This window comes from Parus major, chromosome Z, assembly GCF_001522545.3.
Source record: "Parus major isolate Abel chromosome Z, Parus_major1.1, whole genome shotgun sequence".
In the NCBI taxonomy this organism is placed as follows: Eukaryota; Metazoa; Chordata; class Aves; order Passeriformes; family Paridae; genus Parus; species Parus major.
In genome coordinates this window covers 11,557,319-11,629,407 of record NC_031799.1, presented here as the reverse complement: position 1 = coordinate 11,629,407, position 72,089 = coordinate 11,557,319, and the positions used below count along the sequence as shown (strand labels likewise).

Sequence of the window (72,089 nt, the reverse complement as noted above, 5' to 3'; positions counted from 1 at the left end):
CAATGCAAGCAACTTTTAGCTGTCACGTATCCTAGCTCCAGCCCAAAATTCCACACACCTTCTGACAACCAGGACTGTTAACATGAAAAAAAAATTGTAAATGAGTTTATTACTTTATTACATACAGCTTCTATAGAAATACATTGTAACTGTTGCAACCAAGTTATCTCCTGATTTTTTCTCCAAAATATCTCATCTATTGCCAGGGATCAGTAGTCCAGAGGTTGTTACTGATGGTTTTATGTTTGTTTCTAAAGACTGGAATGGATACAGATCCTAATAGAAACCTCACTGAAGTTAAAGAGATTCTTTCCTTTTTTGCATTATTTCTGGACCAGTGTCATTACTGAGGCTTTTATGCTAAGATTTCATCTTTACACAACAGGCCAACATCAAATCTGCTGCAAATAAGTATAATTATTATGATTTTATGTTGGCAACAAGATATAAAGCATTCCTTAGCATCACAATAATCACTGAATATGATGCAAGCAAATGTGTTTATTGGTCAGGTTGAGTTTCCACAAACTTGTGAGATCCATTTTTTCCAGTTGTAAAGCCTTTATCTTTTTTAAATAAAAGAAACAAGGGAATTTGCAGTTTAAGAAGAAATATTAAAGAAACAGTTTATGCAACTGTTTCTATGATGCACTTCAACCTACTGAAACAAGGTTTAGATAGGTATCATTGTCTAACTTCAGGAAATAAATCTAAATGGAAACTCAATAGTTATTATAGTTTATAATAACTCATTAGTTATTATATTATGAGTTGTATCATAAACTGTAAACTAATCAGAAGATTTGGTTTCTAATGGAATGCATTCCACTGATGTTTGAGATGTAAATGAGACCATCAGTAATAAATAATCTTTTAGATGTCACATAAAGAGTAAATGATCTAGCATAGGAGATGGAAGAGTGAGTGAAGATTTCATATTCTACATGACAGCATCCATCTTGTGAAACCTAAAAAAATAGCTATTAAATAAATAGTGACATAAAAAAAAATTAATTAATTAAATATTATATAATCAAATATTAAAGTATTTTTTAAATTAAATAATAAACTAATAAAATATTAAAAATAAAAATAAATAATTAAATTTAAATAAAAAAATCAGTAAAACTCAAGGAATTTCTGTGACATCCTCCCCAAATGGCTGAAAACGAAATCAAAACCCCTTCTCTTCTTAATTTCTTATCATCTGTATGAGAAGTGCTGAAGCCAGTGCTCTAGAAAAAAATTTTTAAAAAAACACAAAAGAGGGAAGATAGATATGTAGATAGATAGATACACACATACATTCATATTCATTTTGGAAAACAACAGAAAAATTATAAGCTTTGGTTGTGAATACTTATTTGGTTACTTCATTGGTATGCTGACTGTGAGGAGAACAGAAATAAGAGAAATAATTTAATTCCTAGATCATCTTTGTTTTAAACTGTACATTTTTATTATGACATTCATTTGAGGCTTCTTCTAGTTGCCTGAAATTGTCATGAAAGTACTAGTTTTCCGTGTTTTATAAAATTTGACATGTTTATTCTTTTCCCTTTAGTCTTTCAAATATTTGAGATAAGTCACATCAAAAAGATAATATAGACTAAGGCATTTGAATGTGATATTGATTTTGTACTGTTGCAAGATCCAAATTCAGTACAGGGTGTGTGTCTTGTGGTCTCTGATAGAGAGAGACACATGGACTAAAAAGCCTTCTGGACTAACCTTTTCAAATGTGGTTCCCCAACCCTGTGGAAGTCAATACTCGATGATACAACCAGTCCCTTTTGTCCATTCTTCATTTATATCCTCCTGTGTCTGAGGATACTGAAGCACTTGTATTAAAATACTGACCTCATTATAGAATCATAGAATACGCTGAATTGAAAGGCACTGATCAGGATCATAGACTTCAACGCTTGATCTTCCCCAGGAATCCCCAGCAATCACACCATGTGTCAGAGTGTTTCGTCCAAATGCTTCTTAAACTCTGTCAGAGCTTGGTGCTGTGACCATTTCTGTGGGGAGCCTGTTCCAGTGTCCAACCACCCTCGGGGTGCAGAACCTTTTTCTGATATCCACTCTAAACCTGCCTTGACTCAGCTTCATGCCATTCCCTGGAGTCCTGGCACTGGTCACAAGAGCAGCAATACCAAGATGCCAACACTAGAATGCAAAACAAGGCTGAAAGAGGGCAACAAGCCTCATAAGGGAAGCTGGCAACAATGGTGGTAAAAGCAATAAAATGCAAAATGGAGGAAAGAGTTAAATGTAGTGAAAATAGTATCCAAAAAAGCCTAGAAGCTATAGTGCAAAGCAAAATCTGATGGTGCAAAACCAATTCCAAATAATTAGGAATAGTTTAGTAGTTTAATAGTTTACAAATAGGGTTACATATTTTATTCTGGTGCAGTTATAAATAGCTCATTAGAAACCATAGTACACCAAGCAACTCTGGGTACTTATTGCATTGTCTAGTACAGCTATAATCTGAAATTCATGCTGAACTTCACAAATAACACTTACCCAAACAAAGATAATATCAGGAAACACAAAAAGAGGAGTGGAAAATAATGCTGAGTATATTGTAATGCTGTTACATTTTGGTATGACATGCCTCTAGCTGGAGTACTGTCTCATAGATTTATGTCTTTGGCTCAAAAAGACACCCAGGCTTTTTACAGCCCTAGAGTTCAGCTAATGAGACCTAGGTGACCTGGCTAACAAAACAAATCAGACAGTTCATTGCCCCAAGTCTGACATAGCCTCTCACACTCTTCCTTTGTTTGGGGTTGGAAGGTCAGAAACTGAGACTCCCATACTATCCATTTTATCACATCCACAAGCCTTTAAAGTTTTTTCCATTAGACCTTAATCACAGTATATTTCAAACACTTAACTAAATACTGCTTTACATTAAGCTAAACTTGTGAATCATTTAAGTCATTTCATAACATCTTACCTTGAAAACTACATGCTGCAAATTGGCACCATTTCTAAATTTTAAGTAGAAATAATAATGGCAACATCTACATTTGTCAAGTCAAATCTCTTAGAAAATCTCTGTGTTCCCTGTTGGAAAAGTGGTGAAGATCCTGTCTGTCTACCAAGCACTCTTAGGAACTCAAATTCCTTCTTTCTTCTTCGGACCTCCCCAAAACCCTAGGGAAAACTGTCCAAGAGTGCCACCAGAACTTCCTTATCTGACCTGGGCAGCAGATTTTGCACTGAGCAGGAGGCACTCAAGCAGGATGAATCCTTATCAACGCCACAAGCAAGAAAGTTTCCAAGGATAGGACATCCACCACATATGTGGGCAACTGTGTCAGGTTTTACCACTCTCATTATAAAACAACTCCTAATGAATAGCTAATCTAAACTGACCATCCATCAGTTTAAAGCCCTTACCTCTTGTTCTAACACAACAAGTCCTGCTAAAAAAATTGTCCTTGTCTTTCTACTGTCTGTCCGTTGTCTATCGGCCCCCTTCAAGTACTGGAAGGTGATCTCCGTTCTCCCCAGAATCTCTTCTCCAGGCAGAACAACCTCAATGCTCTCAGCCTCATAGGAGAGGTGCTCCAGCCTCCTGATCATCTTTGTAGCCTCTGGACTCACTACAACAGGGCCATGTTGTTATATCGGGTACACTGGGCCTCAGAGCAGTGCTCCAGGTGGGGTCTCACAAGGGCAGAGCAGAATCTCCTCCTTCAACGCTGCTCTGGGTGCAGCCCAGGACACCTTTGGCTTTCTGGGCAGTAAGTGCACTTTTCACTTTCATATCCAGCCTCTCCAATAAGCCCCAAATTCATCTCCTCAGGGCTGCTTTTGAAACATCCATCCCCTACTCTGCATTGATACCAGGGGATCCACAAGTGTTCCAAAGTGTCCCTCCACAGGACAGCCTTACTTCTTTTGATGTGCCATAGCACAGATCAGCTCATGCCTGGTCCTGTGCCTGCCACAGAGCCCTGCACAGGTACCAGTGCCAAACATCCCAGCCCAGCACACGTGTCAGGGGGATGGTTTGCTCAGCTCAGTGTGGTGATGGTGACAGAAGCCCTGCCCACCCTGTGTGTCCCTCCTGTGTCCAGACAAGGACACTGGTGCAGGCTGTGCATTCCTTGGTGCCCTGGATGGGTGGTCACTAAGTGGCCTCAGGTGACCTAAACAGGCTGGCTGCAGGCCCCAGAGAGCACTCAGGCATTGTCCCCTCACCAAGCATCAGCCTCCAGTAACAGGCTGGGGGGTTCTTGGGTGGGGAAGTATCAGTGGCATGTTTTTATAACACCTTAAAGAGTGTTAAAAAGCTACATGCATGCTTTCCTAGTGGGAATGGGGCTTCACGACCATTCTTCATGAGCATGTGAGTTCCCCACAGCAAAACCCACATCTCTTCCTCCCAACAGTGGAGCTGGAATTTTATTTCTGCTTCCTATCAACCTTGGAAAAGACCTCAGGCCATGACTTCCTTTCACTTTGGGAGAGGGCTTATAGAAAACCCAGAACCAGCAGCCCCAGTAGCAGAGAGGAAAGAGCACTCTGCCAAGTGTAAAAATGAGGAGGAATTTGACAGACTCTCATTTCTACAGTTGCCTCCAGGTGTGGGTGGATGAGCAGAAATCACGTGGTGATGTGAAGATTTTGCTGTTCTTTCCCCCCTATTAAAGTCACATTCTGTCAGCCCAATCCTCAGCTCTTGGGAAAAAGTCTCATTAATTTCATTTTCAGAATATAAAAGAGCAGATAATCACAAAGCAAAACTCATTAGTGAAGTTTAAAAAGGGAACTAATTTGAGCAGCATTTACTTTTTCCACTCTGCAGCACAGTTCTTAGTCTGCTCAGAATTAGGGGCAAATGAAGAAAATATTTCCAGCAGTGAAGAGGAGTTTGCAGCATACCATTAAATTTGCCTGTGGCATTCCAAACCAAAACCTTTTGCTTGATGTATACAGCTTACTGAGGGCTTATCACAGGAATCCCCATGCATGCCTGCACAAAGAATTGCTATGGACCTATATACATAACTATTTAAAAATGCATGCAAGGGGGTTGTGTAGTTTTCCATTTCCTACGTCATCTAATGGGAGCTGTGACCCTGGAGGTCAGATTACTGTAGGTAGGTCCAATAAGAGAGTTAACCCCCGCAGATCAGGCACCAAATACCTGGCCTCTTAGCATCTGGCTCCTCCTGTGAAATTCAAAACCCATAGCTGGGTGCTAAGCCTCCCTTCATTGAGTGCATGCAGAGTTAGACCTCTCAGAAGGGCCATCCAAGAAAGCACATGTAGAGTGGGAGCCACTTGGAGCTGGAAATGTTAATTGCAGGAGCGTGGCCCAAATTCTTGTACCCTCTCCAGGGCTGTGGCATCCGCCCATGTCAGAGCTCCAAATAGAGCCTGACCCTGCTCCCTGCCTCCAGCAGGCAGCTCTCATCAGGCTTCTGTTTTCTTTCTAAAACCCAAGCAGGATGCTCATGCAGGGCTGGCACTCACACACAGTGTCATGCCCTGGAGCTGGTAGCAGAGGGAGGCACATGGGTGGATGGGCTCCTCCATCAGCTGGGGGACCATCTTCAGCCTCCCAACAAAGCTGCTTTGCTTTGCTGCAGTTGTCTTGGATGATGTGAATAGGACTTCCATAGCTTTCCTTGGAAATCCCAATGTTTATGATGACCCTAGCAGCGGGTCTTAGCACTTTGGCTGTGTACGATGAATACAGATGGAATTTTAGCACTTCACAAGGACTAACTTCCTATGGCCACCATCCCCTGATATTATCCAAGGCTACTGCGAGCCTTCATTTACTCTTGTGGATATCAGATACACCATCCTTGCAGAGAGCTCTCTACCTCTAATGCAGGTTTCCTCTGCTCAAAATCAAGTGCCCACTTTCTGAATTTTGTTGCATTAAAGAATAGCATTTATTGATGATTTGGGACAATTCATCCAAGTACACTGTGATCCTTTTCAGTTCTCCCTTGACAGTTGTACAATTTTCCCTTTTGATCACAACACACACACAAACACCTGTGCAATAACTGTCATTGTTTTTAAACAGGAATATATTTTATGACAAGGAACAGTTGAATTGGAGGTCATGAGATCTGAGTTAAAAGAAACGCATATTTTATAGTGATATTTGATGTTCAATGTATGTCCTGAAAACATATCACTTCTTGTGAAGAAATGTTTATTTTAGTTGCGAAATTAATTTTTGTCAATATTATCTCTGAATCTGAAGTAAATAATAAAAGGATACGGTAATCTTTTTTGCAAAATGTGAGCTACATATCTATTAGAATTGATGTCTACAGACATTAGTGGTAAAATACTGCTCTGAATTTTAACATGTATGTATGGCGACATCATATTTCTGGGTTTTACATTTGCTTTGAGCACCTGCACCCAAATTCCCTAATGTGGAATCAGCTAAAGGTGATATAACATAACAGCTAATTGTATTTAGGCTCAGAAAGAAAATACTGACATTTGGATTACGTGTCAGAAAATAAGAACTATTAGACCTGAATAATTCAAAAGAAAAGTTAATTTTTAAAGTCTTAAGACATGAAAATGGATAATTGAGAGACTTTTTTTTTTTTGCATCTGAAGATACTACTTAAAAATTTTAAGTGATGCTTTACTGGGAAAAAATTCTGGAAAGCTAGTGATAATTTACACTCTGCAGCATTGCTATAAATGATTAGTTCAAGAAGTTCCACAGAAACCTCAAATGTATAATTCCAAAATAAATAGAATGGAAATGGAATTTAGCAAAATATGTTCCCTGACATGTGGCAGGAGATAGCACACACCTCTCAACTCCATGCCACTTGCAAGTCAAGAGTCTTACTTCCCAGAGTACTGCAACCTCTTGCTATTAAAAAGAGAAAAAAAAAAAAAAAAGTGAAATGAAAACCAGGGAGAAAATGTGAAGAAAGATATTCTTGTTCAATTTGCAATAGCAAATCCGAAAGGAAAATGCTGGCACAATCCTGAAAACTTGGGAGCACACTGAAAAGATACTGCTGGGGCATGGACACAATAACCTTTTAGGCAAAACATGTGGCACTATGGCTGGGGAAAGAGATGATGTTTCTGAGAGACAAAGGTTTTGATTTTTTCCATGAAATGGCATAAAAGTGAAACTAAGTCATTCAAAAACAACCTTTTAAGAATGGAACAAATAAAACAGTTGATACTTCAGCACCTCTTCCAGAACAGAAGAGCCACTTTTGCCATTGTTCAATCTTTACACCACTGTGAAAAATATCCAAGTCCTCTTTGCTAGGCAGCTTCCTGCTGAAGTCCTATCAGTTTAATACTTTCCACTACTCATGTCTGCTAGACTTTCCTTATCTGAAGTCCCCCTTTGACTGAAATGGAATGAAAGAAGAAAGCCAAGATACACACAGGATGTCTCTATCTGAAAAAGTAGGAGCAGGTAGATAACTTCTATCACATATCCAGGCACTGAGCCAAATTTTCAATGCATGTAAACAAGCATAGCTTCACTGAAGCTTGTGGAATCTTGCCAGTAGAAAACTCACTTGAGTCTACCATTCTCTTTACCACTGTAACAAACTGATATCCTAGGATGAAACCTGAATTCATTAAGCCAAAAATAAATAAAATAAAAAAATCACAGAAAGCAAAGCTGTTAAATTAATAACTGTCTGAGAGAAAATCAGATACCTGAAACTGTAAGCTCTCATTGTAACTGTGATATAATCTATTTAATGAATATTGCATTTACCTCCAGAAGTTTTAGACAGGTAAAAGGCAATGTTTCTGTGCACATTGCTGTTACCAAAGTCACAATACTTCTTTCACTCTGGATGAAACTAAATGATTGATTCCTTAAAAGTAGGGTAGAATTTCTCAGGACAGTATGGCTAATTTGTTAAAATCACTCTTGTGCACTTAAGAGTCACTTCAGATAAAAGAGGACAGATCTTGTGTTGAAGTACATTGACCCTGCATCTTATTTCCGGAAAACATAGGCACTTGTGAAACTCAAACTTAAATATTTTATGCCAAATGATCACACATATGCTGAAAAGATTACTAAATAGTAATAGAGAAATATATTCATAATACAAAGGAAAACCTGTTTCATGACTGTGAGCATACAAAGCTTTTAAACAATGGAAAAATACAAAACTTTATATATATACTAAGTTTTATATATAAAATATGTAATCAACATAATTTCAAATATTTGGAATTTAAGTCCAGCAGATCATGAATCTCAGTAAGAAATTTTAATATGAGGATTAATGGTATATATTATTTAATAATTCACTGTGAATCAGGAAAGGTAAATTATATTTCTGGGTATATTATTACTAATTTCTTTCAGCATTCATGAGAGCTTCCATTAAAATAAATTAAATATTTAATATCTCAGTCTGAATAGACTAGACTTCAAAAAATTGCAGTGACTAAACTGAAACATATTTTATGTTAGGTAAGATTTTGGGTTGTCTAGGGCCCAGAATGCTGAACACACCTCATCACCTTATCCATACTTATTATGTATTGTTGCCCATATTGCAAATGTAACAACTTTACTTAAAACATAGAAAATCAGTGTGGGAAAACACAAATCAACTTGTAATGAACTCAAACTATTTTTTTTTCATCTACAAGAATACTATCTGAGCAATATCCATTAGCATCCCTTTCATCTATCTGATATCTGCCTGTTGAAGGAGGAGAAACAGATGCCTGATGGTCTACCTCACCAAGTCTCCCAACAACTTCCATTTTGGCACAGGGAAGTTTATATGAGCAAAGGCCTCATGTGTCCTTAGGTTTTGAGTCAGATTTCCAATACACAGCAGAGTGGACTGTGCAATTTTGAGAAATTTGTCATGGTTTTTAGTCCCCTTACAATACCCTATTTTTATTATTTTCATCATAGGATATTTAACACTTTGTGATAATTTGTGCAATTAATGACACTTTAATTTGCATGTGTCCAGTCTTCTCAGTGCAAAATAATGACTACACTCAGGCATAAAGCATAGGACTTTTCTGACTCTCCTCCAAGTCAGTTTAGATGAGTTCTTTCTTCTATTAACATTTCCCATAGGAAAAAAATATTTTCTACTGAATAAAGATTTATATTGCAGTTTCCTAGAATAATCTTCAAACAGGAAAAGGTATTTCCTCCCTCACAAATCCCCTCACTCCATGCACACTCAACAGTGTGCTCTGGATAGGATGAAGAAAAAGAAGAGAGGATATGATTACTTTACTAGAGAAAGCCTACTCTCCTCCTGCACCAACAAGATATTATAGGTCAAGTCAAGTAAGGTCAAGTGAGTTCTTGTCATATCCAAGAACCCTGATTTATTCTGTCAGCTGTTCACTGTCATGCAGCACCAGGGCTTGAGTGTCAATACTGAGATGGTGCAAAGAGGCTGGACAGGTTGATTTAGACTTGGGTGGCTCATCTTCATTTGAAACACACGGTGAGCCCTGCTGGGTGATTATGGACACCATGGGAGTGTGGGATGAGCAGTGCATTAGTACACATAATTTATGTGTGGGGCTTTCTTTGCCTTTAAGAGTGCAGCCCCTGGGATGGGGAAGTCCCATGGGTTCCTCCAGGTTCTGCTATATCCTAACAGATGAGGAAACAATAAGGAAGTAAATGAGGAAGAGCTGGTGCAGTCAAACCCAACACTTCTCTCAGCAAGCACACCCAAGGCAGCAAAGCAGAAGTACAGCTAGGATCCAAAGCCATGGATTCCTGTTTGCCAGCTCGGTGGGGTATCTTACTTCCTAGCTCATTAAGGCTAGATTTCTGGGGGCTGAAGTTCAGCATTTCCATTCAAAAAGCAGACTGTATATGCAGATTGTAGTGGTGGCAGTGTTATGCAAGTGAAGGATGCCATCAAACCTGCAAGTTTTTTTTTTTATACTTTAATTGGTAGATTTTATTTTTTTTTTAAGTAATATTATTAGAGATTAGGCATATTTTTTATGCTGACCTTTCTCACTCCTTCTTTATAAATACACATTTTCTGTGGGCAGATTATAAAGCAGAACAGTTGCTGAAATGGATCTGATGATTATTGGAACATCCTGAACTTTCTTTAAATCACTAGTTTTGGATAGGCTCAGATTTTATGGGCATGGGTTTCAACAATGCAGGAGCCAAGGGCCTCTCTTTGAGTGGCAGCTGCAGTCATTCATCAGTTATGGAGTTGGAGGTACCACAGTTAAATGCAATAGTTGTATCACTGTCCGAAGTTTCAATTTGTTATAGCATATGAGTACAGGATGTAGACCCTTGTGTAGACATAATGCATTTTTGTGCATTTGATTATGCAAAAACCAGAATTTTATGGAGTTCTGCAATAAATGTGGTCACACTATACTGTAAAATACCCATAAATTAGATTGCATAGAAGTCAGGTTGTGAAGAAACACTACTGTGGGCAGAACTGTACCTCAGATGAATTAATTGGCAAAACTTCGTTGACTCCTGTGTATGCAACATTCCTCACTGTGAAAATGTTATGAAGCAGGGTTTAAACAACAGCAGTATGAAACAATCAACTTCTGTCAGTCACATGCCACACTTTTTTCTTAATGACTGTGGTCTGGAGCAATCCATAGCAATCCTATTATGTTTCCACGTCCCACAGTGAATGGCTTTTGCACCAACCTCTTCAATGCCAAAGTTTACAGTATTGCATGGCCTTCTGTGGGAGCTGTGACAGACCACAAGGCTGGGCTGATGCTTTGATAAATGAGAGAGCATCTGTTCTGTGGACCAAGGGGGAGGGAGACAATGTTAAAGTAACACCAAAAAGTAGAAGTTTCTTTATAGACTTTGGTACAATTGGAGCCAAAGGAGCTGAATATTGTCAGGTAAAGCAGATAGAACTCCACAGTTGTGCTGTGCCTTTGGAGCCCTGCAAATATTTCCACTACTTTCTCTTCAAAGAACTCAATTTCATTTTGAATTTCTGGTTTGGGAAAGAATTTCCAGTTTCAATTTCTAATCACTTCCTGAAAAGTCCCAAATTTATTCTTTTCTGATATCAAACCCATGAAATAACCATTTCTGACCTGCTTTTATTGGTTAGGATGCTAAACAACAGAACACTCAGGCACACACATAACTTCAAGCAAGTGAGTAATCCCAGCACTTTGGGCTACACCACTGAAGTGAGTGGGAGTCTTGCCACTGAATTTTATAGGAGCATTATCAGACTGTAAGTGCTTTGCTGGTTCAAGGCCAATATTTTCTCAGACTTCAGAGGAAGCCAGATTGGGCCCAAACTCTACACAGCCTCTCCTAGAAAGACCAAAATAAAAACAAATGATACTAAGCAACAGGAATGCACATAGCATAGAGGAAAGGAGCATTGAACACAAGACAAGCCGAAGAAGCATTACTCATTGTATAGGAGAGAGTGGTGCTAGGTTGTTTAGTTCACAATATCCTTCCCTCCCAGTTTTTCAGACAGAGAGTTTATCCATTTAGCAAACAAGCATCTGCCTGACTGAGATCCAGAGAGACAAATAAGCCTGCCACAGAGCCAGGGATGTACCCTACTCCATCAGAAGAGTATGCTGCACTGGTTAGAGAACAGGCTGTGCAAAGTATTGTATGCACTGATCATCTGTTCCGCACACCTATGGCAGCTTCAGGCAGAGCAGACAACTGACTGCAGCCTCCAGCAGAGCAAGAATGGCCCTTTTTCTCCTTTAGTCTGTACCTGCAGATTTGAGAGCAAGAGGGGTGGCCACTGCCCTGTGATGGGGCTCTCTCCTCACAGCCAGCACCCTCACATCACTGCCACAGCAACCCAAACCCCAGAAACATCTGCCACTGCCAGGAACAGCCTTTCTGGAGCAGCAGCAACCAAGGTGTTAGAGCTTGCTAGTCATGCTCTAACACCTCTATAACATCATTTTGGGAAACTCACCAATTCCTTCCAACAGCACTATTTGGCTTAATATAGCTCTGCTCAAACTATATTGCTGCTGTGACACTCCCTTCACATTAAGTAATTCTTGCCATATTAGGAACTGTGTAGGCACCCATTTCATCCATCATGCTTATCACTTATGTGCACTTGGAGATTGAGATATTATGTGCACGACCCACTGTATGTTTAATGTGGCATCCACCACGTGGACACATAACCATGGCCAGTGATCACATGGCTTCTCTAAACCAGCTGAACCCTGCAAAAACACACTCTCTAGGTTGAACACTTGAATTTGGAATAAACCAACTTCAGAGTTTGGTGGTTTTTTGTTGTAGGAAGTGAGGGACTTTTTTCCCCTCTTGTGGCTGCATTAGACAATGCCTCCTTAAGCAAAATGAGGAGATATGTTCTTTGGTTTTGTTACTCTTTTAGGAATAATTCAGTGACATGTGCTCTTACTCCCATTGAAGTCAGTGTGATTATTTTTGTGGTTAAGATTTATTCTTCTAAAGCCACAAAACCTAGACTCTTGGTTTTCTGCTATATTTTCTTCAGAAGGAGAATATTTATTTACTCCTCTCATTCCATTCAACCACACAATTATTCAAATCTTTCAGGCATGTGTATCTTTTTATGAAATAGACACCAACTACCAAATACTGTGTTGTTTCAAGCCAAATGAAATCTATGCTTTACAGAGCACATGAACAACTCAGCTCCATTAAAGGCACATACCTTGAATTGCTAACCAGCTCTGGTTAGACCAGAGCATTTTAAATGACAATGTCACATGCAACTTGTGAGTGAGTAAGAAGCTATGCCAGTGTGATGCCTCTGGAAATAAGTGCTACTGTTTTCCCTAGGCACTTCATGACCTTGTGTGTTGATCTCAGTCCATTTTCCAGGACTGTAAATAAGAGCACTTGGAAAAGCTTTTCTGTTCACACATTTGTAGTTACGAGGGAGAACTCCTGAATGGAAGCACGGCATCCATCAGGCAAGCACAGCAGGTGGCACAGGACAGACTGCATTAGGCAGATCCTACAACTGGGACTTTGACAGAATTTTATTATGGCAACAACTGAATACATATTTATCAAAAAAATTAAATAGAAAAAGTAATTCCGTTGCACAGTAGTAAGCTGGAAAGGTTCCAGTAGGCAGTTTTACTGTTGGCAACACAAATAAGTCACTTGCTGGGGTCACCAAACTTCTGGGAATCTGCCGTGACCTTTATCATATTATATAATTATATAATAATTTATTATTATTATTATTATTATTGTTGTTGTTGTTGTTGTTGTTGTTGTTGTTACTATTATTACTATTACTATTATTATTGTTATTATTACAAGGAACTTTCTTTGGGCTCCTCTGTGCTCCCAGAAGAACTCTTATTTGGTCAAAACAGTTAAGCTGAACAGCTTCATTCACAGTATTGCAAATGTTATAAAAGTTACTTTCTTCCCATATTTAGTTTCACAGGTAGTGATATTTTCTGCTTTCTCTATTAGTCTCTATTTGTATTATTCTGTTCAGGCTATCCATACTGGATGATTAAGCAGCAAGTAAGGCTTCAAATTGGCTTTTATATTATCCATCCTAGAATGCATAGGAAAATGTTGCCAGCAGAGTATCTGGGTGCTGATATGAACTAGCTCTAACCCCAAAGCCAGAGAAGAAGCCTTGGGAAACTTGGGAAGCCACAGCCATTCTACCACTTTCACACAAGGAGAAGAAAACCCCAAGATGGAAAATGACATCTGCAGGATAACATATGTGCTAAAGATGCTGCCAAAACGAGGAAGTACTAAGTCCTCAACACCTGTACTTACCAAAAACACTAATGCAATTATAGTGAGTGCCTCACTATTTTAAAAGAAAAACCTCTAGTCTCTCGTTTCCTGGAATCACCTTTAGTAATTTCAGACACATAGAAAAGAGTTAAAAATAGGAGCAGAAATAAGTAAATGGGAGACAGCCGTGGTTATTGGCAGTTTCTGCTGCTTCCTTCCTGTAATCTTTATAGATTACATCACATCACCTGCACATTTTTCCCTATATGTTCAACTATGGATACATATCTGCACTTGCAAGGCCAGACAGTGGCACAACCTGCCTGGGAGCTCCCACCCAATATCTGAGAGGATAAACGAAACACAGGAGATGGGCCCCTTTCAATGGCCCCCTTTCCAACTGTGACAATCTATTATATATTTTCAAACAAATACCTTCTAATTTTACCATTTTGATGCTTGGACTTGGAAGCAGCTGCCTGAAAGCAACCACAAAAATGCCTCCCTATTGTCTTTTAAATTCTTCCTTAAAATTTACTTTGCTAGTGATGGCAACCAACAGCTGACAGCAGCAAAGTGCTGAGATTGTGGCTTACCCCCTCTTCACTCTCCAGGTGCAGCCAGCTTTCCTCCCCTGTGCTTTTATACTTTTTCTCTTCAACAAGGAGCCTACTCCAGTGGTCAGTAGAACTGAGAAACAAGGCTAGCTCTTCCTTTCACAATATCCATTTCCCTTCACACAATATTCAAAGGTTTAATTAAACAGATTGTAGCCTGTCAATGGTTTTTATGATCACAGAAAGCTCCCTGACTACAAGACCCTTATAAAAGGGAGAAAACCTCTCATACAGGAATAATAGGAATAAGACTAAAAACTCACAGCTTTTTGTTCTGCTAAACCGAGCACCAAAAAGTGGATGTACTAAACTTCAGTCTTCATGTAACAAAAAGTTAATTTGATTTAATGCAAGAGCACTATTCCTTTTTACTTATTAAAAAAAAAAAAAAAGGAAGAAAGAAAAAATACCAGAGGTTTTACCAGTAATACTCATTTTCTGAAGCTGAAGAACAGAACATGTGCCAGGAGAAGGAGGAGAAATTGCAGAGATAAGCCAGAGAACGTCTAAAAAAAAAATGCTAAGGAGGTGGTAGAGTTTTCAAAAGGATCCTTACACCCTTCCCTGTAAACATCTTCCTCTTTGTTAAAGCCTTTACTAGCTAAAAAATGGTCCCAGACCTGTAGTACAGCATGGAAAGATGATGAAGAATTATAAGACAAAAATTGCAGTAAGAGAATGCAGAATTTCAAATAGGAGTCAGTCTAAATAGGAACCTTTTTCCTCTGAATTTCTAGTCTGATAGGTTTAAAATTTTATCATCCCATGGCATTACTAACACTTCAGAAATGTGGCATTTTGTGCCATACTTAGTAACAGGGCAGGAAGAAGGAGACTGCCAGTAACAACACTGAGGAAAGGACGTGTCTTTTTTCAAAAAACCTCTGATGTTTGGAGTTTTTCCAGCAAAAATCACTTGTGGCGCTGAGGTCTTGTCCATCAATGCCATTAGGTTTCTGATCTCTTTGGGGAAGAGAAACTGACAGTCATTTTTAATCCCTACCAAAGACATGTTTTCCTATGCAGCCTTTTGAGCTGTCAAACCCTGAGCCAGACCTTTCTATAGCAACAAAGCACAGTAGGAGTCATGCCTTCTGGAAGCTTGGAAGGGCAGGAAGAGAGATATGCCAGTGTCTCTCTATTTATACCTTTAAAGCCTATGAGGAGACTGGCTGGGCACGAGGACCACGGCCAGCTAAGAATTCCTTGCAGAGCTAGTATTGCTAGCAGCTCTGGACCTAGATTTCTCTGTTTGAGCTAACTGCTTCTCTGTGGAGATTACAACCTGTGTGTGTTGCCAATATTTTAAGACAGAAAAGCTAAGATATACGGGAAGCTAAGGGATCATGTGTTTTGTTAATCAATACACATGGTATTTTCAATGGCTTAGTTAAGCAACACAAAATAATTCAGTAATTGTGCAGTTTAAAAAATTCCACGTGTTCCAGCCTGAAACTACCGGAAACCTATTGAAGAGGCTACCAAAACTGCCCACAGAAAAGGACAACTAAAGGAGGACCAGCTGTGTGCAATAAAGGCATGTATTTTATACTAACAAAACCAATTTATTATACAAGGAAAAATATTTATTTGATCTAGATCTGCATAACATCTGACAAATATTTCTTAGTACATCAAGTTTTTTCCCAAATGAGTCAATGTTAAGTGTTATTAATGTGCATAAATACCATTAAAAAAAATCAGATTTGTTTCTGGAAGCCAAGAGGGAAAAAAAAAACCCAAAAAACAAGAACAATCCTTTCTAAAGAGAAAAATAACCTGTTTATAGCATGGCTAAAGATCTAATAAAATGAAAGTATATTTACTGACAAGGCAAATCTGATAGCATTTTATTGAGATAAAGCAAAATTTGTTTCTATACCTTCCAAAATGTTAATATCTGTTAGGTAGGTTATTAGAAACACCAAAAAGTGGTTTTTACTTTTAGAGCATTTCCTATTTTTTCCCATGGAAAAATATATCCTTTTTGATTCTGAGATATTTTCAGCATGTTATTTAATTTATATTTCTCTTCTTTAATGCAGCCCAGAGCATTCAAACCTAATTTTTGCAATGTGCCATTTCTGGGAGCTTGACTCCGAGGGCTCTGCAGCACCTCAGAACCACTGTATCACCACACTTCAAAACAGCCTTGGATCTGCACCCATGCCCTCATCCTAGTGTGTCCTCTGGAGAAAGGCAGGGCAGTAAAAGGTGGTTAAGTCAAAGCTGGGTTTATGCCTTTGTATGGATGAATTTCAGAGAACTTTGAATTAAACCCTCAACTGAAATGTATTTCTGATTATTTATTACTATCTTACATTCTTCCTTCATGTGCTCATTTTTTAGATATTCTCTGGCAAAAACTCAGCATCACTGATCTGTTGATTCATGAAGTTCATTTTAGCTTTCATTTTTCAAATCTGCTTGAGGGCTCCAGTGTTTTTCCTAGGAAAAAAAAAAATAAGCACTCTCTAAAGAAAACCTAGAAAAGTTGCCAATGGATGAGTATGTTGGCCCCATGAGGAGCCATTATCTTCATGAAGGGCTCTTGAAGTTTGGTCCTACCCATCATGTTTCATGCTCTGCCTTTAACAAGTCCAGAACTACTTGCTGTAAATGCAAGAGTTATAGCACAGCAGTAGACAGATGGAGGCATGATCTACTCCTTATGAGAGGTCTCGTTCCAGTCCATAATTGTTAGCAGAAATAATAAATATGAAGCTATTTATTACACAATGTAGCATTTTGTCAACCTAAATCTTTTCCTTTCTTTTTTTTTTCCTGCTTCATCTTAATTAGTACCTGGCCTTTACCATCTGCTGAAGAGAGATATTATAGCAAACACTAGATTATCTTCACGAGTATCTGATACAGCTAACTGCTTCACGTCAGAATTGCCTAAAATGTTTTTCTCTGAAGGAAATGAGAAATCACAGCTCTCATTTTTCAGTACACGTTCCAAGGCAATGGTTTCCAAACTGTTTTGGACCTTTCCTCACTGTTAACTCTCAGCGTTACTTACACACCATCAATCGCCATTACTGTCAAACATTCAACCTAACTCCCAGGACAGCACGTCTCGGTGTGCCAGCTATACTCCATGCCCTCACAGGCCACCAGTTGGGACAACCTCCCACAAACCTGCTGAGAAACAGGTTTATAGGCACAGGCCACAATACAGCCAGAATCAAACCTCCTCTTACCACTTAAGAGGGAGATTTGAGGCACAAGAAAATTTCTATCTACCCTGAAATCTGAAATGAAGACAACAAATAAATGACAGCCCAGGGTTCAGATGAGCTCAATGATACCTTCTCTTTTCATGCTGAAAGACTAATGACAAAGTGCTTTTGTTTCTTCAGAGCATAGTATAGAAAACACAGAATCACAGAATCATCCCAGTTATAAAACCCCTCTAATATTACCAAGTGAACCATTAACTTATCAGAGACATGTCCACTACTAAACTGTCCCCCATCTAGACATTTTTTGAACACTTTCAGGAGTGGTGCTTCTACTGGCCTGTTCCAGTGTCTAACCACCCTTCCCATGAAGAAATGTTTCCTAACATCCAATCTAAACCTCCCCTACTGCTGCTTGGCACCATTTTCTCTCGGCCTGCCCTTTGTTATCTGGAAGGAGACACTGACCCTCACCTCACTACACCCTCTTTTCACGGACTTGTGGAGTGGTAAGGTCTCCCCAAGGCTCCTTTTCTCCAGGCTAAACACCCCCAGCTCCCTCATCTGCTCCTCACCTGACTTGTGCTCCTGTCTATTCTCCAGATCCATTGCCCTTCTCTGGACTCACTCCAGCCCCTCAATGTCTTTCTTGCAGTCAGGGCCCAGAACTGGACAGGGCTCAAGGTGTGGCCTCACCACGGCCAAGTACAGGGGGACAATCCTTTCCCTGCTCCTGCTGGCCACACTCCCACTGATACAAGCCAGGTGCCATTGGCTTTCTTGGCCACCTGGGCATACCCTGGCTTGTGTTCAGCCACTGTGAACCAGCACTCCCAAGTCCTTTTCCAGCAGGCTGCTTTCCAACTGCTCTGCCCCAAGACTTTAACATTGAGTGGGGTTGTTGTGACCCACAGAAAGTTCAAAAATTGGAAAGCCTCAGGTAGGAGGAGTCTACCAAGACATCCAACACTAGGTTTGAGGTGTGTGAAAGGCACATAACAGGTACATGTTTACATACCTTTCTCATATCTCCCTGCATACTTGCAAAGCTCATGCAGAATGTGTACCTTTTTTAACCAGAAGGAGGTTTCTAAAGGTGATGGTTTCTCCCAGGCACACAGCCGCTTTGATGAAATATCATCCCCATCACAGCACTGGCCCTAACTAGCTCTGTGAGGCTGTCTCCCATGCCTGCACCCTTTCCCTCATAGGAATGCTCTTTCCCTTCATGAGCCAGTGCCAGCAACTCCAAGGAGTTGAACAAGGCATTTGATTCCCTTGATTCAGTAACCATTAATTTCCTTAAACACCTGGAACTGACCCTCCTGTCACTGAAGTCCAGGATTTTGCTATGAATTCTGTGAAGACAGCCCTGAAGTCAGCTCAAGAGTCTCAAACCCTCCTGACTGGACTGGTGGAAAGAAAAGGAGTTTGCATTATGTGTCTGCTTTATGGCTAAAACCCCAAATTTTTTTCTACCAAGCTTTCCCTAACAGATCAATGTCAAAACTTGAAAATTATGTATATGCTCAAAGAGAGGAGACACAGAGAGTTTCTTTACAGCTGACTGACTGAGGATTTTAACTTTCTGGCCTACAGTCAACAGAGCATCTACCCGTCCTTGTGAAGCTGTAAGTGTGTCATCAGGATACCACATGCTTTGATAATTACTCTAGTGGGTATTAAAGTTAATCCCAGACTGTATAGATCACTTACAAAACACAATAACTGAACCAGAAATCCTAATGTGATACAGTAATGAAATCAACATCTCAAAGTGCCAGCACGTCTCTGACACGTCCGGCGTAAACTGGAACCCAAAATTCCTGCCTGGAGCAGCCAGTCAGGAATCCAACTCTTCTGTGATTATGAAATCTGAGGCATGGCAGAGCAGCTTATGTCAGATCTATTGCGTATCCATAAGCCTTAAACCAAGACTTGTGAATATAACCCATGCCTTTCCAGGATTGTGAGAAGGGTCATGAGCAACTGGTGAAATTTCAGACTGAAATAGCTAATGCATCATTCAGTGGACCCAGCTTTTCTTCCTTTAAAGATCAGACATCTATCCCAGATGTACTGATCCTACTCAGTTATATTCACAGCATGAAATCTCCTGTTCTGCAGAAAGCCAAGAGAAAAAACACTTTAGGCTTTCTGAAACTTTTCTCAAGGAAAACACAAAGCTAAAGCCACCTCTACAAGGACTGTGAAGAGGAAAAGATGTCCATCCTTCTCACACTACTGGTCCCCTTTGCTATGTCAATGCAGCAACATAATTGTGTTCTCACAATAACTGCTCGCCATATTTCCCCTCTACAACTGGTGAAAGTCCCAAGTGAACTAAATAATAGTTCTCAGTTTAGTCCCCAGTGAACTAAATAATAATAGCAAACAGTATGTCCCTTTAACACCTCCCTTGGATCAGTATTTTTTTCTATTTTCCCTACATCTTTTTATTATACTGTGTTGGATAATATATTCAATACAGAAGCTAGACTCCAGCTCTGGGTAACAGAAGGCGCCAAGTATCAATACTAAATATGACCACCTGCTGCCACCACGGTTGTCTAGTGCTTGGACAACACTGGCTTTAAAGTGAAGAACTATAATAACTAGGTAACCATGCTGGAATGTAGCTTTGTACATCTTGATTCATCTGCACACATGTAATTATAATTTTTGCTTAAAGATTTCCCAGCAGCTGCCTCTGCTGCTCTGGATTCACTGTGTGCTCTGAAAACAGTATTCAATAATAATCCTTCCTGTATCCCAGTTAGGTACAAGAACCTTCTCTTACTTTCAGATGAAAACTTCAGCTTTTAAGTGACAAACAATCTGAAGCCCAAAGTAGCATAAGATGTTTGAAGGATGTCAGTTCTATTTGTGTTTAAATTGGCTCAAACCAGCTCCAAGGTCTTGACCATTGTCTTTGAGGCATTATTTTTGCCTAAGTCCAGGAAATATAAAAAGCTATGAGCTAAGAGTAGGTAGGAAAAATTTCCTCAACGACCAGGAATAAAATCCTGGGTACCTCGATACTCCCTACTTCATATATATGGCTCTTTTTCTGGTCGTATTCTCCCCATAATTGAACACACAGAAAAATCCACACTTTAAAGATATATATCTCCTTGCTAAAATAAGATATTTTACAGTAAGAGTGTCTCATCAAGCAAAGAATAAAGAAAACATAGCAGAATCTGAGTTCAGACAAATTATGAGACACATTGGGTAATGCAAGATGGAACAGAGTTCACCTAACCCCAAGTTCTCTTAGAACCACAGGAGGCAAAGGTCTAGTTGAAGCCCAGAGTGTGGAGAGGGTGAGGATATGGAGAAGACACAGCTGTAATGGCAGCAGGTGGTGTAGATGAAGGATGCAGTGACCTTTGGGAGCAGAAAAGGTGATGTATCATCCCACTGTTCCTGTAGAACTAGTAAGGAATTACAATTTCCATCCTAGATCAAACAATAGGTCCTCATATACATCCATCCTAGCATGGAAAAGATGTGTCCTTTCAAAAGTGATCCATTTGATATGCTCCCAAGAAGGTAGATCTCTGTTCTTAATATCACAAAAGAAGTGTGATTCATATATTTTATACACCACCCTAAGAATTTATAGGGTTTGGAGTTTTATTTCTTCCATTTCATATGCCAATAGGGGTTGGAACGGGCTTAAAATTTTCTGTTGTATTGAGCCTAAGGGTCTTTTAAACTACATTCCCTGACAGTGTTATTTCCATTGCCTTTAATAATTTTAATCAGGCTGATTATTCTATTCTTCAGATTTGAAGGGGATGTAATTCTCAGTGATCTCTGAGTTTCAGTGCCACTAAGACAAAATAGTTATTAATATTAATCCAAATAAGCCCTAAAACCCAGTCAAACTAAGGTTAAAACCACAGCAAGTAGACAGATTAGCAGGAGCATTGAAATTAAATGGCTATTTTGGTTAGAATGTCAAACTAAGAAGACAGGAAATAAATCTTCATAAATCCTTAAACAGGAAGTTAAAAGAGGTAGTTATGTAGGTAGTTACAAATCATATGAGCAAATTTTTGCCTGCAGCAATAAAATCAAATTTCAGTTGGATATACATTTTAGTCCTGAAGCAAATTACTGTTTATGTCTAGATCACAATCTCAAGGCTAGCAAAGCTTTCCTCCCTACATTTCTTTTGCTTGAAGACTAATCTGTTTCCTTCTGCCTCCCCACAGAAATTATAGACTTCAACAAGTCAATCTTTGAGAAAAATGTCTAGCAGTTTGCTCTCCCAGATGTACGTGTATGTGTGTGTGTGTGTGTGTGTGTGTGTGTGTATATATATATGTATATATACACACACACATATATATATCACAGCTTAATTTCTCTGGAACTTGTCACAAAATGAAGCATGAAAATTTCAGTCTGAAATTTGTCCTGTAGAAACTAAAGAGGTTAACCTTGCTCCCCATGCAATGCTTATGCAGGAATTTGTAGGCACAAGGCAGCATCAAACCAGTATCTTTATTTGCCTTCCCAAGAAAACATATTGTCCTAAATATCAGGTCTTCAGCCTAGTCTTTGCCCTCAGCTATCCTTTCTACAGTATCTCTGCTGGAGGCTCCTGGAAGTGTGAGATATGCCTTGGATTTGGAGAAGAATTGTACAACCCAGGCAGTCTCCTAAAAGCTGCTGAGCTAGGAGTTACCTTAAAATGTGATACCCTTACATGTGATTACAATAAATACAGTCAAAGCAATGGAAAGGGATTTTGTGAAGCCATCTCTGGTAACCCTCCCCTCTGGAACAGGTGATCAGAGCCTACCTTTGCTATTACTAATACCTGGTAGAATTTTAAAAAACTCATAATCCACAATTCTCTCGGCAACCACATTCACACATCCACTTTTTCTGGACAACCTGTGCCAATGTCTCACCAGCCTCACTGCAAAACAATTTCTTCTGTATGTCCAGTCTAAATCATAGAATCTAATCTAAAACTCTGTCAGTTTAAAACTACCAGACTGTAGGTCAACTGATAAAAAGTCTATATTTCTTACATGCCTTCTTTGTTGGCTGAAGAGCCTCTCATCCTGTCCACTTTTTCCCTTGCCTGTACAGCCCTTAGATTTTGAGGAAATTATTATTCCCATCCAAGCTACAACTGTTCTCCTGTGTAGATATGACTACGTATATCCCGTCCCACTCACACACCACCCCAAAAGTCATCCAAACTCTGATTCATATCCTTTCCCAGGGGCTACTTTGAAAATTCCTGGCCATGATTGCCATGGGAAGACGGTCTCCCTTCAGGCCATGAAAAAAGTTTTGTTACCCTGTGTATTTTCACATGGTATGCCTGCCTGACTTTAATAGCAATAATAGCAATCATTCACTTTGGGGCTGCCTCATAGGAAAATAGTTTGGCAAAAATAAGTACCAAGTGGAAAACAGATGCTAAAATTGGTTGGCTGGTTCCTCAGCAACCTATGGCTCCACTGAAAGGTGCACATAACTGTTTTGGTCATCCTTGTATCAGTGGGGCTCTGTATCAGTCCAGCATACCCAGCTGCATCCAAAAAAGCAGAAAAAGATAGAAAAGTGATTTTCTATCACTTGTCAAATAAGAGTGAAAATTTGTTTTTCTCAAGGCTTAATAGACAGTTTTCTGTGTCACTGGTGACTGGGACCTCTTTCTCTAGCTTGTTGTAAAGTTGCAAACTGCAAAGATTCAAGCAAGATTTGCTCACTTCAAATAAGCCACTCTCCATGTGCACACACTTCAGTGGGCAGCCATGATCTTTAGAGGGATTTCTTTAGCTGGCCTGGAATATAATACTGTATACAGACTATTTAATAGAAGTGAAATCACACAAAAGTAAAGCCACTCATGTCCTCCTTCTCCAGCTCTTGCTCCACTCAGCTGAGTTTTGCGTACAGCAGGAAGTGATTCAGAAATAATGATTTTCTGTGGTAACAGGATCTGGAAAAGCATCAATGAAATTATACCACATCAATGAATGCTCACTTACAACCTCCCCAACACAGATGCAGGCAGAGGCAAAGCACTCTACTCTGGAGGAGTTCCTGGTACAGGATCTCACAGGAAACAGTAGCACTGATCCCATGGTCTGAAGCCATTTACTTTGGACAATTTTAGTTTTACCCTCTATTTTGTGAGGGAGAGAAGATATCCAGCTGGTAAGCCCTCTGGGAAGAGGGTCTTGCTTACCCCTGCAGGAAGGATAAAGCTTTGTAGCATGAGAAACACTGCTTTAGTTAGGCCCTTCTGCACAGATTAAAAGAAAAGTGTTATGCAAATACATCCTACACTTCCACAGATATAACCAAAATATAACTTACTATTGGAAGATATAATTTTAGGTATTGCACTCAGCATATATTAGAACATACAGTTCTGCATATTTTTGTAATTTTCTTGATTCACAGATGAGTAGCAAACTTCAGAAATGTTATTTTTAGGAGGAAGAGAAGCAGACATACAATTTTACTTTGGTCTGTAGAAGAGAAAAAAACATTCATGACTTTTTCAATAATTATCCGAGTATTACCTTTTCTCTAAGTCCACAGTTAAGAACTCATGGACAGAACTGCAGTGACCAGTGACTTCCCAGTAACTGAGGTGACTTACACTGCTTATACAGGGAGAAAGACTTACATTTCTTTGCATTTAGATATAAGGAAGGAAGGACGCAGGCTCTGGCAGTTCTTTGTATTCATCCAGTCCTAAGATCTGACACAACAGCCAGCATACAGAGCAGACGGGGTAAAAAAAATCCTTCAAGAGTGCCACAAGTGCAAGCACTGGGTGCCCAGACTGGGATACCATGAGAAAATTTCTTTTTCAGCTGATACAGGTGTTATGTTTGTCTTTGCTTCCCAAGCTACTCTTGGCTGCAGTCTTAGAGGATTTGCTTATGTCATTGTAGATTTTCATGGAGTAGTCTTTTTTCCTCCCAGCTCATTTTTTTTCATTAGCCTTGCTCATAATCTACCATCTGTCTCTTCCTTTTGTTCCTGATCTGGCTGATGTGGTTATTACTAGAAAACTCCTTCATTCCATAGCAGGAATTTGAACAATTGTCCATATTACTTACTTTGGGAAATCCAGTAGTCCAAAAATAAAAGGATCAGATTCTGACACTGGCTAAGCTTATGTAAGCATGGAATGACTCCACTGATTTGAGGAGAATTTGCCTGGATTTACATTGGTATGAGTAAGATCAAAATCTGGGCTAGAGTTTCTCTTTCTTCAGTCACATTAGAATTCAACAACCAGGCAACCCTGGATGCTAATAGTTTGACTAAAACTGGAGACAGGGTTTTTCAAAGAGGCTGGCACTTTATGGTCATTTCCAGCTATGGAACATCAGCTGTCTCTCCCAGGAAGCTTCTGTAGATTGAAGAAATTTAAACCTCCAGCCTAAATTCCAATTAATAAGTTAAAGCTGCTACTAAAGTGCTGCTAATAATTTCATTATAATTTAAAAATCAACAGGCTACTGCTGGTTTGGGCTCCAAATCTCTTTTGTAACAGCTATACACTGGCTGTAAGTTTTGCAGAATCCTCCTCTTTGAGGATCACTTGCAAACACCTAAGGGGTGTTTATATCCCAAGGAATATAAACTTGCTTTACTGTAAATAGGGACTGGGCACTTTACATGTAGCATTTCTTTTGCTTTTTATTGTCAGCAGTTCTCTGCAGCACATTGATTTAATCTTCTGGATGAGCTGCATGCAGTTGTTTGGCTTCTGCTATTGAGACTTTTGTCCTCTGTTGACTCTGTCTGTCTCAGGGCATGCTACTCTGGCAGTGGCACCAGGGTGTGCATCACCAGCCTTGCCTTGTGGTTCCTCGTCACACACGATTTCCCTCAGGGCAGCAGCAATTTCCCTGCTGTGCTGGCCATGGACATCAAGGGCTTTCACACTGCAGGGTCACTATCCATAGCTGACTCTAACACTGCACAATTGAATGCCACTGAAGCCACTGGAGCACCATCAGGCTGAAGGTCAGCAGAGTTTGGGTAGCAGCTCATTCATTGTATTATGTAAAGCATGGTGGCTGCTCATTACTGTTGTACTGGGTGATAGTCCCTGTAAGAAAATTTTTTTTTCTCCCTGCTGATTTATTCAAAGCACTTTGAAATCAGTGGAAAACCAATGACACCCTGCAATTTTTATTTTAGCTGACTAGCACAGCCATCTTCAGAGCTTAAATCAAGAAACTTACTGTAGCTGAAACAATCTAAACCGAGATCCATCAACAGGGTAATATCACTTTTAGCTAGCTGCCTGAGGGCACATAACTGACATTTTGTCTATATAAAGTATTGGCGTTCCTCATATGTCAGAGTTTAAACCACAGAAAGAATCTTCTGGCAGATTCTAACAGAAGTTCCCAGAGGCAGCTGAAACAGTCTACTATCTGTGCGTGCCTGTGTTGACTAAAAGTTACACATAGGCTGCACTCCACTATCCAGCAAGCAAGACACAATGCCAGCCTTATCCCTGCAGCATTGCAGAACAGGAGCATCAGGGCTGCTTTCCCACATCCATCACAGGATGAGCTGCCCTCTGCCAAACACAGCAGAGCTGCACAGGGCACGCCCCGTACCCTCACCACAGCTCTGGAAGTTCACCACACTGGTCCAGCCACTTGACAAAAGGAACTAGGATTGTATGGAGATGGGAGAGCACCGTGGCAGGTCACTTACCAAATTATTTTAAAATGTGGGACTAGTGAAGGGTAGAAAGTCCATGAAGCATCTTGTCCTGAAAGTACCAAGAAATATGTTCCTAACATCTTACACTTGATTTTTTTTTTTCATTCGGTGATAGCCCAAGACCTAGGAGGAGTGGAGTTTTTCATATATATTGGTTTCTTAGGGCTGCTTGAATGACCTCTTTTTAGACTTTAGTGCTTGTTTTTCAAATCCTCACTTTCTTACTTGTAAAGCTGGGATGCAAATAATAAAAGCTATGCTCTGCTCTCACCAGAGAGAGCAGTGTTTATCCTTGCACTAATTTCTATAGAAAGAGCTTGAGTGTCTGTTTGCACTAGTAAGTTCTGTGATTTTAATTACAAGAAAACTAGTCAATGTAATGGCTCTTTTTGGCTCTTCTATTCAGAATCCCACGAGATGAAAATGAGCAGAAAGGCTTAATTAAACAAACACTTTCTCCCCAAGTCAAAACATCAACATTTTAGAACAAATGGGTCTGTGTTATTAAGACCAGAGTTTCATTAAGGTTTTTTTGTGTTCAGTATTTTAAGTCATACCAGAGTTCTAGCTACTGTTCTTCTGGTGTTAAAAACAAACAACAAAACAGTCTTACAATTACCCTGAATTTAATTTGGATACATAATAAATTTTATTTGTATTTTCAGTGAGGCTTATTTCCAAGAAAGCTTTGCCACCACTTAGTCCATGGCTCATGGTCACAACCAGCCCTTGCAGGTAAAGCAGTTAAGCATGTGGAAAGTTTAGCCATATTCAATGGGAGAAGAATAACGCTTGTTTGTGCTTTGCTCCATTTTTTTAATATTCACCAGATTAATGCTTCTTAGTAGATATCTTGTTTCAAGTTTTACATGAAATTGGCACTGAGAAATTTCTAATTTACCTACTAGTTTTCCATATTCTGGTCAAACACCACAGGAGTGTGGTAGCTTTTTCTCTAGGTGTATATCCCCACATGCAATAAAATACTTAATTAAGATGCACAGCATTTTTCCCATTGTTCAAAGCTATGGTTCTGTTTTCTGCCTGTTCCAGTACTACATAGCTGCTGCCCTTCCTCTGCAAACATTAAGTTCATCTTGAGGGTAGGCTCAAGTGGTTGACCTATAACAAAGTAAACACATGTAGCTCAATCAGATGAGCTCAACGCATGCTTGTATGAGGTTGCTTGACAGTCTGGGGTCTGTGAAACAAAATGTGTAGCTGCAGCAGTGCAAGCTGCTCCAGAGGGGAATAGTTTACATGAAGGCAAAGCATAATTTAGATTAATATCCTCTGGTACAGTGATGTTGCAACCTTGTCCGGGATCACTCACCTCGCAGGGCTTCATTTCACAGACCCCAGGGTGGTGAAAACCACACTGTCTGCTCACTTGAGCACTCCACCTTTACCCATCTTCCTCTTTAGGAGCTATCCTGGGCTATTTTCTGCTCTAGCCAGGCTCTCAGCAGGGCCAAGGTTGGGCACATAAGAGACAGAAGAAATAAAAGTTCTAGAGGCTGTCCACAGCATGACCCCTTACTCCCACAGTAATGGGGAAGACATCTCGCAGGGTTAGTAAGAAACATTCAAATGTAATTTTACTTTTCCCTCTAAAGTCATTAACTCAGGAGCAAAAACACAAACTGTAGTAGAATGGATCCACAAGCCACACTAATATTTCTGTGACTAGGTTGGAAATCCCCTGCCCAATCCAGCTTGGCCCTGTGCTCCAGTCCCACTTCACAACCATTCCACCTATACCACCCATGTGCCCCTTCTCAGCCATTTCCCTTCTCCCCCTTCCAGACAAGCCACTCCAGGTCTGGCTTTACTCATGCCAAGGGGACTGAAACAGAATGACCATGGTATTAAAAAACATGGTACTCTTCTCTCCACTTGTTTGTTGTCGCCTTTTTCCCTCTCCAGCTGTATTCACCTGCAGCATCTGTGCCATGTTGCAAAACTCAGAGTTTTTTTTTGTGTTTTAGCATAAGAAAGTAAAAATAAAAACCTTCCTGTGGACACACTGGGACAGTTTGAAGAGACAAAATTCAAATTTCACCTGCATTTAATTAAGAGACAAATTTTCAAGCACCAGTTTCCCCTGCTATGGGTAGGAAACCAAGCACACAAGTCACTGTCTGCAAGGTAGCACCATGTCTAAGCACATCAAGCTTCAGATGCAGATAAGAATTTACTCCAAGATAGTTGCAAATGAAAGTGGAAATCTCTCACTATAAAACTAACTCAAATTTTTATATGGCATAAATGATCAGACTGAAAATTTGGTCACAGTAATTCAACATCCTGCATACTGAGTGATGATTGTGCCTCTGGTAAACTTGAAAATGAAAAGGTCAGTTACTTTTATGAAATAATTATTCCCTGCATGTAGAAAACAGCTGTTTCCAGCATCTAGAGTCAATACATGTCACTGGTTGTCTGCAGAACAGTTCTCTCTGTATATGGAGTTGAACAAAATGCAGATGTGAACACTGTTCATATCTAAATGGAGCTTCTTTTTACTTTACATTTCTCCTTTTCTTCAAGATTTTTTCATCACAATGTAAAAAATACAATGTATGTATTACAATATTATGATTGCTGGTGGTATAATATTTCAAACCCACCAGAAGATTTCTGCTCCAAAAATAATGTAAGCTAATACATTTTTGAAACAGAGCTTTTCTGGCAAGAAAGTTTTGTGTGAACCAAGGTCTAATGACCACAGCCAATAAGCAAGAACTTCAGTTTCTCTATCCCACTTTCCAGGGCTAGCATTCAAGGTCTGATAACTCCTAGAAGTGAAAGAGTTCTCTCTTCAAAAACACAAAAAATACTGTTAAATACACACAAGTGGACAATATCCTAACATCAGCTGTATTGTCTAGTTCATCTCCTTCCTATGTCATCATATAGTAAGAGAAGCCTGGCCCAGGATGAGAACTCCAGGGCTCATCCTGCATAGGGAGCAGAGAGTCCTGCCTCCCACAGCAGTGGGTGATGGCAGTCCCTCTCATGCCCTTCAGGTGGTGTTTATTCCTGCTGTCAACAGCAGCAGTGGCATGCTGACAGTGTCACCAAAACTGTTTTGACTTGTTGCAGAAGGAATAAACAAGCTCACTGGATTGGGAACTACACCTCTCAACAAAATCCATCCTGCAGCTCCTATGGCATTACCAGGCTCCTATCTGCACTCTTGTGTATTTTAGGGGTGAGGGACACGTGTGTGAGCATGTACATTATTCTGAAACTTAAGTTCAGAACATTCAGCAATTAACATTGCCACTGGAAACGAAACTGTTGAACTTCTGACAGCTTGGAATTAATTGGAAGTTAAAGGTAAGTTTGCATCAGGTTTTCTATTTAAAGAGTAAAACTTAAGTTCTCAAAAGTATGTCTCTTCCAAATGAATGTATTTAGTCCAGCAGGTTTATTTCAGGGCAGTGATGCTTTGAAAGCTATAAGCATAATAGTTAATGTAGTATTATAAGGAAAACAAAACCCAAGTGCTGTTCTGAGAGGTATTCAGGATTTTATCACCTACACAAAAGTCAAACACTCTTTTAAAAGAATTGCCTTAAAAATAGAAGAGTTATTTTAATCAAACTCCTGGGCTGGATCATGTCACCTGTGCCCAGCAATGGAACTATTCTTTTCCTTTAATAGATATTTCTTTCTTAAAACATCCTGATCACAAATTGCCTTTGTTTTTTTAAGTAAAACACAACAGAACAACTTAGTCCTGCTCCTCTTCAGGTCAGTGGGAAACCTGCCACCCTTTGCATCACAAAGTATCTCAACCTGTGACATGTACAGGCCCTACCCTCCAAAGACATTCCACCCCCCCAAACAGAGTACATGGACAAGGGGGGGCTCTCAGTCCCTCTGAGGACCAGGGCCAAGAGATGCTTTCCAAATGATCCACAATAGAAGAGCTCGGCATGCAGCAGCCAGCTGACAGATGAGAGTCCTGTGGGAAAGAAGCTTTCAGTTCTGATTTACAGAGTGAAAGGACAGCAGTATCTTTGGCATCTTTGGGCAGGGACTTTCAGGGATGAAGTAGCAGCTGACCAGCCTGCATAAATCTATGAACGAGTGAGACAAGCAGGCTACTATCTGCTGGCCCTTTGGAGAATGAAAGGTGTGACCAGATTGCACAGAGAGTGAAAGAGCTCGGGTTAAAACCCTGAAGGACTGCATAGAGTCTGCAGAAAGCAAATTACCTCAAAGGACATACTGAGGCCAAATGTAAGCAAAAATGTAGAGTAGTATTCAGTAGTGGCTGATGGAGTCCTGGAAGCATGTGTAAAACAAATTATGGTAATTTTTTTTCTATGCAGTAAACCATCATGAGAGGCTTTACAGTTAAAAGTTATGTCACTAAGAAGTCTAAAGATACTTCTTGTCAATAGCCATGAGAAAACTTTAATTTTGTTTTGAAGTTTATTATATTTGCTTTAATATTTATGTTCTACCATGACACTTTTGTACAAAAACTACTACTTAAATCTCCTAATGTGAACGCTAGGAGATGCAGCACTTATTTAACTTACAAAAATTATCAGATACTAAATATAATTTAAAAACGTCTAATCAAAGTATTTACTATTGTAGTGTATGGAACACACTTCAGCCAGCTCAATTTACTACAAGATACCCAGACAAGACAAATACACAATCTATTTCAAATACACAGTTCTATTTCAAATAGAAGAGCTGCAGGTCCAGGTAACACAGTGCTGATACTTCTGAAAAGGTTAGAGTTAATCCTAGGAAAAATCAGTGACTCAACCATTCATTCTTCCCCCTGCAACTATGCTTCTCTGGTAAAGATCCTTAAGAAATATCACCTAAGAGAGAAGATGGCAAAAAGTGCAGATTCCAAAGCAATTACTGAAAGTGTAATCAAGAGTAAGTTTCCAGATCATCTAGTCCTTGATACAGCATGGAGGAAGAATAAGAATTTCAAAACAAAGCAGTTTATGAATAATATCTAGTACCATATCAAAACATAAAATTCTCCTGGGAAAAGCATGAAGTGGTGTAAAGGCAGAATTCCAGAAGACACATAATCTGAAGTGTAACCCCCAAAGGAGAACCTGAAAGGCATCAGGGGGATGAAGGGGCTCAGGTGAGCAAGGATCGTCAGTCAAGGGGCTGCAAGATTTTCCACATTCAGGGCAGCAAAAAAGTGGCATTCCTAGCCTGGGGGAAGTTCTTCACCACTGAGAAATAAATGTAACTCACAACAAATAAGAGCCAGCCCCTCTGAACACTGCCCCAGGCTCCTTGTGCTGTCAGTCTAAACTGATTCATTAGAGACTTTTCAATTTTCTGTATTTCAGGGGCTTAGCTACGGACTTATTCTCTATGCAAAAGTCTAGGATTAGGTGTCTTCCCAAGTAAAATACCAGAAATACAGCTGCTTAGATTGTTTTACACTGGGGTTTAATATTATCATTAATGACCACAGATGACATGGTTGCCTGTAAACCAAACTTCTAGATAATTTCCAGAAACTAATCAGCCACTTCAGACAGATCAAAACCTTTACAGTCACTCTCCCTCTTCACAGATTGCAAGTCACAGAAGAACTTGCATAGAGGACTGCTAAAATTATGTGTGCCAAGATAACTCTAAATCTTGTAGGAAAACAGATACAGTTGTGATGAAGCCAAGGGGGTGAACTACTCCCATGTGTTTCTCATTTCCTAGTCAGCACAATCTGCAGTAGAGAGCAGACAGAAAAATGTAGAGATTGTTTCAGCTTTGGTGCTTGTGCAGGCAGTTATTGGGAGTGCAGCTGTTGAAAGATGAAGGCATTTCTCTTCCCTTTGCCCATCAGACAGGTGATGACATCCCAAGGAACCTTACCTGAGAGATTGCATGCTCATAACACCACTATTAGCATTTATCTTCTCAGGTGTCATCAGCTTTGAAATAACTCATTAAACTTGGTGATCATTAAATACTTTCTGCTGTGCTCAGGGCCTTTGCCCTTGCATTTTCCCATCCACCTGTGCTGCCTTTCCTCTGGAGCCAGGGAACAAGCCAAGATTCACATTTCTCCTTAGGCTACATCTTCTTCTGTGAGAAGCTGCCTGCAAATTTTCTGCCAAGAAAACCTTGCAGAACTGAGATCAGAAAAAGTGCAACTAAGTTCCTCTAGCCTTTGTAGTGTGGGGAACTATGGAGGAAGGAACATCTGTCTATATGTTGCATATGTGTGTGCAGTTTAGGCCCAGAGCAAAGGCTGGACAAGAGGAACGTTCATCCCAGGGCACTGCTTAAAGGCAAAAACTTAGGCCAGAAACACCTCTGAAATTAGGTAAGCAAGCCATTCTCAGCAGTGGAAGTTTTGGGGAGGAAGGTAAGGACTTTCTGAACCACAGGGCACTGAGACTCAAAAGTGTGTGTTTCTATAGGGATGCAAGTTTATAGCAGCAGCCCAGAATGCAGAACCAATGCTGTGTGTGAAAAACAAGCCTCTGAGGACTCCTGACAACATATATCCAAGCATAGGAAAACAGCTCTTCTCTACCCTGCTTTCATCCAAGCCTGTTTAGCAGAGATGCCTCCTTCATCCTTGTGTCTGGTCACCTCTGGTTTCCTCTAACACCAGCGATGACACACAAAGCTGGTGCTCGTCTCTTAGTTAGATCAGATCGCCCTCTGGAGAGGCTGTACCCTCTGTGAAATACTGAAAAGGAATCTGGCAAACTGGTTTCTCACTCGGGCACCTAAGCTGCCTGAAAAAAATTAGGTGGGAGGGAGGTTAACTCGTAATACCTCTCCTAACATCTTTTACTGGGAATTTCCCAAAATAAAGCAACATGAAAGGGGTAAGATGGCTCAAGAGGATCAGTGTTAAAAATCTGTGTGTATTTACCCTAATTCCATTCCTCTGGTCCCTCTCTCCCTCATAAAAAACCACAGAAAAAACTCATTAAGATCTATGGCCACCTTGGTACAAAATGAGGAATGTGCTAAGGACTATTGGAATTTCCATAAATGGAACAGAGAAATTTGTGTTCTGGAGAATTAGTACCAAACAGTTCTTTGATTCTGGGCCTTCTTCTTCTTTCTTTTTTGTTTTGGTTGGGTTTTTGTTTAAATTAGTGTTTTGTCTTATACTGGCAGCATAGGGCTGATACTGGAGCTGCAAACAGAGAGGACCAGTGCCTGGTGCCGGGACCCTCCCTTCCCATGATCCAAGGAGCAGATGCCCCCAGCAACACCCCTGATGGCACCCAGGCACAAACCCTTCATATCTCTGATGAGAACATCAGTGAAGACTGGCAGAGGAGGGGACAGCAGGTTATGAGCACAGACGAGAACCTATAAAGTGGGAGGTGAGAAGCAGTGGATAGAAGGATCACTTGGGGAGGTGGCAGGGGCTGCTTGCAGCACACAGAGAGGGAAATAGGGAAAATTGCAGTATGGAAAAGGGAGAGCTGCTGTGGCCATCCTGAAACAGTCAAGTGTCAAGGAGCATTGAAGGAGCAAAACATCACTGAAATTTTGACAAGATACTAGGACCAGAATTAGGCTTGTGTCCCGGGTTGTCAGAAAGAGAAGGTTCTTTCATTTCAGGAACAGATAATTTGGTACCCTGGGATTGTTTCTGAATTAAGGATTCTGTTGATGTTTTGGTATAAACTGGCTTGATGTCAAAAGACTAAATTTTGATAAACTTGATTAAATCTTCCCCAGATTTTCCTCATATGTTGTAATGTTCTGATGCATAACCCTCATTCCTATAGCAAAAGATGATTCTGGGTTGTTTTTTTTCCTGAACAAACAAAGCAAGTGTTCATCTCCACTTGAAAAATTCACGTTTGCCTTTAAAAATGTCAAGCAAAGAAATTAATTGATCTGAACAAACAGCCTTTAACAACCATAATATCACATGTTCTCCCTGAGGAGACCTGACAGTTTTTTTCCCCAACTCCTTTCTAAAGGTCCTAGAAGAAAAATACAAAGAGAAACATAATTAGGGAAAGCTGTGGGGAAATTACCCTTTTACCAATTTTCAGAAAAATTAATTCCTTGAGATCTGACCTAATAATTACACAATCTTTATTCCTGCACAGGAGTGTATTTCTTTTTACAAAAATAAAGGATTTATCTTTGTTTCCATTTCTAATTTCCATTCCCCCAAGCAAATCATAAGTTCTGAAAACCCTGATACAGATTCTCAGAGAGTGCAGATGAGATATTTTATAGAATGAGTGGTGTTGGGAGAGGATCTGAAAAGAGAGGAATGGAAAGCAAGGGGTTGATTTGACTAAAGGTAATAATAATTTTGCACAGGAAATAAATAGCTTTTGCACAAACTGGAGTTATCCCTCATGTAGCAGCACCACACTGACTCTGGAAGCAACTGGTCACTCAGGAAATTGTCACAATGAAGTCAGTGAAGTATTGCTGGAGTAAGAAGAGCAGACAGAGCTCCCAGTGTTGATTTTGTATTAACTTTCATGGGAGAAGATACTTTCCCTTTGAGGGAAATTTACCAACAGTTATCCATAAAGACTTGTAGCATCTCACCATCCCAAGATCGACAACATAATTCTGGGTTTTGTTGCAAATTTTGACATTTCTGTCACTGGTTTTTGGACTAATCATATCTTTCTGGTAAAAATGGCTAATCATACTTGGGATTCTTTCACACCTTCCCTCATTTTCCACTACCATCCACCTTCCATCATTACTCACCTCTGCATTTCCCTATTTCAGTTTGCTGATTAGCACTGTCTATTCTTTTCTCTTCCCCTGCACAAAAACAGTGAAAATATCACTTCATGCTGAGACATACAAAGATTCAGGAACCAATTTTGCAAGAAGCTTCCACATATCTAAGTATGCTAGCCATCCTTGGCTCAAAGTCAATGTTTCACTTCAATGCTGAACTGAGATCCTAAACCCATCTTCAGAGGAACTTCTTTGAAGATCACATACATCATTGCACTTCCGAGTCTTACTAACTATGGAGAGCTCAGAGGTGTAGGCAAGATCATGGAACAGTTCCCCCACACTTTTCCTTGCTAAGAGAGAGGGAGGTCTATGCACAATTCACACAGAGATTTCATTTAAAACAAGCCAAGAGTGTTCCTACGGAGTGATTTTAAAAGTAGCCTGGTATAAATAAAATGTGTCAGTTTGTATTTTCATCCCAGACTATAGTCCCAAGTTTTAAGAACTTTTTTTGCTAGCTGCTGAAGATTTTCATATGGGTAAGTTCATAACTCTATAAATTATTGTTATGCTTATTTTGCCTGTGAGTTCTTTTCTCTAAATTTGTAACAAGACCTAAGTTTTCTGCTCTGCTAAAGTGTAATCATAAATGTATCTTTCTGAACACAGAGGCCAAATAAATGCTTCTAGTTTCAGTACTAGCGATGTCTTCCCAATGTAAACCTGTATGTTGCAGCAATGCAATATAGCCACAATATAAAAAAATAAAAATAAAATAAAAAATAAAATAAAAAATTTAAAAATAAAAAATAAAATAAAAAATAAAATAAAAATAAAATAAAAATAAAAAATAAAAATAAAAATAAAATTAAAAAATAAAATTAAAAAATAAAATTAAAAATAAAATAAAAAATAAAATAAAAAAATAAAATAAAAAAATAAAATAAAAAATAAAATAAAAAATAAAATAAAAATAAAATAAAAATAAAATAAAAAATAAAATAAAAAATAAAATAAAAAAGAACTCCACATTTTCAGGGAGATGAAAAAGTATCAGTTAATTGTCTTTACATGATAATTTATGCACAAGAAAGAAGCTGGAGATTTATAGACCAGTTGTTCTCATAACCAATCCCAGTGACAATGTGTCTCATCCTAACAGGAACATCTGCCTAACCAGCAGAGCTAGGGATAACCACTGATATCTGACATTCCAGTGGTTTACAAGGACAACACACTTACAGCTGCAAATCTGCCACAAGCAAACAGCTAAATACTCTGCTGAATGCATCTCAGTCATTCAGATTACTCAGATGTTTCCTCCTATCCATAGTAACAGGCTAACATCTTGGGCCAAAAGAACCAAGCTTCTGCTCCTTATCTCATAAAACTTGATGGGGTTTGATACGTGGGGTTTTGAGGCATTTTTTTAAAACAGCTTTTCCTAGCAGAACTTGCAAGCTAACAAATACCTCTAAAAGACCTTTCTTGTGCTTTATATCAGTATCTGACAGCAGAATTCAAAATCAGAAATACAGAAAAAAACGTTGGCAGAGAGAATCCAAACAGTAAAATTTACCACTTTTGCAAAGTGCCACTGCTGGTTGCAGTTCTCCCTCTGCATGGCTTGCTCCTCTTGGCTGCTTTCAGCACAGATTAGTGACCTTCAACCCTGACAAATATGTTGCCCTCATGCTTTTATGATCTCATAATCTCTCAGAAGGTGCCACATTCTGAGATTAAATACACAAGAATCCCAGTGGCAGCATAATACAGATGCAGCTGTGATTAATGTCAATTAAAACAGTAGCAGCATGTGACAGCTGTTACAATTACTGTTAATTAGCAAGTTTTAAACCCTCTCTTATCAGGCTCTACTTGAAAGTATGCAACTAGAATAGGTCATGAGTTCATGATTCCTTAGTCCTTTGAATAACTTTCTGCTAGAGAACTGCTATATGAAAGGCTTTGCCAGAAAAGCTTTGCATGATCTGTTGGTATTTCCCTGGAAAATGGCTCATAAAGAATAAAGAAACTTTGGCTATGGGGCAAATTTGAGCACAGGACGCTGCCCAGATGAACTCTTGAACACAATTTGCTTACAGTGTTCCCCACAGCATCTTAAATTTCACCTTTAAATACACAAACAATCCAAGTAGATATCTATAATAAAGTTGTGCAAATACCGATCGAAAGGAACGGTTGCTCTTAATCCCTATTTGCCACATTTCACACCAAGTTTAGAAACATGGTATCTTCTCCCCTTCTCCCACCAGAGAGCCCCTGCTCAGGATTTGTTTCTATTGCACTGGGAGGTCTGCCTGAAGCACGTGCAGACACGCTGGCTGCACCTATCCCAGGAAAATAAACACTGCAGAGATGCTGCCAGCCCCAACCACTGATGCTATCACCCTAGTAGAACAGTCACTGGCATGCTGGGACCCATGCTGACTCAGGAAAAATCATCCCACATGGATGCACAAGTCCACAGGGGCCAGGAGCCACAGCCTGCGGCCACCCTCTCTGGCAGGAGTGAGAAGGATGTGGTCAAAAGGCAGCAGTTAGCCCCCAGGCTAAAGAACAGACCTTGGCACTGGCTCACAATAATTCCAATAAACACAGCAATTAGGGATAGCTTTAACTATATTGCTTGAGTAAGTTATCTGGGCCCCAGCACAAGATGGGCACCTCATAGGCCCCAACAAACCTGCCCTACCCAGGCAGCTGCCACATTTTCACTCTTGTTGTTACCTTAACCAGTGTCTCACCCCTTGTCCACCAGTTAAGTCACGATAACACCTCCCATGGGATGCAGGAATGGCAGGTCCAGTGTTGGATGTCAGTGCAGCCACCCGTGTCCCCAGAATGATGAATTCACTACAGATTTTAATCATCATAAATAAAAAGAAGGGAATGAATGCTCAAAGCTGTTTCACACAATCGCCAAATGCTGCAGGGATCTCCTGCAGGCCTAGGGATGACCATGGGCATTTGGCATCACACAGGAGCAGGCAGCTGTGGCCCAAAACACAGCTGCTTCCCCAGGCATCCAGCCGCTCGGTGCATATTCCTGGTACTCAGATGGCTTCCGAGGGCACTTGCTTCAACAACAGCGTGGTCTCCTCTGATACTAATACCAAAGAAACCACCACTTACTGCCTGAGCAGGCATACTGTGACTACGAAATCATGTTCCATATTTCAAAGGTAACTTGGAAATTACAGTGTGGAGCGCTTGACATCTTAAGAGATTTATATATCATGTTGACACATATAAACAAAAAATGAGACCATACTGCACAATGTCAAGCAGCTTTTTAGCTTGTTTTAAAAGAGGCAACCTTTACAATGTAAAGACATACTTTATTTAGGTCTGAATGGGTCATTTTTCTCTTCCTGGGTTTTTGGGTTTTTTTTCCCCCCCTGACAGCAGACATTCTTTTTTCTTCCTTCGCCAGAAAGAGTTTATATCAAGCAGCTCTGAAACTTTCATGATCTGTATAGAAAAATACAATCAGTTCTGAAGTTTTTGTAGCTTTTAATAGAACCATGAAAATCTTTCAGCAGCTACTTTACCTTCCATCAAGAAAAAGTGCACAGGGCTCTCAGTAACTCTCCTTACCAAGAGATTTGTGCCGGCAGCACAGGAAGAGGCAGGTACATTATTTTGTGATTAAGAACTAGCAGGTTTGCTCTCCATTTATTTCAACCATCCTATTAGTGCAGCTAAGACATCTGCCTAACATTTCCTTTCACTCTGGTTCACATGAACTAAATAAGCTAAAAAAAATGGGCTTTCAGCAGCTTTTAATAGCAAGGAAAAATAAACTACTGCAGTATTATAGATGGACAATCTCTGTCTTGGCTACATTACCTTCTGTTATTTAAAGAAAATTAGTGGCTTTGCACTGACAAAACCCATGCAAAAGAATAATATGCTGAGCTCATTTTGTCCAATATATGAAGTAAAGTTCTAGTAAATGATCTTTCACTTAAAATACTAGGACTCTGTTTCACCATAAACGGTGTAACCAAGGCATTCATTTTAGTGTGCCTAAGTCCCCAACTTTTAAAGGAGGCACCACGTTGTATCCATTCCCCTGCTCTGCTCAGGATGGGAGCCAAGAATAATAACTTTTTGTGCAAACAGCACTTGGTTGCACTTGCATCCATCACCCATCTCATAGCTACATGTAAATGACTTTGTGACAGAGGTAACACAACCTGAAGAGTACTGCTGAGCCAAACCAAGCACTGCTTCTTGTAACACCTTCTCCTGTCCCCTTCTGGTGTTCACATACATATATAAACAGATGCATTTATCAGATGCCTGTGCCTTTATTGTACAGATACCATATACCCTGTTTCTTTTCAACAGTTTGTTCCGTCATTGTCCCATTTGTTGCCTGCAGAGGCTGTACTTCAGGAACTTTTATTCCAGGTGCCTATCACTAGATTGTCTGTACTGAAAAAGTTAGGATTACTTTTAAGTGAACATTTACATTTATGTATAATACTGTTAAATATTTATAAAGTAGATAACTTAGGGGAATATTTTACTCTCCTGTACTTAGAAGAAATCTCTTTCATGCAAATTACTTTTTCTTCAAATGGCACAGTTAGGAAGAAAAAATACCCTGAAGTTTAAAAAAAAAATCTAATAAAGTAATTCTTTCTTTTGTGACTTATTTCTGAGTCACAAAACTGTTGCTCCTGCAGAGATGGGGACATGGCCCCAAGAAAAGCTGACCACTTCATCACAAATGCCTCCTTTAGTGGAAGATAGTTGTGAAATATCCCCTCAAGTAGGCAGACAACTGCAGTGATGGAAAAGCCATGCTGCCCAAAGGGCTTCACAAGAAATTTCGTGTTTGTCTCCCCATCTTGTCATCTGATGGAAATTTGGAAGATGACTTCTGCAGAAATATTTGTCCTGGCAGCCCATCCAGTCAACATTCAGCAGACCCTTCCAAATTTCCAAAAAACATCTCAAAAGCCTTCACTAGTCCCCTGGAGGTCACAGGGATTGATTCTCATTCTATCTAGTGAGTTGACTGCGATCTCCCTCTACTGTGCTACTGCACCTGGCCTGAGATCTCCTTCACAACTAAGAGCTTGAAGGGTAAATTTCAGACTGATGGAGAGCTAACAAGTGTTGTTGGCATACACACACTTGGCTCTGGAGTCCACACACAGAGCCCACACCCTGATTCCTACCCAAACGGTGCAGAGAGGGTGCAAGTGGTGCAGGGTGAGCCGTGCACAAAACCTAGGGCATGCAGCAGGAGCTGGTCCCACTTGACTCCTGCATCCTTTTCCTGCAGGGCCTGGGACTTACACGGTGGAATGGGAAGAGGCAGAGGGAAAGTCGCATACAGCAGACGAGGTGGTGCAGGCGATTGGGCAGAGTTGGGAGCAGGCAGCCCGCGGTTGCCGCTGACGGTGGCAGTGTCCGGACAGGGCTCGGCGCCCCTTTCCCCCCTTTCTCCGCCCTGCCGGACCACCGCCGGCCCTGGGGGTGCAGCTCTGGCCGCCGTGCCGGCGGGGTCCGGGACGGGCAGCGATCACCGAAAGCACTGCCCGGGGGCTGCTCCCCTTCTCCCGGAGAGAGAGAGACGAGCCGGTGCGCACATGTACACACACCAGGGGCGGAGAGCGTACTAAACAAACCCGCAGCCAGGTGTCACCTTTGGGGGCAGCCCGGCCCGGCCCGGCCATGCCCAGCGCGGGTCCCTCCGTCCCGCAGCTCCTGTGCTCGGTCCTGTGCCGGCGCGGGGGCTCCGGGACCGACCCGGCCTCCTGGGGGTTTCGCTGCATCCCATACCCGAGTGCATTCCCCCACAAAAATAAAATATCGAGAAGCAAAGACTGTTTTAAAAGAGAAGCCGCGCGAGGCGGAGGGAGCTGTCTCCGGACCGCCCGCACAAACCCTGCGCTGCCCAGCCGCCCGCCCAGGCTGCGCCGCGCTAATTCCGCAGCACCGGAGACATGAGGATCTCATACCTCCGGACAACTGCGTGAGTCATAAATACACGGCGCAGGGCTGAAAGTCGACACTGTTTACAGCGACTTTGCCGCGGCCTTCGGCGAGTCAAACCGCCACCCCCCGCACAGGGGCCGGGCTGCGCGGAGGTTCCGCGCCCCGCACTGCGCCTTCCGCTGGGGACTCGCGGCGGTGGCGGCACCTGTGGCCGGCAAGGGGCGAGGAGGGGGCGGCCTCCCCGCCGCCGCCGGCCGTCGGTCGGTCCGTCGGTCCGTCCGTCCGCGGGAGCGCGGCGAGCGGCGCTGGGGAGGGACGCGGTGTTGGGTTACCCCGGCCCGGCCCGGCCCCGCCGCCGCCGCGGGGCCAGCGGGTGCCGCGGAGCTGCGCCGGCGGCCGCGCAGCCCACGGTATGTCGGGCCGGTGACTTCAGCCGGGAGATATTTGGAGGCTCCCCGGGGTCCGGTGCGGGGGGCCAGCGTGTGTTTGGGTCTGAAAGCGAATCAGCGGAGGGCGCGTCACTGCCAAAGGGCCCTATAAATCCATCTGCGGCGCCGAGTCGCCCTGGCAAAGCCCCCGCGTCCGCACGTCCGTCTCCGCGCTCACTCCGTCCGCGGGTGCGGCGCCCCCCGCGCCTCGCCCAGCTCCGCGCCCCCAGCCAGCGCCGCCGGCGCCCGGGGAGCCCGGCGCGCCCAGGCCCAGCCGGAGCGGGCGCTCCCGACACCGGCACAGCTTCCCGCCGCGCTCCCGCTTGGATCTAAGCTTTCGCCGTGACGGGACCCCGCTCTGGAGGAGGAAGCCTCGCTGCTGCTGCTGCTACCGGCTCTACAAATCCCAGTGCCGGCCTCTGATTCTCACAGCAGGCTGAGGGGGGGGTGGTTTGATTTTTATTTTTTAATTCGTTTTCCCCTTCCTTCCTCCGCTGGGGTGGGTATTTTTTCCTTGGTATTTTTTCCTTTTTTTTTTTTTTCTTTTTTTTTTTTTTTTTTTTTTTTTTTTTTTTTTTTTTCCTCCCGCCGTGGTGTGCGTGTCCGAGCGGTGCGCGGCTCCCGGCGGTGCTGGACCAGCTGGCGTTACAGGAGCGCTGATGTCTTCATCTGACTCCCCGCAGTTGTTGATGGAGTGTCTTTCTCAGATTTCCAGGCAGGGTCCCAAGCGCAGCACCCAGCGCCAGCTCCCGCTGCCAGGCGGCGCTCCCCGCGGCTCGGGCCGCTCCCGCCGCTGCTGAGCGCGGCTCCGGGGCCGGGGCGGGCAGAGACCCCCGCGGAGCCGCTCCTGCCGCGGGCACAGCACCTGCGGCGGGGGAAGCCGCCGGGGACAGTGCTGCCGGCTCCTCGCTGCCTCCATCCAGACCTGCGACCTTACACCCCCTCCTCCATACGAGTCCCCCCTCCCCCCTCCTTTGAGCAAAGAGGGTGCCGGCAGTCGGACCCCGACCTGCCCACATGAATCGGCCGGCCGGCCGGTCGACTCCACGGCGTTAATGTCCATCTCGGGTCCGACGAGACCAGCTCAGAGGTGAGGGCGAGGATGGGTGCGCGGAGGGGAGGGCGGGGCGGGCGGGCGCTGGCTCCGGGGGCACCCCGCAGCTCCCCGAACACGACGAGGTGCGAAGGCAGCGGCCGGCGGAGTAAGCGCGCACCGAGCGGCAGCCGCGCCCTGAGCCCCGCTGCTGGACCGGGACCTCCGCGGTTCCCCCCGGTGGGGCTGCTCCTCCCGGGCCGGACACTGCGGCCCGGGCCAAGCCGAACCGGGAGGGGGGCAGCTGTTACCCCGGGGCGGCGTGCAGAGGGCAGCGGGTACGTGCCGTGGCAGACTTCGGGCAGGGCGGCTGGGGAACGAGGAGAAGAAAAGAAAAAGGGACAAGGGAAGGGGAGAAGGTAAGGGAAAAGAAAGAGGATCGATGGAAAAAAAAAAAAAAAAAAAAAAAAAGAAAAAAAAGAGAGAATGAAAGAAAGACTAGGGGATAAGAATACAATGAGTGGGAAATGAGAAGGAAAGGGAACGGAAAAGAAAAAGAAAATTAAAGGGAGATGGAAACAAAGAGGAAAGGAAAAATGAAAGTGGAAAGAGAAAAGGAAAGGAAAAAGGAAATATTGAAATAAGGGGGAAGGGAAACAGGAAAAGAGGAAGACAATAGGGAAAGACAAAGAATGGGGAAAAGAAAGAGTATAAGGCAAAAAGGTGACAAGTGAAGACAAAAGGAAAAAGAAAAGGGGAGAAGAAATTAAGAGGAAAGAGAGGACTGGATAGAGGAAGGGAAAAGGTGAGGGGAAGAAGAAAGGGGGAAAGAAAAAAGAAAAAGGGAAGGAGGGAAGGGGAAGAGAGGGAAAGGGAAAGGAAGGAAGGCTGCACAGATCAGCACCCCACATCAGCTCAGTCTGCCCCGGTCCAGAACAAGTGCCCTGGTGCTGCCCAGGTGCTTGATAAGCACAAGGTGACCTGCCTGCCAGCGAGTACAGGGACATGGTCACACTCCCATATTCCTAGAAACAGGTTTCTGGGGCCTGCATGCCTGCTTTCCCCATTGCAGCTTTCTCAGGTGTAGAAGGACTGGACACCATCCTGTGCCTCCCTCTCCCACACCACTCGCTCACTAGGGAGAGCCTACCTCACTCACTCTGGCTGCACAGGGAGCAGGTTGTTGTTCCATCTACTGTCCTCAGGCCTGGGCTAGGTGAACTTGCGGTGCAAGACTGCTTAGCTTTGTCTCAGGGCTGGGGTAGGACTGGGGGAACATAGTAGCTGTGAGCTAACACTGCTTCTCCTTTCTACCAGGGGCCCGTGTTGGAAGGAGATCTAAGATGAAGTTATGGGATGTTGTGGCTGTCTGCGTGGTGCTGCTCAACACGGTCTCCACCTTGCCCCTGCCCACCGGTAAGACGCCTCCCAAGGGGTCCCCTTCAGTGATAGAGGGACCTGAAGATGATCTCTCCCCCATCAGCCTGCTGCCTCCCTATGCTGTGCACAGTGACTGTAAGAAACATTCCCCTTTGTAGCAACTGCTGTCTGTCTTGCTAAACCTGCTTCCCTTTGCTCAGGCATCAGGATGAGGAAAGGATCCCCCCACTTTGTGCCCCTGTTTTTCCACAGACGGTTTCATTGGCTTTGGTCTTGCTTGTGCAATTCCAAACCTAGTCATTCTCCAAAGCTTGGGGTCGACAATTGCATTGGCAATGCCTCCTGCCCACTCCAGCCCTGCCTTCCTGGCAGTCTTAGGATCCCTCTGGTTGAAAAACATGGGGAGGTGGGAAAGTGTATGCAGAGGAGCTGAGAGGAGGATCTGGTTCACACCCCTTGCAGCACAGGCACTGAAACTCCTTTCCCCTTGCCTCAGCCTTCTCTCCCTGCTCAGACCTGCCAATGCAGTTATTCTCTGCCTGTAGTGGGCGCAAGTCCTGATGGAGGTTTGGCTCCACGATGGGAGGCACTGTACACATCCTGGAGTACTGCTGAGCTTCATTAAATCCTCCTTGGATTCTGATCTCGAAATTAGTGTGTCCGCATGGAAATTTACAGAAGAGTAGCTGTGGCAAGGTTAGGAGCTTGATGCAGAGTAATCCACATGAACTAGCTCACAGTAAGACAGTTTACAATCCAAATGACAGATAATAATGCCTTGCTAATAATAGGTCCTGTACCTACAATTGCAGGTACAGGATTTTCATAGTGGTATGAGCGTTCTGTTAACTCCAGTGGCTTTTTAAAGAGAGAGGTAATATGACTCAGTAAGAAGTGGTAGAATACTCACATGAATAGTGGAGACGTTTGCTTAGCAAAGGCACAGAAGCAGTTTGGAGGTTGCTTCTTTTGGCCTTGCTCATCCCCTTCTCTGTTTAGCTCATTACAGGATGCAGACAGTATCCAGTAATTGGGATTCATTTCTATCTCCTTTTCTGGAGGCACGTCCTTCCCCTGTGCCTGCCACAGCTCCAGTCGCAGGCAGCAGCGCTCTGGTTTCTCTGGGAGCAGCCAGGCTGAAGCAGTGTGGAGGCACCAAGCATTTGCTGTGACTTCACTTTGACCCCTCCCAAACACCCATCTCTTCCATACACACACGTTTATGTCCTTCCCATTTAGTATTCCCTCTTTCCTTCTCTTGCTAGTGTCTCCCCCCTGCTGGAATCTTGCCTAGGCTCCCACCTCTGTGTGTCCCAGCCTAGGCTCCTGCTGCTCACAGACTGGCAACCTTGACATCCTTTCAGCCCCTCCACACAGGGAGGCTGGCTAAAAGTGTTTCCTTACAGGGCTTTCAGCCTGCCAGGATCATGGGGCTATCACACATGATGATCTTCTCCATGGCAAGCCATGTGGTGGATAAGTGCTGTCCTACAAAAGGCAGTGATCAGCTTTTTAGGCCACTGTGCTGTTCCTCTATGAACAGGCTTGCTGAGTGCTGGTGGCAAGAAGAGCATTCGGGGTAAAGCATCATTAGTAAGTTTGTAGTTCTCACAGAAGCTCCAGGGTGGGAGAACAGTAATGCTACATCTTTCCTGAGTAATAGCATGTATATGATGCCTGCTTTTACCCTGAAACCATCTTCTGGGAATATGGTCCCTGGTAAGCTGATTCCTCTACAGCAGCTCAAGGGTATAGGCAGCAGTAGTGATTCTCTCAGTTCCTAGTATCCAAAACTGCTCATCATTGCATCTTCTTTTTTCCTTTCCTGTGGATCGCATAAACAAGAAGCAGGAAGAAAGAAAACCGGTGTTTTACTGGTGAGCTATGGTAGTATCAGTATTATCTCTGTTCCCAGGGTATAGACATGGGCTTAGCCATGCAGAGCTGGGTGAAAGGTTATTGCCCAGGATAGTCATTTGAGAAAGGGCTGATAATTTGGTCTCAATTTTTTAACTCTGTGTATCACAAACAAATGGGCCTGGCTGCAAGGGCAAAGAAGCAGTGATGTTCCTCACATCAGAAACTGAGGAAAACCCAGGGTGTTCCTGTGATCTTTGTATGGCAGCAGTTAACACAACAATGAGTTTGAAAGTCAGAAGTTCATCTCTGTGTTGCCAAGTCAGATGAGTCAGAGAAGACCTGCAGAATGGTGACTGTAAGAGAGCAGACTCTGGTGCACATTTATGCTTTTTGTAGTTGAGTTAAAAGTGTGTATTGTCTGGAGAACAGAGTGCAAACAGGCTATGAGGCTGATCCTACCCAGGCACATTATTGCCTTCCTGCTGCAGCAGCACTTTTCTCAAGTCATCAGTGTCTTTGACATATTCTCTCCACTTACAATTTGATGGCATGCGCCCTTCAGCACAGGAAAGACATAGAACCAAGTATGCAAGAGGAATCAGTCTACACTGTGTGCATTTCCCTTTGCACTTGGAGGTTTCTCTCACCATCAGAGCACAATGTGCCACAAGCACAGAGGTGTGTTTTCAGCTCCCCAGCTGTCTGCTGGTGAACCTGCCATGTGTTCACAGCTCTGTGGATGCTGTTGGTCAGCTGCTTTGCTAAGGGCTTTTGCAGGAGACAGCTCACCAAGTGATGGGAGCACCACCATCGACTGTGTTGCCTCATATGCATAGAGCAGTGTGTGGGTCCTGAGCAGGACTGGGTGCTGTGTGCATTCAGAGAGGTGCACTGCTGTCCCCAAAAACAATCCTTTTGCAGGCTGAGTGTAGCCATTTTGCTCCAATCTCCACTGTTCTTACTCCAGAGAAGTTGGGTCTCTTACACACCACTTGCATCAGGGCTTAGTAGGATTGTGATCAAGTCCACTCCAGGCCAAACAACTTGCTGGAGAACAGATCTGTTTCCCAGGCCCTGACACCTTTTTGTGTTCTCATTTGATGGGATTGCTTTCTCTGCAAAGTACTCTGAGGTCACCTGATGTTACCCCATCCCTTCAGGTTGGCCTGAAACCTTCTTTCATTCCAGGCTCCAGGCAGGGTTCTAACCTCCTGGGCTGATCAGGTGTAATGTGCTGACCTTTGCTGTTCAGGGCAGTAATCAGAGATGGCAGAGGGTGCCAGCAGTTGCAATCTTCTGCATATTTAATTGGACTGTAGGCTGGAGTATCCTCCACAAATGCAGTGCATTGGAGATTAATCCAGTATTTGTAGGTGTTTTGGCATAAATATTCATGGGATAACTTATTTCACACACAAAGAAAGATGTAGAGTTTGTAACTATTTCATTGTTTTCCTTATGCTACAATCCTCTGGGGGAAGAACACTATTAGCTTAAATACCAAATCCAAGTGGAACACGTATAAACCACATTATTATAAACTAAGTACTAAGTCAGCAGCCTCAGAAGCATGACAGTGCAGAGGGAGCCAAACACTTGTTTGCATTACACACAGTCACCAGTGAATACATCTTGTAACTGCTTGCTTTGGATGCATATAATCAACATGTACGTGGGGACTGGAGTGTCCTAAAACCCATTATATGATGTGTATTCTCTTGATCAAGTGAGAACCTATACTAAAAGCTAGTGGTACGCAGGTAGAATTAAATGAAACATCTCCTCATGGGATTTTCCCTCCTAGTAAGAGGAATAGATAGGTTATTGCATCATGGTGTCTGAGTTACTGTGCAGCTACTGAATGGCCATTCACTGATGGAGCTCCTTTGGTATATGCTGTGAGATGCCATGGTATGTGTGTGTTATAGCTCTGTTAAAAATTCTTCTTACCCCTGCTAAGCTGTATTTAATGTTAAGTTACTGCTTTTAGCTGCAACTTTATCAACTCATATAGAAAGTATGTAGAAAAAATCATGGTATTGTAGGGCTCTTTAAGGAAAAAACAGTACTTAATTATGCTTCCAACTGAATGCATTTCCTGCCCTACAATATTTATTAGGCCCATTCAATGTCACGAACTGCAACTCTCATGTCTCTGGCCAGGCTTTCCTGCTCAGCACACCTATGGTGTGGCGTGTGTGCTGTAGCCTAAGACACCCAGAAGCTGCAGAGGTAACCTGCCCTGCACAGTAAACCCAGTGCATTAGGGAGGTATCAGCCACACTGAGCAGGTGCCACTGTGTGTCCTCTGAGCTGATCTGATCTGATCTGAGTGTCCAGAGCCAGTGCATCCTGCCGGTGTCAGCCCAAGTGCAGCACACTATGTACGTAGTACACAGTATGTACTAAAGTTTGTTTGCACAGGGATGCCCAGGCTATCCAGGCATTCAGAAATCCCAAATACTCAGATTGGTCCATTCATGGGTAAAATTCTAGAAAAAGAAACCAGGCAGATGTGATTAAATGCAGTGGCCTGTAGCCCTAGAAGCAAATTCCTCTGCAGTCCTAGGTGTAAATACTGAATATACTCCAACAAAGAGCACTCTTTGACTTAAAGAAAAAGTTCTGAATTTCAGGTCAGTAAAGTTTTATTCTCATTTCGAGTTATCCTTAGCTGAAAATTTTAGTTCTTTGCTGCTTTTAAATTTAGAGACCTCAAAAAAAAAAATTGCCAGAGAAACTGTGGATGCTGTTGGATGTTTTGCAGTGTTTATTGACAGATAACATACCTGGGCACACTTTTATTCGTCATCTTTCATAAGCCTTTTCAATATATTTTTTAAAAACCCTGTGTTCAGGGTTTGCAGATGAAGAGCTTCAAAACATTCCTTGAAAAGCTAAGAATTCAGTTGTGTTAAGTATTCATCAGACTGTTACTGAATTTAGTAGGGGAGATATTGTTTGTTCACGAGCAGAAGATCCACAGACTGATAGATTGTAATGTGTTTGTAAATTATACTGTTCCTGGTTAATACTTCAAAAACTGGTTTTAAAACAAAGTTAGAAAAACTTTGAGAAGCCATTTGGGTCATCAAGTCCCACCCTGCCACAATTGCAAATGCTCAGAGGTGAACATCTAGTACAAATACCCAGTTTTCATCCCCCCCCACACACACTATCTAGAGATTGCAGCATAAAACTTGTAGTACATAGACCAAACCCTACATAACTACATTTGTTGTGGATTCCCATGTTTCTGAGGTAGTAAGTGAATAAGTAGAAATAAACAAGGAATACAAAATACTGCAGCATAACCATGTTCAGGATCATCAGACATCTAAATAGGCCACTGACACATTAGTGCTGGTAGAGTGGTTAGCACTGCAGAGTGGTCATTTTTTACAAAACCAGCTCAGTTTCTGGTGAAGTAATATCCTTTGGTAAAGAGAACCACAGGAAAGATTTCAGTTTTTCTTGGAATTTCAATTGTGATTACAAAGAGTAGAAAGAAAATAGGATCAGAACATACTTGAGACGGCTGCAAATAAAATATTAAGACACAAAACGTATGTCAGAATATGTTTTAAGATGAAGGACTTAAATTTAATCTTGTGAGGTATTTCATGTAGCAGCATTTTTCTTAAGGAATAAAGCCAGTCATATGACATAGCAGAAGTTTTAGTTCTATGTATTATCTTCATCACTTATCACATAACTTCATCTATGTATTATCTTCATCACTTAAACTGAAACCTGCAGGTACATTTCTTTAAAATCTTTGGGACTTGTACAAATACTTCAAAGATTATTGGACAGGGATAGTCTTCCAAATGAACACTGAAATCCATGTATTTCTTTTCCTGTGCTCTGGACTATCTCTGCTTCCATCGAAAGCATACGTGATTTCTTTGCCAAAATCAGCCATTACTTAGGAAATTTCTTCAGGGAGGTAGCATCTGGGGTAGCAGTTAGGAAGGACCTTGCTGTTCTGAGCACACACCAGTTCTATCTGGCAAGTGGCAGTCCACACTTCCCAGCAGGAGCCCCTTTGCAGTGGAGTACAATGCACCTGCCCTAGAGCCAGGGACTGATCATTATAACAGTAACAATATTCAACAAACTACATTAAAATCTTCCATATTGCTCCCTTTGTAAACACACTGAAATACAGACAATTGAAAGGCAACAATGAGAGATCATGTGTTATTTATAGATCAGATCAAACCTGATAGCAGCAGAGATTGCCACAAGAGAAACATCAGCCAAGATTTTGCCTGGACCACTCTGACAGCCTATGGCCACAGGGAAGAGACTAGGTTAGGGTCCCTTTAGAGTCTGTTCTTCCTGCTTTGCTGTATGTCTTTGTTCCTTGGGGATGCTTCCAAAACCCCATGGGAGATGCAGTGTAAGAGCACAGGCAGCCCAGTAATAGCTGATGTTATTGATTTAGGCATGCTCTTTCCCTTCAGTGAACTAAGTGAGCTGGGTTTTTTGTGGTGTTTTACCGATGTCATAAGAGTGCTGGGCTGGATCACTTCTGCACCTGGGATAGTGAAGAAAATGCCATCAGTATTTCCTCTGTTGAAACCTGTATGTATGCTAACAGAGGTCACAAGTTCTGAGTCTCACTCATATATACTCATCCTGCTCTCGCAGGATTTGAGGTTCTAGCTTAACCAAATATTAGCTGTAGACCTAGGTTTTACTGGGAGGCTGGGTATTTACTCAGCCTGGTATGGATCTGGAAGGGTACCAGATCTTAGGGAGGAGTCAACAGGTATGTGTCTTGCCCAGGTTTGGCTCCTGCTCAGTCAGTGGCTCCAGGCAGGCACTTTTTCTGTCTTCCCCTTTTATGCTCTTCATGCTGTAACTTCGGATGCAGGGATGCTCCAAGGGTGCTCGTGTACCCACCACCCCATAGGATAAGGTCCTAGTGCAGATGGGGTCGTGGCAGCAGCTGCAGGAGATGCCACAAAATCCCAGGTGTGACTGCTGAACAGCTGACTGCTCTGTGGTGCTCACAGCTGACAATCCAAAGCTCTGTGCCAGAGGCAAGTTTGCATCTTCCTGTTGCTCCTCTGCTCCTTGACTGCTTGGTGAGACATTCCTCTGCCCACCCCAGAGAGGCCAGAGGTGGGGGTGGGCAGGGGAGGGCAGCCCACCATCAGTCAGGGTTCTCTGAGCAACCTGCCTGGACTAGGTGAAGAACAAAAATCTCCTGTGAGTGAGTCAGCTCATGACTTCCTCTACTTCATACAGTTCATCTGACCTTGCTGTTTACCCCTGCTTGCAGGGACTTCCCACACTGGCAGCAACTGTGGTGGTCCCACTGTCTCCCCCCTTTCTTCCTCTGTTGGGAGCCAGTCTTTCTACCTGCAAGAATGCAAGCAAAGTACAGAAAGGGAGGCACTGCCGAGCATGGCAGAGAGAGAATACAAAGGACTCTGTGGGTTTGTCATTATGACCAGCACGTGGGAAGCTGCAGGGTTAGCTGGTGAGCTACAAAACTTGATTGCTCCATCAAGAGCAAGAACATCAGGAAGGTCAGTCCTGTGCCTTTTACCAGTTGTGTCTGACTGGTGTGACTGGCCCTGGCATCACCCACCAGGTTATTTAGCACTTGCCTTGATGAGAGACAAGTGACACCGGGGAGAGGCTCCATTTCTGAGGGCTCTCAGAGTCTGAGGGTAACCACAGCATGGGCTGTTAGTGAGGTAATACAGAACTGTATTAAACATTTAAGGATGAGCTGACCCTGGGTTGTTTGGTGCTCTGTTTCCTAAGGGATACAACCAATGGGTTTCTATTTCACTCTTGGTCCCATGGATTTTCAGGCAAGGCATGAAAGCAAAGTCATGCCTCAGAGAGTTGGCATTTTAATTGTTTAAATACCAAAAACCTTTTGGCGTACTATTTTTAACACCCGTCTTCACTTAGACTCATTCATATAATATTCTTAGTCTTTTTATACAAAATATTTCATTTTCAATAAAATAAATGGTTTCTCCCCACCACAGTTGCTACTTTCTCACTTGGTAAAGCAGAATGACCATCACATTAGTATTTTTAACCTGGATGAGTTTGCACTTCCGCAAACAAATTGCTCCAAATATCTCCTGAATTATGTCCTTGTGGTGTGAGATGGAGGCATTCTTTATTCAGATAAGCCATGTCCACTATAACAAGCACCCGAAAACAGTACTGCAAAGCAAGCTAAGTATTTAAAAAAATGAATAATTGTTACTAAGTAATCATTTGGTTATGAAAGTCTCAGATTAAAGTACCAGAACTGTTTTTGAAAAACAGGGCCATTTAATCCTAATGCAGATCTGGATCTAAACTTTCTAAATGTTGCTTACCATTGCAATGAGTGGGACTAAACCCCTAGAACTTTGAAATCATACTTCAGGGTCTGATACTGTTGTTTGAACTTCTTTAATTGAAAGAGTGTGCTCAAGCAAAATAATTTAGTTGTTTGGTCTAATGTTTTGATGTGATAGGTGTACCCTGTCACAAATGCAGGCATAAAAACAACAATCTAAAATCAAAACCTAATTTTATAGTGTTTAATATACTTTTCATTACTTCTGTTCCATCACTTTAGCTCAGGGTTTGTAAAGTGCCAAATGATGTGGCAGTGATGTGATTGCATTTTCCTGAGATCAGTATGGAAAGCTATTCTATAAAACACATTTTCAAATAACTTAAGATGTCAAGTTTTATGAGGTTTAAAAAAAGAAAAAAGAAAAACCTACCTATATAAATTATTATTCTGCAATGGAGAGGGTTTAAGCTTTCCTTGTATGACATAAGAGACAGCTTGGTTAGGAGAGACTGTAGTTAGTCTTTTAAATCCATAACTAGGCACCAAAAGAAGAAACTGGATTACTATCTCAAAAATTTAACATCCAAACCATCAGGTACAAGCTGAGGATTTCTTTCTGTACCATGCTGAGTTGCTGCCATTGGGTGTGGGGAACTATTTGGCTTTTAAATGAATTTGCTGATAGTGAAATCAAATTATTAGATATACAAAATGTAATTGTGATCACATTTGAACTGACAGAAATAAATTGTCCATTTTTACTTAATGGAGGCTGTTTTTTTTGATAATGGGACAAGTTTGGTGTGAATATCCATTTAGACCTGTTTCATGTAGAAGTCTATCAGAACACTGTATAATTTATTCTTCTAAAAAGCACAAGGATCAAATCCTGGTGTCACTGGGTGTCTTTAATTAAATAGAAAGGCAAAGACAGGTCCTGGGGGGTTGCCGTGGGGAGGATGCCCATAGGAAGGCACATTTCCCTGCACACCCAAATCAGGACTCAGGACTCAGGATTTCTCCAGTGGGGAGTGCCATAATTGTTTGTCTGCAGAATCCTTCAGTCATGGCTGCTGCCAGCTCTTCTTATGCCCAGGGGACAGAGACTGTGCTTGGGGATGGGCAGGTCAAAACCTGAGGTTCCAGAGAACATCAGTGAGGCAAGAATTTCTGATTGCATTACAGAGGGATGTCCCAGACCTATGAGGCTGGGTCAAAGCTGTGGTCTGACTGTGCCCTAGGTGTTTAGAAAACAAGCAAACAGCTTGCAAACAGCAAGCTTTGTGTTTGTTTGGGGTTTTGTTTTGTTTTATTTTTAGGAGGGTTTTTTGTTTGGTTTTTTGGTTGGTTGGTTTGGTTTTTAAATTAGTCTTTTAAATGAGTCTCTCTCCTTCTGGTCAAGGTGTTCACCAATTTTGCCCCCAGCCTGATTGCTGTGCTAGATTTCTATTTATATCAGTCTTGTGACATTTAGTTCTTTCTTTCTTTGCTTTTTTATTCATTTTTCTGGTCATGTGAGAAAATCCTCACAGACCAAGAGCCTTTGTTCAGCTGGACAAGGGAGACAGAGAAGGTGCTCAGAGGCACAGTGGCACATGGACTGTCATCAATACCCGACATATCTGACCCTGGAAAACAAGCTTGTCCTCTTGTTGCAACCACAGGAAAATGCTCTGCCTGTTCCTGCCTGGGTGGTCAGGTCCTTGGCTAGGTAATGAAAGAGGGAACATGGGAAGGAGCTGCAGGAGAGTGAACTAAGCACAGCAGGACACACGTGGTGGATGCAGGGGATCCTACAAGTCCTGCTGCCTGCCCCAGGCTCCTGCTGCAGGGATGCTAGGCAGAGGTGATGCATAAACACCTGTACGTGCCCACACACAGTCTGCCTCCAAGGAACTTCCTCAGGGAGCTGGACAGTCAGGAAACAGCTCTGAGAACTGTGACATAAAACCCAAACCAAACCTCATGGCTTCATACCAGTCTTGTGAGAGATTATGGCACCATCTTTTAAGTGCTGGGGCTCAGCCCATCACACTCAGCCCATGGGGGTCTGTCAGCCTTTCTGCTGCACTCTGAACAAGACACACAGAGACCCTGTGTTCCCTAAGTGGGGATTTAACTTCTGAAGGACATATGTTCCTTTCCTTTGAGAAACACCTGTTTTGAGGTGCATCACATGTGCAAGACAACCTTTATCAAAGCTGTATTGAGCACATGCTGCTCTGGGCTATCCTATTCTGTCCCATCCTGTTCTGTCCTGTTCTGTCCCAGGTGGCTTTCAATTTTTAAATTCCAGTTCCTTCACACCCTGGAGCTTGGGACCAGAGACTACTCCTCAGATATCTTTGCTGCTTTAATGTGATAGTATCCCAGCATTTTCTGCTGGCACATTGCACAACATGACAGGCATCTGTCATGTGTTTGTTCTCTCAGCTTTTCCAGCAGAAGGCAAGTGTTGTCAGTAAACTAGTTTGTTTTGAAAAAATATGTGTGTTTGTGTGTAATTAGTTGTATTCGTGTGCGTGTGTGTGTATGTGTAAATGAAGCAAACATACATACACATGCAAAATGTGTATCTCCTCCTTGCAGGGGTGTGAAATCCCCCCAGCAAACTCTGTCTGCTGCACAATCAAGTCAGCACAGTCCATGCAGCCTGAGAGAGGCAAAGATGCTGTGAGACTATAAACATTTTCTAAACAACATTGCAGATAGAAGGGTAACAAAGTACCCCTCTATCAAACAGCTTTATTTAGCTTACAAACCATCACTACATGCTAAGGCAGCCCTTCTGAGTGCACTGATGCACCCTGGCCACAGCTCAGTTCAGCACCCCCGTTGCCCCCAGCAGAATTTACAACACTGCAGAGACCAAACAAGTGCTCAGCATGTGATGTCTGTGGTGCAGAGAGGTCTCAGCATCCCTGGAGCACATCTACCAAGTGCCCATCAGGATGGGGACATCCTGCAGTCAGTCTTCTCCACCTTCCCTTCTGTCTATTAGCCTTTTACAGAGTTTAGTCCTTGGTCAGTGGTTATTGCTTATTCATGTATGATGTCTGGTGGTAGCTTCCTTAGCACTTACCTCCAGTGCCTTGTTTCAACCCATCATGCCTGGTGTCAATGCTGGTGTTTCCACTTGATTGCTCTGGGTCCTATTTCAGTGGTTTTTCACAGCATTTTATTTCAGGCTCTATGTCTTCACACCCATGCTTGTTGGACAGCTAAATATCCCTACTGAGTCATGACTGGCACCTCAGCAGAGGGCTAAGACAAATCTCCCTTCACTCCTGGCTGTCAGTCTCTCCTACAGACCCCTGTGACCCATTCCTAGTGACTGCTTGTAGTCACACTGATGACTGATTTATTAAGCAGCATAAAATTAGCTGATTGCAGGGGTTGGAGCTGTTGCTAAGACTATTAAATTATGGAAGCAAACTTGTGGCACCTTGGCAGCGCTCTGGAAGCTGCCAAAAGAACATTGCTGCATTGCTCATACCCAGTTTGGGGCTCCACAGGCAGAGAAGAGTGCTGCTTACAGAAATTTGCAAGGTCTCCCTGAGTAGCCCAGTAATGCCACAGTGTTGATGTGATGTACCCATGTAGCTGTAACAGCACATGTAGTTTAGGTGGGCAGACAGTGACCAGGATCAAGAATTTTCTCAAGGGAAGCTCTGTGCCTCCAGTTTCCGCCAGTCTTCTATTATCATCCAGAGGCCTTTTGTCTCCTCCAGTGATGTAATCTACAAATACTGGGGGTTCCTACCAGAGTCTTATTGGTAAATTTGAATGTCTGCATGGGATAGTTTCCAATTCCCTGGGCTGACGAGAATGTCCATGCTGGAGGCAGGAAGTTGGGATTCATCTTACTAATAGTGCTGGCATTCCTCCCAGTGAATCTCCAAAATATATCCTGGTGTTGCAGTAGAGGGTGAGCAGAGCAGAGATCTCCAGATCCATTAGACACTTGGAACACTTCTTGCACAGTTCATGTTAGAGCCTTAGTGAGATTAGCAGGATCAGTCATGCTGCCAATGACCCCATTTTCTGGGCACAGCTAGTCTGTGTGTATAGGTAGGACTTCTCTAGCTGGATATGGTGTTGGTTTGATTATTTGATCTACTTTTTGCCCTGCTGCTCCCACCTTCTGATTGAAGTCAGCTGGGTTGACAGTGTGTGTCTGCATCACCGGCGTTGCATGGGGCTCTCTAGTGGTGTTTAGTTTCCTCAACCTGAAATATCACAGGCCACACGCAGCACAGAAGGCTCTCAGTGGCATTACCTCCCTTGGTGCAGCTGGGGTTGGGATCACATGAACCAGGACAGACCCCAGCATGTGTTTTTAGCAGGAACACAGTCCACCACATGGGCCTGTCCTCCTCCTATCTACTACCCCGCAGGATATAGCCGGTAGAACAGTGCTTGAACCCTGTGGCTGTCTAACTGGTATTTAGCCAAAGTACATTCCTGCCTGTAGCACTCTCACAGGGATAGATGGTATTTTTGCCACTCATTTGCAAGCCATTTAAAAGTCATGTGCCCAGTTGGATTATCTCTTCAGTTAAACCACAGTTTTACTCCCTTGGTAGGAGAGGGACACTTATACCTCTCACTGCACTGGCAGTGTGCCAAGCTTGAGATAAGTATAAGGCTGCAGGTTGCAGACAATAATTTCTACATATAGGTTGGCTTTCCCTGTAACTGTCTCCTGTCCCCTTCCTGATGGTTGATCTCTGCATTAATTTTGTTAAGCCCTCGTATGTTTCCCTACCGTTGTGTTTCACTCTCCATAGCCAAGGTCTCTTTGCATCATACTATTTGTACAAAGGTTGGGCTAGGAATACATGAAAGATTATGGAAATACTCATGGAAATATGGAAATATACTCTTATGGAAATGTGCAAAGAGAGTGGGCTGGGGTAGTCACAGTAGTAAGAGAGGAGGGCAGCTGAAGGTCAGAGTGGAGAAGGGCACTTCCAGAGGTGTCTCCTCAGGACTACCTCCTTCTCGTACTTGGTTATAGACTAAGAAACCTAGTTTCTTAAGAAGTCTCTTTTCCTACTAGAAACCTACTAGGAAATTTAGAAACTACTCAAGCCCAAGCAACAAGTGCCTTCTGCCAGCTACTCTCCATCTCTATCTGTGTCAGGTCCAAGTTTGTACTTCAGCAATGGGGGTTATGCGAGCTCCATGTGGGTCATCTTTTTTAACTGAGTCTAGAAAGATGTCTAGCCTTTATTGCTTTGAAGGAACATAGCCTGCCTATTGCCTGGACCTGGCTCTTGCTTGGTAGGGCAGTACTTGTACAGAGCAGGCAGACCAGCCTGTTCTGCAAAGGAGCTGGTTGGTGCATCCATTGGACACATCCATCCAAGCAACCCCCTCCAGCAGTGTGGCTCACAGTGGGTATTTTGGTAGCTGCTACAAAGATACAGGAATGCAAGAAAGATGTACTTACCACTGGTGTCACAGGAATATGGGGCAGGGTCCTGCCTTGCTCAGGTTCCACGTAGCTGTATGGAGAGCAGCCATCCCTTCTTCATGTCTTTGAACATGAACACTGGTCTCTGGGATTGCTGTTTTTAGCATGGGTATCTATCTGTAAAACAAAATGGAATTCACTGTTTTCAATTCCAAACTCTACAGCTGCACCTTGTTTGCCTTGCATCACCCTCATTACATAGAGGTACAAGATTTCCAGCCCCCATTACTCTTTTACCAGTCTAAGCTGTTTTGCTGGATCCATCCATCAAAAAACATATACCTGTGATCCACCACTATTTTGTCTTGGAGGAAGGCCTTTAGGATGTGGTTGCTTCAGGCAGCAGTCCCTATTCCTGCTTATGTGCAGATGCTCTCTGTTTCAGCAGGTTTTTGCACCGACAGAATTAGGATTCTGCTGCCTTCCACCTCCCCTGTTCAGTGCTTCCACTGAAGAAGTGAGGGTGCACTTTTGCTAAGTAGTGGGGGGCAGCCTCCTGCCTTCTTGTCTCCTGTTAACAGAGCCCATGCCACCCTGTTTGAGCTAAGTACCTCTGCTACCTGGTCACCCCCTGGGATTCCTGTCTCACCGTGCTCATTAGGGAAATGCGGTGCTGAGCCTTTGCCATTCCTATCTCAGCATCTCACTGAGTGGGAGCCTTTGTGGAGGCACCAACCCCTGAGCAGGTGCACTGCACTGGATATTGCTTCTCCCAGTGTTTGCTGTTCCTGCAGTATTTGTAGGAGTATTGGAGATGGACTTCCCATATTGAACCAGGCTGGTGTGACACTGGTCTGTTACATGCTGGGTTTCAGGAGTTAAGTACAGAAAGGAGCATTCTCTTAGGACTTACTGGAAAGGAAGAAGTCTTAACTTTTGGCACAGTAAATATGAAAAAAATCTCAATGTTGCAATATTGTTTATATGTTAAGATACAGTCATTAATAATGCGGTGTAAGGGCATCCACACACAGGCTGACAGCCTGACCTTCCATTACTTCTCAGTACTTACTAAAGCAGGTAATTTTGAGGAATTTAGTCCATGGGAAGACTAAGGATCTCAAATTGCAATTTTTTTCACAAATCATGATGAAATGGCAGAACTTGGGACTGTTTCAGAACAAATTTAATTTCACCCTTCTTGAAGATATGCATTCTGCTAGTATCCAAACTTTTCATTGACTTCATCATATAATTTACTTGAATAATTAATTAGTGCTATATCAAGGGATAAATTAAATAAATTAAAAATTAAATTTTCATCAAAGGAAAATGTAACAATAATATTTCCCTAGAAAATTAACATAATACTTCTATTCTGACCTATTTCTACTCAGTGTGACCAGCATCTTATGATACAAAACACTTACATGAGAAATTTTTCAAAAGCTATGAAAAAAATTATCCCCTAGAAGCAGTAAAAATCCAGGCATTCATCCAGGAATAATATCTCAGCCTGGTACCCCAGGAAATCCTCCTTCTGTCATGCCTAAAACCTTATTGACACATGGCTTTGGCAATACTAACTGCTGCTGGTGTGAAAAGAAAATCATTAACAACTATAATCACAAAATTGCTTTAAAGAAACCTCTTCTTGCTGCTGCTTTGCTGGGAAGAGTCTGTATAACCTCTTTACAGTGGCTTCATCTACCTCTTAACTAATATTCATACCATGACAGGTTTTTTCCTTCCCTCTATTTCCACAGGGCTCATTCAATATTAAAAGGTGTGCTGAAACGCTACCAAGCATCAACAGACACACACAGAAATACAAATATGTCTCATTTATCTTTCCCCAAATAAGTTTCTGTGATGATCTAAACCATTCCAAATTCTCCTTGGTTTCTGAGGGTCCTGGGCATGTGTTCTGAAATGATAGGCAGAAAAGCTTGCACGTGCATAATATTTTTGAGCTGTGAATGGACAAACTTCATGATAACTGATGTGTGACAAAGCCTTTTCTGTCTTTCCCAAACAGCTAATATGCCAGAAGACTATCCAGATCAATTTGATGAGGTAGTGGACTTTATTCAAGCCACTATTAAAAGACTGAGGAGGTCACCAGACAAACAGACTCCAATTTTTTCTAGGCGGGAGAGAAATCGTCAAAATGCAGCCACAAACATAGAGAATTCCAACAAAAAAGGAAGGAGGAATCAAAAGGGAAAGAATCGAGGATGTGTCTTAACAGAAATACATTTAAATGTGACCGACTTGGATTTGGGATATGAAACCAAAGAAGAGCTAATTTTCCGGTATTGCAGTGGATCTTGTGATGCAGCTGAGACCACCTACGACAAAATTTTAAAAAACTTAACCAAAAAGAAAAAACTGGTCACTGACAAAGTGAGGCAAGCCTGTTGCAGACCCACAGCCTTTGATGATGACCTGTCCTTTTTGGATGATAACCTGGTTTACCACATACTGAAAAAACATTCCGCAAAAAGGTGTGGATGCGTCTGACAGCTGCATGCTGAGGCGGCACCAGTTTTCCATTCCTGCTACACTGCAAAGAGAGGGACCAAGGTTCCCAGGGAAGTGTCTGCTCCAAATGGAGGAAAAAGGACCAAGAACACAGAATGAGGAGCCAATGAGAGCCTGGGGATAAGGAGGAATGTGGCAGAGTAGAAGGATGGAGACTTCTGACGTCCTATGGGGATTTAGATATAAGCTCAGGTGGAGATGACGATGGATGGATGATGTGCACGCTACCTTTCCTGTTTGACTCAGTCCACCATCAGTGAGACTCAATCCATGAGGAACGTGCTTAAAAACACAACCCTGCCATACCACGCTGTGTTGTAGTTATGCCATGATATATCAGTTATACCAAGAAGCTTAGCTAAGAAGTAGCTTAGGAGTACCTTACTAATCCCCTGTGCCCTCAGCTCTACTGAAAGACACATTGTGCTACTGCTCATTGGAGGGCAGTTCCTGAGTGCTTAGGACAACTCCTAAGCTATAAGATTACCCTTGTAAGTAAGATGATATTGGGCAAATATCAAAATGACCAGGCTCAAGTTCTTATGAAGCAAAACAGTTCCGCTTACTGGCTAAGTTTGGTTATTTCCATCTTGTGTTTCTTCAAAATGAGTGCAGGATTTTGTTCTTCTGCTACCTGTGAAAATAAGTTGAGTTTTTAAGCACTTCTTCCTAGTTTAGTAAGACAAATAACAAGCCCAGCCTACACAAAATGCGTTTATTTAGGTTTACAAAGGACTAATGTCACTTGCATAACTACATTTCTATTTGGTCATTGTGATTGAGAGAGACTACTTGATGCAATGCATCCCTTCAGAGACATAAGTATACAGAAGATATTTATTGAGATTAAGTTATTGTTATTTATTGCAGTTCAGTAATGAGTCTCCTTATTTATTAAAGTGTCTTTCAAAGGTGCCAAAGTAGATGGCGCTTGGGGATATAGAGAGACAAAGACGTTGGGAACAACGGTCCATGCTTTTGATTGAAAATGTTAACTTGAATGCAAAAAATCACTTACTTTACCTTTTTTTCTTTTAAACAAAATCTTGGTTATGTTCACAAAAGGTAGTGCTGAAGCCTGCAGCCCTTATTCCTGTCACTAAGCCTTTTGAAAATTACTACAAGTCATACATGTGCAGGAGCAGCAATGGCCCTGGGCGAGTGAGGGTCGCAGGACTTGGCTCAACATTAGCAATTTGTAAGAAAAACTAATTTTAGTCATATTTTAAATGTAGCCACATTTTTTTTCCTCACACTTTATGCCAACTGACCTCATATAACTATTGACAAATGGAAAATAATCACATTTAGCCTTATAATTTCTAGTTATATTTATTTAAGCTTTTCCTTCCGTACTTCCATATAGAAGAGGTTAAATCCCTCTTACTAGTTAGCCCTGGATTTAATATAGCCTGCAAGTAAACAGTTGTGTTAAATAACCAGAGTGTTTTGTATAATTTGCTGAAACATTACAGGATCATACCCATGCAGCAGAACAGTCCGAGTTAGGAGGAGGGAGGTTGTACAGCAAAGGTGTTTGTACGTGACCGCTAACACAAGCTCTCATTCTGGAGACATTTTTCCCAAAGGAGCAGGAGTGCAGGTCACTAGACATACCTGACAACCAGTGAAGCATCAACTCCCACAAAAGCAACATGAAAAAAAAATCCTTATTGAAAACCATGGTCCAACCTTTTATCTCATGCATGTAATGGCTCTCCATGCTCATTTTGCCCTGGGCCCCTTGGGACACCACTGAAGAAGGGTCTAGAGGTCAAAAAAGTCCAGAACAGGCATAGAAAGATGTACCAGGTGTGTGGCATGTAATAAGTCCCCAGCTTCGGCCGGTTTCCTGGCAAAGGAGGGGGATAGCCCTGGAGAACCACCAGCAGGGTCTGTTCTCACACTGCCACCACGGGGATGCCGTGCCCTCCATGCTGCTCAGGGGTGGTGACACCACCCCACTGGCACGATGTGGGCACTGAGCACCTGCCAGGCGGAGGGTCAGCTGCGCTGCCGGGCACCTGACTGGCGACAGCGCGCAGAGCTGTGCTTTCCCTTGCCCCTGCTGATGAAAACTTGCCTCAGAGCATTTTCTGTGCAGCTTGAAGAGGCTGCAACCAAAGCAAATCTCTATGTTCAAAATACAAAAGGGTAAAGTTTGTGATTTTTTTTTAAATTTTTTTTTTAGGGTTTTTTTTGTTTTGGTTTTTTTTTTTTTTTTTAGTTTTTAGACCTTACTGAAGACAGGAGTGTGCTTCTCTGGATTTTTTTACTTCACCTGCAATTTTATGTCTCAGTCATTTGTGTTAATCAACCAAAGTTCTCTACAGACTTTATTTTTGTACAATATTCATTTTATAACTTTTTACAAAATAAAATTCATTTCTATTGTTACATGGTTGTTGTTTGTGCTTCCCCATCACACAATTTCCAAGTTATGGTGTTGCCCAGTTTCCCAATCTGCATGAGACAATGCCATGGGGCCAGCAAATCCTCCATGGAGCAGAGCCTTCCTCTCCTATCTCACCAACATCTTTAATGTGGATCAGAGGTGTCTGTAGCTTCTTAGTGAAATATAACTGCAATGAGTCACTGCAATGCTTAACGGAGTCACTGCAATAATTGGCTTGAAAATGCATGGTGGACAGTGACAGTAATCCACCCGGGGGCAGACCTCAAGCCTGGGGTTACTGAGGCTGTCCCTTACCCGTGTGGGGCTGCACTGTCTTCATGGTGGCCTTGGCCATGTATGGCCACAATTCCTGCACTCAGAAGAGATTGCATTTTGCTTTGCTAATCCAGGTGTCACATCAGTGGACTAAATTCCACCTACTTTGGCAGTTCTTTTCCTTCATCTTAAAACAGGAAAATAAAACTCAAGGAATTCTTTTTGCACCACCATTATGGAACAGATGAGGACAGGCTTTTTGGCTGTGGCCAGCAACATTTTCTCAATGGTTTCATGTTAAGCTTTGCAGCTCCCATCACAGAGCCCATGAACACACGCAGACTCACAGGTTTCAACACTGCACTTTGTACTGCTACAGAGAGGAGGAGGGAACATCTGAGCAGCTAGCCAGAGTGCAGGAGATCAAACACTCTTAATGCACAGCGTATGGATGCCTTGGTTTCATTTGTGCTGGCAGGGACCATGCACACAGCTCTACCCCAGATGCTGGAACACACAGCAAAACTCAACACAAGCCCAGCTTTTGAAGCACACAATATCGAAGGCATTCCTCCTCACTTGCCACTGCCTCCACTTCTTGCAGCAGAAGCGCATCCATCATGTGCAAAAGAAGAAAAAAGCTGGACATATTAAGTGTTTGGCATGGAAATGACCTCCACATTCAGAGGAGACTGTGCACTTTCCCAAGAGTTGGAGGGTGTGTCTATGGAAAACACAGCTGTGGGGCGCTCTGAAGTTTAATCTCTGTTCTTTCAGCCCTTCTGTCTGCTGTCTGCAAGGGATGGGGAAGCAGAAGGTCAATGCAGATGCCTTCCTTGGTCTTGTCAGGCTTTGAGTGGGCCATGAAGCAGCTGGCAGGAGCAGTGTTGCTTGCATGGAGATGTTTCACCCTTCTTCCCCAACCCTCCCAGCGACAACAGTACTGGAGAGAGCAGATGAGGCTCTGCTACCGCTACTCCAGGCTTACCAACGCTGGGCTGGCACCTGCAGGTTCCTTTTCTGGTTGAAGTGAGGCTTGCAGTAATTTCCTGGCACCCTGTATGTGTTAAAGCAGTTTGAAATCTTCAGCTGGCAGGTTGTGTAAAAGATTTCAGAAAAAGGATCTAGATTTTCATTTGTTACTAGGAAGTGCCAGGACTGGACTAGACATTATGTTGCTGCTTGAGTAGCAGGCATAGCACTACCCTGGATCCCTTCTGGAAGTTAAGACATGTCCCAAGACGGATACATTTTTTTAAAAGGGAGAGGATGAGTCAAACACTATAACTATTTACAATTACTCAAAATCAGGATGTTAAAAGCTTTATTGCCCAACATCTTAATATGTCTCCTTTTTTCTTTTTCAATTTTGTGTTGGATTTTCTTGGATCAGTTAGCACTATGCTGCCAAACAAGAATGACTGGTTAGAGACTTAGGACAAACTATGAATGCCTAAGGAAAAAGCAGGTATTTTGCAAGGAGGGATTATTTACTGATGCAGCTTGGAAGTCTGTCCCTCAGTGAGACTCCTCCAGCAGAAGGGACTGCAGCCGTGTGCTTCCCACAGGCAGGACATCAGGAGAGAAACCATCATAACAGCAGGTCCTTCTGCCATCTCCCCACCCCACAGCAGCCTGGTGCTGCTGCTCCCAGTACAAAGAGGATGAAGTAGGCAGAACTGTGTCTGATTTGGGGTTGTTTCACCTCTGCCCACAAAAGTGGAGAAAGGACAAAGGCAGCCAGTGTCTCAGTCTGGAGAAGCACAGGAGGAAACCAGAAGCAACCTCGCTCATTGCAATCTGGATGGCTAACTAAAAATACAGAGGAAAATATCAGGATGAAGAAAACAAATGGAGCTGACACATTGTATAAATAGGTCTTCAAATGTCACGCATGGCTGGAACAAAGATGTTTTGTTCCAAAGCAAGAGACAGCTTGAAATGGCTCCGTAATACACATTGAGAAGTTTGCTTTTTTGGAACAGAGCTCTTCTAATGAAAAGGTTAATTGTGTTGCAATGGAAAATAAAAAAGGCAAAGCAGAGGCCAGTCCTGCACTCCTCACCCTAACAAATTTCCCACTGGCTCTAAGTGAAGATTTTCTATCACAAACATCACAGGACTGAACTACTAACATTCCAATAAATTACACAGTAGGTATATTCATGGGTCAGTAAGAATAGCTAAATAAACCATATATTCCAGCAGCATAAATCCCGCTGGCTTTCAGACAAGTTGTAGCAGCAGCCAATGAGGGAAACATGGTGCTCAGGTCAGCCTGATGCAGGAAAGCTTCCTTTGTCAGGCACCGAGCTCCAGACTTGAGGTCAACACTGAGACGTCTTCACTCGCCATTGTTTTTTTTCACTGCTGAAACTGCAGCATTTTATTCACTTTTCCCCAAAATGCTCACTCACAAGTGAAGTGAAGAAAAATTCAATGGCCTTTTGAAGGCTGCAAAGGGCTGTGCTGTAATTATCCAAAGAGCTGATGTTTTGTCCACAACTTCTCAAGTTTTTTGACAGCCATCTGAGCTCTACCACACGTGCAGGTTTCCTCCCTCTGCCCCAAACCTTTGCTTCTCTGTCTGTTGGCACACTTGATAAAGAAAGCTTCCTTCTCTGTCACTTCAGGAAAGGCACAAATATCAGTCCCTGATATCAGGGATATCAAATATCAAAATCAAACATCAAATATCAAATACCAGGCAGTCCTGGCTGGACTAAAGCCACAAACATCCTCACCAGCACTACACCATTGACTGTTGTGGAGTTACTCCAGTTTCATAGGAGTGAAAATAAGTATATCAAAGCTGGTTACTTTCTCAGCAATATTCACATACAAATAAATAGAAAAACTGTATCCTTGTACAATCCCCCAACTCCTTCTGTTTCATAGAATCATAGAATGGCTTGGGTTTGAAGTGACCTTGAAAGTGACCTCATTTCAACCCTTCTGCCACGGGCAAGGACACCTCCCACTAGACCAGGTTTCTCAGAGCCCCATCCAACCTGTCCTTGAACACTCACAGGGTTGGGATATCCCCAGCTCCTCTGGGCAGTCTGTTCCAGCACCTCACCACCCCTACAGTTAAGAATTTCTTCCTAATATCCAAGCTAAGTCTACCATCTTTCAATTTTAAGTCATTCCACCTTTTCCTAACACTACATGCAATCATAAAAATCCCTCTTCAGCTTTCCTGTAAGCTTTTAGGTACCCTTTAGTTACAGGAAGACTGCTCTAAGGTTTCCCTGGAGCCTCCTCTTCTCCAGACTTAACAATCCAAATGGTCTCAGCCCATCCTCAGAGGAGAGGTGCTCCAGCCCTCCGACCATCTTCACATGTTTTGGGATTCCTAGAGCTTAAACACATTTCACTCTGCTCTGATCATGTTGCCAACTCCTCGGGTTTCTTCCCATTGTCATTCACCCACAGTTTTTGCTTCCTGGACAGTGTCCTCACCCACACATTAATCTCTGGCTTAGCACACCCTGTTAACATGTCCCATAATTCTTATTTTGGGTTAATAATATTGTTAATATCATTCCCCTCTGATCCAAACAGGGGTCAACAGACACTTCTTGTTAACATTCAGTATTATTTATAACAGAAGTTTCTATCTGAAGATGAAATATTTTCTTTTAAAAATTAACAGCTTAGAGATCAATTTTGAATAACTGTATTTTGAAAAATACAGAGACTCCTTTTCCTTTATTTTCCACAGGACTAGGCAGGTTCTCTAAAGGTGAAAGTGACTGTCCAGTCAGGGCAGGATGAAGATCTCTCAGCACCCCATCCCTTACCGTAGCCCTCAGCTGGGAAAGAAAGGAGTAAAATAAAAATGAAAACTGGGAATGGTATTTTCCCTAAGAATCCTGTCCCAGACCCAACAGTTCACAATTCAGAACATTCTGAGCCATATATTTTATTGGTGTCCAATAATGCTTGGCAGATCTGTCTTGCTGAGAACGTACCCAATGTAAATTAGAGCTCCCCTGTACTCTGGGGCAATTTAATTCTGTGCAATTCAAGCAAGAGCTTCTTTACTGACACCAAAATTCCATTTCATCAATTGCCTACTAATTTTGGTGTCCCAATGAGTTGCCAGACCTCCATCTTCATAGTCCATATGGATCTGTCCAACCTGAGGAACCCATACATCTCTCACCATCTGTGTCATTTCACTCTCTTCCATCAAAGGAAGAATACTCCACCACAGAGGGAATAAGATGCTGCCTCGAGGATGCTGTGCAGGAGCAAACCCTGGATTTCCACAGAGGAACACCAGTATTATCTTTTCTGTTTTCCATTCTGTTTCCAAAAATTCCTTTCAGGTGCTAGGTGGGGAACTCATTAGCAACATGACTCCAAACGTTACATCCATTTGGGAATCCCCTTTATTTAACACAGAACTTTTTGCCAACTATCAGGTCTGAACCTGACTAACTCCAATTGTGTTGGTCTTTATGAGGTACCATGCTCCAGCCAAAGTAAGATATTTTTTATACTGAGGTGAATTTCTCTTGAACTGAATGGTGAATTTCACCATTGTGTGCAGTGACCAGGCGCTGCTGCACACAAGGGGTTCAGGGAGAAGCCAAAATGTGGCACATGCCACTGATCCCCAGAATGAGATGATCCATGGAACAGGGTTTCTGTTAGGCCAGGGAACAATTAATTTTAAGTTTACCTAACTTTTTAAAGATTGTTAAGTTTACATAAAAGTAAATGCAAAAATGCATTCAAAAAGGAAAGTTTCTATGGCTCGCACATGGACAGGGTGTCTGCCACAAGGAAAAAATGAAGCCAGTCCAAGGGGTCATTTGGGAGGAGCTGAAGAAAACCCTTCAGCAGATTTTTTTGTGTTTATCTAGGACATCAAATTCTGCTTACAGCACATGTTTTCCTGTCAAGGATATCTGGTTTCATTTCAGCTACAAATGTGAATCTCATTTAAAAACCCAGAGCAAGTCAGCAATAATGAGACAGTTTTGCAAAGAGTACAGAAGCCTCCCTTTCTGATTCTGACAACTGGTGAAACAAAATTTAGAATACTTAAAAATGTTCTTCAAAATCAACAGTTCTCTTGGAATTTTTTCTGCTAATCTATTAAGAAAGGCTTGGTAACACCTTAAGCTGCCTTCTTTGTGTCAGTAACAGGTGACAAGTACAGAACAATGCAGGTAAATCTCAGCAGTAGACTGTATTTGTGTGAATTTGTCTGTGAGTGAGACTGCATTACATGCTATTAGGAACCAGTGAAGCACCTCTGTTTTTTATCATCTCTTTAGGATAGATACTCTGGGAAGATTGTTTTAAATGCCTTTAAAATTTTATCTGTTCTTTTAGAATAGATGTGCTATTGGCCATATTTAATGTCAAAAAATCTCACAGATTTTTCTTACATAACATCAATAACATGGCATGACATTTCCCCTACATAACATGACTTCTAGGAGAAGGTGAAATATTGCACAGCCTAAAATTGTTTCATCATCCTCTGAAGGATAAATGAAAAACATGAGTGTCCAGAGTCAAGGCCACAACAGTGTTATTTTATTTAGGACAAGAAAGTTCATGACAAGTTTCATATATTGCTTTAACATGTCTCATGATAAAGCATAAGTCTTCTCTATCTTCTTTGATAACTCCAAACTCAGGAGTGTACTTTGAAATCACACTGTGTGAAGACTTTAAATAATTATGGTAAGGCCTTACTTAAAAAAAAAAAAAAAGGGCAATACCGCATGGACTTACTCATGTTTATACACCTCTTCCACTGTCATAACTCAGTAATTGGACAGCCATTAAATGTATAGTTTTATGGCCGAGTCTGCTCTCTGGTGCTCATTAAATCATGTGTTTTATTGTCAACTCTTCTCAGACTGTCAAGAGTTGTTCCTTATATGCTTTCTGTAACACAAATTCTCCTAGTCCCAGTCATCATTTGGTACTATTGCCTTTTCTTTAGCTTGTTGATGACATTTATAGCTCTTTTTTCCCAAGAAATACCATATTTTTACAGCAGAGCCTCTTTTTCACTTTTTAGTGCTTTGGCTCAATAATTCCTCACACACAAGAATACATGAAATACAAGAAACAGTCCAGCTGATGTCTTGATCTTTATATCCATCCCCATCCAAGAAACATAAGCAGCAGTGAAAATTCAGTGTAGTGATTCTGCCTTCCTTTGGGAGGTCCCAGGGAAAATGTCTTTCCTGCTCAGTAACACAAACTCGGAAGCTGCATATGGTGTGGTCCATGGACTCTGCCACCCTCCCTGAGCACAGACACTGCAACTATGGGCATTGAGGCCAGTGCAGTGCAGAAATACAAACATTTGTCCGTGTTCACACACCTGACAGAGCACCACCAATGGCACGACACTGCCAACTGGTGCTGTGCAAATGTGCAGTGACCTCCACTGTGCACACTGACGCTCTGGGACTCTGTCCATACAAAGACTAGAATTGAATGGAAGAGTATTTTCTGTTGGAAGTGACATAAAATGATCATAAAACTAACCACTTCAAGGCAGACAAACTTAAAGCAAGTCCTCTGAGCCATATCCAAGGAAGAGCACACAAGGATCAAGGAGAGTGATGCTGCTTCGGTGGTTACCAACCTTGCAGGGTTTCACATCGATCACTGTTTATCAAGAGGAAAAGAGCAAATACTCTGCTTCTTGGGCTTTTATGCATTTCCACATACAAATATTTTAAGAACAGTAAAGACTGTTTTTCCTAGGCTTTTTGAAACCCAGCAGTTTGCTTCTCCACCAGAAGTCAGCTCAGCAAAACAGAAACCTTTTGTTGTAACTCATGCGTTCAGCCAACGCTTCCTGTGGCAAGCCACAAAGGGAGCTCAGCTCACCTGTCCCATGGACCTCACACAGCATGTCAGGTGGTACAACAAAGTGCTCTGACATTGCAGGGACAAATTATCCCAACAAGTTCTGAAAGAAATCCTTAGCTACCAACTCCTGGCACTTGGTTTCCAACACTGATCTGCAAGTATGTTGTGTCCATCCTGACAAGTCCCACAGTCAGCCAGACGATGGGATGCTAATCAGGGAAAACACACACACTTCCTGGGACACAGTGAAAATAAAAGCCAAATAAAACTACTCCTTTCTGAAAACTGACCACTACAAAACCCTCCTGATGATGACAACGGAAGATAACTCCCACAACATCAGTTTTAGAGGAAAAAAAATCCCTGGAAAAGATAGTCCTAAGACTGCATTAATTTGCAAAATTTTAGTCTCATGACCCATGTGTTTTCTAACTGCTCCCCAAAGGCTCTTGCTGTAGGCTGCCTGTGTTGCCAAAAGTGCTCAGTGAACAGGATGAATGAGAATGCAGGGAGAAAGTAGAAAAGTGCTTGGAGTTGGGAGGCTGGGCTGCAGTACCCCTATTTCCATCCAGCTGAAGAAAACCTTTTTTTTGAGATCTCACAGACAGCAAAGCATGTGTGTTTCCTGACCTCAGCAGGGGTCTGGCTGAGATGAGCCATTTCAGTTGCTGGAGCAGTTCACATCAGCTTTGCAGATTTGCCAGCTCCCCCTGCAAGATGGCCAGGAACATGTGTACACATGGTATCTGGCAGTAATAATTCAGCAAAAATGAAAAATGCTTCTCATTCATTGCAAACAAATGGGTACAGTGCAGTCCCAGGCAAACTTTCCTAAAGCAGGCAATTTTCTGGATTTAAAAAAAAACAGAGTGAAAAAAAGAGTTTGGGACCTGAAGGACCCCTGACAGGAAATGCGTGGGAACGGTTACTTCAAAGAGTAGAGAAAATATATAGGAAAAGAACAAGTTTCCAAATGCAGTCTTTGCTTTCTGGTCTGGGAAAGCAGAGCTCTTGGGCTCTTTGGTCACAGTTGTACTGCCAGGGCTGTAAATCATGGCCACCATCAATGCCCTGACCATTGGCCATCACCAAGCTATCCCAAAAATAACTGCTTCTGGCACTTTAAAGCCCTGTGACTCTGCAGGCCTGGGCACCTTCTGAGAAATAAACAGGCCTTCATTTGCTGCCAGGTTTCTTCCTTGCAGAGGCTTTGCATGCCAGAACTTGTGATACCATCACTCAAGGCCACCGGAAGCAAAAAACCCATGGTGAAACTCTAGGGAACAGTTCCAAAATTCATCTCAACAGGCACATTCCAAATGAAGGCATCAGAGCCATCGGGTGAGAAGCAGCACAGATCAGGGCCACACGGTCATGTGTTTCAAAACAAAAATCTGTGGAAACCAACCTGCCTGTTTCTGCATCTACACCTTTATACCCTCCTCAGTCTTTGCTGACATAAAATTGGCAACTATTCAGAAAAAGGTTCCTCAACTCTGTGGAGAAATGTGTGGCATATATACTGCTACTAAACATGAAAAAGCTACAATACCTAACATAGGTGAGCAAATAAATCACTTATAAGAAGAATAAGTAAGGAAAATCAATTTGGATTGTATCTGGTGAGAAAGTTAAGGGACATTACTATGCATAGATAAAACTTAATTCTCACTTTACTTCTGGCATACCTGTATTTATTTTCACATGTCAACAATGTTTACAGTACAGCATACATTGATTGTCTCAGCGATGGGACCTCAATGCAAAAATAACCGATTTCATAGCCAGCAATTAAAATGCTAAGACCAGTAGCTCATCTGATCTCTCCAAATCAATCATAAACCAATAGATTTATTGTAGCATTTCTATTATAATTGGTTTAAAAGCTAAATATGTGCTTTCCTGAAGATTTACAGGGAATAACAGCTGGCAGGAAAGTCACCTGTTACTCCGGATGGGAGAGCTCTGGTTGAGAATTGTTTTGCTTTCTCTTGTAAAACCTCTGTTGTGTTTACTTCACTGAAGTTTAACCTGGCTATGATTTCATGGCTGCTAAATTCATGGTGCCTCTTGGCCAAGCCTTAGCATAGCGACTCAATAAAGATGAGTGACATCATTAACCCAATACAGTAGCTATTCAGATGTATGCTGTGGTCTCCTTACATAATCACCTAATTTTAGCTACTGAGAGAGCTGCATACAGTACCACAGTGTATTATGAGCTCTGAATAACAGTCTAATACCCAGATGCTTTTTCCAATGTTATTTTATTTTCCTGGTTTAAAATTATTTCCTTGTGCAAACCTCTAGGTGCTGTTTTTCCTTAAGCAAACCCTCTCTTCAAAACACTGCTGCTCCTGATCACCTTGACACCTCGTTAGCTGGTCATTACGGTTGTAATGTGCTCATGGCACCACTATATGGCTAGGACCTAGGGACTTCATAAAGACTGTCAACAAGAACAGCCCTAGAAAACAGTAAATTTATACAAGCCTTAATTCAAGCACCAGACACACATACTCAACTAAAAGCACTTGGTTTGCTGCAAGTAGCTGTTTCTTGTAATTTTATAAAACATATATGAAAATACTTCTT

General features: G+C 42.3%; 1 protein-coding gene across 2 annotated transcripts; it reads left to right on the top strand.

Moving 5' to 3' along the window:
• The first annotated feature begins 41,972 nt into the window (after positions 1-41,972).
• Positions 41,973-63,740, top strand: GDNF (glial cell derived neurotrophic factor). 2 transcript variants are annotated; one of them, XM_015615538.3, is made up of 3 exons: positions 41,973-42,497; positions 43,758-43,856; positions 59,463-63,740. In XM_015615538.3, the coding sequence occupies exons 2-3, from the start codon at positions 43,784-43,786 to the stop codon at positions 59,945-59,947; spliced, it is 558 nt and encodes a 185-aa protein (XP_015471024.1). In that variant the 5' UTR covers positions 41,973-42,497; positions 43,758-43,783; the 3' UTR covers positions 59,948-63,740. The 2 variants fall into 2 exon arrangements, with proteins under 2 accessions (XP_015471024.1, XP_015471023.1); XM_015615537.3 differs by having other exon boundaries at positions 43,758-43,955.
• Positions 63,741-72,089: the final 8,349 nt, after the last annotated feature.

Coding starts and splice junctions, on each gene's coding strand:
- GDNF (XM_015615537.3), top strand. CDS start 43,784: ATGAAGTTATGGGATGTTGTGGCTGTCTGCGTGGTGCTGCTCAACACG. Junction 43,956..59,462: donor CTATGCTGTGCACAGTGACT/GTAAGAAACATT, acceptor TTTCCCAAACAG/CTAATATGCCAGAAGACTAT.